The following is a 72089-nucleotide window of genomic DNA, read 5'->3' on the forward strand; positions in this document are numbered from 1 at the left end:
AAAAAAAACACTTTTTCCTCATATTTCTGTGAAGGAAAGTTCTGGAATTTGCTTGGATTTAACAAATGCCACACACCCCACATTCCCCAAAATCTTCTTATAAAAATGGAACCTCACTGGTGGGTAGGCCTAGTCCCCGTGACAGGAAACGGCCCACAACCCAACATGGACACACCACATTTTGACAGTGAAAACTGAGCCTTTTTTGAAAAGTGCCAAGCTGTGTATTTTAAACCCTAGCTCTGCCGGCACCTAGGGAAACCTAGCAAACCTATCCTTTTTTTATAACTAGACACCCAGAGGAATCCAGGAGGGGGAGACTTGTGTGGCTCCCACCAGGTTCTGTTACCCAGAATCTCTTGGAAACTAGAAACTTTGTAAAAAAGAAAAACACATTTTTCACATATTTCTGTGATGGAAAGTTCTGGAAACCTTGCGGAACCACAAAACTCCACTCACTCTGCATTCCCCAAAGCCTTCCAATAAAAATGATACCTCACTTGTGTGGGTAGGCCTAGTGCCCATGACAGGAAATGGGCCAAAACGTAACGTGGAAACACTAAATTTTTACAGTGAAAACGGACCCTTTTTTTGCAAAGTGCCTAGCTGTGGATTTTTAACCCCAGCTCTGCCAGCACCTATAGAAACCTAGCAAACCTGTACATTTTTGAAAACTAGACACCCAGGGAAATCCAGGAGGGGGTGACTTGTGTGGCTCTCTCCAGGTTCTGTTACCTAGAATCCCTTGGAAACCTCACACTTTGTAAAAAAAAAAAGAAAACATTTTCCTCCCATTTCTGTGATGAAAAGTTATGGAATCTTTTTGAATCCAAAAATCTTCACCCACCCCACATTCCACAAAGTCTTCTGATAAAAATGGTACCTCACTTGTGTGTGTAGGCCTAGTGCCCGTGACAGGAAACAACCCAAAACGCAACATGGACACACCACATTTTTACAGTGAAAACAGAACCTTTTTTTGCAAAGTGCCTAGCTGTGGATTTTGAACCCTAGCTGAGGCAGCACCTAGGGAAACCTAGCAAACCTATCATTATTTTGAAAACTAGACACCCAGAGGAATTTAGAATGGGGTGACTTGAGTAGCTCTCACCAGGTTCTGTTTCTCAAACCTCCTTGCCAACCACAAACTTTGTAAAAAAAAAAACACTTTTTCCTCATATTTCTGTGATGGAAAGTTCTGGAATTTGCTTGGATCTAACAAATGCCACACACCCCACATTCCCCAAAATCTTCTTATAAAAATGGAACCTCACTGGTGGGTAGGCCTAGTCCCCGTGACAGGAAACGGCCCACAACCCAACATGGACACACCACATTTTGACAGTGAAAACTGAGCCTTTTTTGAAAAGTGCCAAGCTGTGTATTTTAAACCCTAGCTCTGCCGGCACCTAGGGAAACCTAGCAAACCTATACTTTTTTTATAACTAGACACCCAGAGGAATCCAGGAGGGGGAGACTTGTGTGGCTCCCACCAGGTTCTGTTACCCAGAATCTCTTGGAAACTAGAAACTTTGTAAAAAAGAAAAACACATTTTTCACATATTTCTGTGATGGAAAGTTCTGGAAACCTTGCGGAACCACAAAACTCCACTCACTCTGCATTCCCCAAAGCCTTCCAATAAAAATGATACCTCACTTGTGTGGGTAGGCCTAGTGCCCATGACAGGAAATGGGCCAAAACGTAACGTGGAAACACCAAATTTTTACAGTAAAAAGGGACCCTTTTTTTGCAAAGTGCCTAGCTGTGGATTTTTAACCCCAGCTCTGCCGGCACCTATAGAAACCTAGCAAACCTGTACATTTTTGAAAACTAGACACCCAGGGAAATCCAGGAGGGGGTGACTTGTGTGGCTCTCTCCAGGTTCTGTTACCCAGAGTCCCTTGGAAACCTCACACTTGGTAAAAAAAAAAAACATTTTCCTCCCATTTCTGTGATGAAAAGTTATGGAATCTTTGTGGATCCAAAAATCTTCACCCACCCCACATTTCACAAAGTCTTCTGATAAAAATGGTACCTCATTTGTGTGGGTAGGCCTAGTGCCCGTGACAGGAAACGACCCAAAACGCAACATGGACACACCACATTTTTACAGTGAAAACTGACCCTTTTTTTTAAAAGCGCCAAGCTGTGGATTTTGACCCCTAGCTCTGTCGGCACCTAGGGAAACCTATCAAACCTATACATTTCTTAAAACTAGACACCCAGGGGAATCCAGAATAGGTAATAACAGTTTTTTACAATTCTGTGTCCCTCTAAGTCTTCCAATAAAAATGGTACCTCACTTGTGTGGGTAGGCCTAGTGCTCGCGACAGGAAATGGCCCAAAATGCAACGTGGACACACCACATTTTTACAGTGAAAACAGAACCTTTTTTTGCAAAGTGCCTAGCTGTGGATTTTGAACCCTAGCTGAAGCAGCACCTAGGGAAACCTAGCAAACCTATCATTATTTTGAAAACTCGACACCCAGAGGAATTTAGAATGGGTTGACTTGAGTAGCTCTCAACAGGTTCTGTTACTCAATCCTCCTTGCCAACCACAAACTTTGTAAAAAAAAAACACTTTTTCCTCATATTTCTGTGATGGAAAGTTCTGGAATTTGCTTGGATTTAACAAATGCCACACACCCCACATTCCCCAAAATCGTCTTATAAAAATGGAACCTCACTGGTGGGTAGGCCCTTCCCCGCGACAGGAAACGGCCCACAACCCAACATGGACACACCACATTTTTACAGTGAAAACTGAGCCTTTTTTTGAAAAGTGCCAAGCTGTGGATTTTGAACCCTAGCTCTGCCGGCACCTAGGGAAACCTAGCAAACCTATACTTTTTTTATAACTAGACACCCAGAGGAATCCAGGAGGGGGAGACTTGTGCGGCTCCCACCAGGTTCTGTTACCCAGAATCTCTTGGAAACTAGAAACTTTGTAAAAAAGAAAAACACATTTTTCACATATTTCTGTGATGAAAAGTTCTGGAAACCTTGTGGAACCACAAAACTCCACTCACTCTGCATTCCCCAAAGCCTTCCAATAAAAATGATACCTCACTTGTGTGGGTAGGCCTAGTGCCCATGACTGGAAATGGGCCAAAACGTAACGTGGAAACACCAAATTTTTACAGTGAAAACTGACCCTTTTTTTGCAAAGTGCCTAGCTGTGGATTTTTAACCCCAGCTCTGCCGGCACCTATAGAAACCTAGCAAACCTGTACATTTTTGAAAACTAGACACCCAGGGATATCCAGGAGGTGGTGACGTGTGTGGCTCTCTCCAGGTTCTGTTACCCAGAATCCCTTGGAAACCTCACACTTTGTAAAAAAACAAAACCATTTTCCTCCCATTTCTGTGATGAAAAGTTATGGAATCTTTGTGGATCCAAAAATCTTCACCCACCCCACATTCCACAAAGTCTTCTGATAAAAATGGTACCTCATTTGTGTGGGTAGGCCTAGTGCCCGTGACAGGAAACGACCCAAAACGCAACATGGACACACCACATTTTTACAGTGAAAACTGACCCTTTTTTTTAAAAGCGCCAAGCTGTGGATTTTGACCCCTAGCTCTGTCGGCACCTAGGGAAACCTATCAAACCTATACATTTCTTAAAACTAGACACCCAGGGGAATCCAGAATAGGTAATAACAGTTTTTTACAATTCTGTGTCCCTCTAAGTCTTCCAATAAAAATGGTACCTCACTTGTGTGGGTAGGCCTAGTGCTCGCGACAGGAAATGGCCCAAAATGCAACGTGGACACACCACATTTTTACAGTGAAAACAGAACCTTTTTTTGCAAAGTGCCTAGCTGTGGATTTTGAACCCTAGCTGAAGCAGCACCTAGGGAAACCTAGCAAACCTATCATTATTTTGAAAACTCGACACCCAGAGGAATTTAGAATGGGTTGACTTGAGTAGCTCTCAACAGGTTCTGTTACTCAATCCTCCTTGCCAACCACAAACTTTGTAAAAAAAAACACTTTTTCCTCATATTTCTGTGATGGAAAGTTCTGGAATTTGCTTGGATTTAACAAATGCCACACACCCCACATTCCCCAAAATCTTCTTATAAAAATGGAACCTCACTGGTGGGTAGGCCCTTCCCCGCGACAGGAAACGGCCCACAACCCAACATGGACACACCACATTTTTACAGTGAAAACTGAGCCTTTTTTTGAAAAGTGCCAAGCTGTGGATTTTGAACCCTAGCTCTGCCGGCACCTAGGGAAACCTAGCAAACCTATACTTTTTTTATAACTAGACACCCAGAGGAATCCAGGAGGGGGAGACTTGTGCGGCTCCCACCAGGTTCTGTTACCCAGAATCTCTTGGAAACTAGAAACTTTGTAAAAAAGAAAAACACATTTTTCACATATTTCTGTGATGAAAAGTTCTGGAAACCTTGTGGAACCACAAAACTCCACTCACTCTGCATTCCCCAAAGCCTTCCAATAAAAATGATACCTCACTTGTGTGGGTAGGCCTAGTGCCCATGACTGGAAATGGGCCAAAACGTAACGTGGAAACACCAAATTTTTACAGTGAAAACTGACCCTTTTTTTGCAAAGTGCCTAGCTGTGGATTTTTAACCCCAGCTCTGCCGGCACCTATAGAAACCTAGCAAACCTGTACATTTTTGAAAACTAGACACCCAGGGATATCCAGGAGGGGGTGACGTGTGTGGCTCTCTCCAGGTTCTGTTACCCAGAATCCCTTGGAAACCTCACACTTTGTAAAAAAACAAAACCATTTTCCTCCCATTTCTGTGATGAAAAGTTATGGAATCTTTGTGGATCCAAAAATCTTCACCCACCCCACATTCCACAAAGTCTTCTGATAAAAATGGTACCTCATTTGTGTGGGTAGGCCTAGTGCCCGTGACAGGAAACGACCCAAAACGCAACATGGACACACCACATTTTTACAGTGAAAACTGACCCTTTTTTTTAAAAGCGCCAAGCTGTGGATTTTGACCCCTAGCTCTGTCGGCACCTAGGGAAACCTATCAAACCTATACATTTCTTAAAACTAGACACCCAGGGGAATCCAGAATAGGTAATAACAGTTTTTTACAATTCTGTGTCCCTCTAAGTCTTCCAATAAAAATGGTACCTCACTTGTGTGGGTAGGCCTAGTGCTCGCGACAGGAAATGGCCCAAAATGCAACGTGGACACACCACATTTTTACAGTGAAAACAGAACCTTTTTTTGCAAAGTGCCTAGCTGTGGATTTTGAACCCTAGCTGAAGCAGCACCTAGGGAAACCTAGCAAACCTATCATTATTTTGAAAACTCGACACCCAGAGGAATTTAGAATGGGTTGACTTGAGTAGCTCTCAACAGGTTCTGTTACTCAATCCTCCTTGCCAACCACAAACTTTGTAAAAAAAAACACTTTTTCCTCATATTTCTGTGATGGAAAGTTCTGGAATTTGCTTGGATTTAACAAATGCCACACACCCCACATTCCCCAAAATCTTCTTATAAAAATGGAACCTCACTGGTGGGTAGGCCCTTCCCCGCGACAGGAAACGGCCCACAACCCAACATGGACACACCACATTTTTACAGTGAAAACTGAGCCTTTTTTTGAAAAGTGCCAAGCTGTGGATTTTGAACCCTAGCTCTGCCGGCACCTAGGGAAACCTAGCAAACCTATACTTTTTTTATAACTAGACACCCAGAGGAATCCAGGAGGGGGAGACTTGTGCGGCTCCCACCAGGTTCTGTTACCCAGAATCTCTTGGAAACTAGAAACTTTGTAAAAAAGAAAAACACATTTTTCACATATTTCTGTGATGAAAAGTTCTGGAAACCTTGTGGAACCACAAAACTCCACTCACTCTGCATTCCCCAAAGCCTTCCAATAAAAATGATACCTCACTTGTGTGGGTAGGCCTAGTGCCCATGACTGGAAATGGGCCAAAACGTAACGTGGAAACACCAAATTTTTACAGTGAAAACTGACCCTTTTTTTGCAAAGTGCCTAGCTGTGGATTTTTAACCCCAGCTCTGCCGGCACCTATAGAAACCTAGCAAACCTGTACATTTTTGAAAACTAGACACCCAGGGATATCCAGGAGGGGGTGACGTGTGTGGCTCTCTCCAGGTTCTGTTACCCAGAATCCCTTGGAAACCTCACACTTTGTAAAAAAACAAAACCATTTTCCTCCCATTTCTGTGATGAAAAGTTATGGAATCTTTGTGGATCCAAAAATCTTCACCCACCCCACATTCCACAAAGTCTTCTGATAAAAATGGTACCTTACTTGTGTGGGTAGGCCTAGTGCCCGTGACAGGAAACGACCCAAAACGCAACATGGACACACCACATTTTTACAGTGAAAACAGACCCTTTTTTTTAAAAGCGCCAAGCTGTGGATTTTGACCCCTAGCTCTGTCGGCACCTAGGGAAACCTATCAAACCTATACATTTATTAAAACTAGACACCCAGGGGAATCCAGAATAGGTAATAACAGTCTTTTACAATGCTGTGTCCCTCCAAGTCTTCCAATAAAAATGGTACCTCACTTGTGTGGGTAGGCCTAGTGCTCGCGACAGGAAATGGCCCAAAATGCAACGTGGACACACCACATTTTTACAGTGAAAACAGAACCTTTTTTTGCAAAGTGCCTAGCTGTGGATTTTGAACCCTAGCTGAGGCAGCACCTAGGGAAACCTAGCAAACCTATCATTATTTTGAAAACTCGACACCCAGAGGAATTTAGAATGGGGTGACTTGAGTAGCTCTCAACAGGTTCTGTTACTCAATCCTCCTTGCCAACCACAAACTTTGTAAAAAAAAACACTTTTTCCTCATATTTCTGTGATGGAAAGTTCTGGAATTTGCTTGGATTTAACAAATGCCACACACCCCACATTCCCCAAAATCTTCTTATAAAAATGGAACCTCACTGGTGGGTAGGCCCTTCCCCGCGACAGGAAACGGCCCACAACCCAACATGGACACACCACATTTTTACAGTGAAAACTGAGCCTTTTTTTGAAAAGTGCCAAGCTGTGGATTTTGAACCCTAGCTCTGCCGGCACCTAGGGAAACCTAGCAAACCTATACTTTTTTTATAACTAGACACCCAGAGGAATCCAGGAGGGGGAGACTTGTGCGGCTCCCACCAGGTTCTGTTACCCAGAATCTCTTGGAAACTAGAAACTTTGTAAAAAAGAAAAACACATTTTTCACATATTTCTGTGATGAAAAGTTCTGGAAACCTTGTGGAACCACAAAACTCCACTCACTCTGCATTCCCCAAAGCCTTCCAATAAAAATGATACCTCACTTGTGTGGGTAGGCCTAGTGCCAATGACAGGAAATGGGCCAAAACGTAACGTGGAAACACCAAATTTTTACAGTGAAAACTGACCCTTTTTTTGCAAAGTGCCTAGCTGTGGATTTTTAACCCCAGCTCTGCCGGCACCTATAGAAACCTAGCAAACCTGTACATTTTTGAAAACTAGACACCCAGGGAAATCCAGGAGGGGGTGACGTGTGTGGCTCTCTCTAGGTTCTGTTACCCAGAATCCCTTGGAAACCTCACACTTTGTAAAAAAACAAAACCATTTTCCTCCCATTTCTGTGATGAAAAGTTATGGAATCTTTGTGGATCCAAAAATCTTCACCCACCCCACATTCCACAAAGTCTTCTGATAAAAATGGTACCTTACTTGTGTGGGTAGGCCTAGTGCCCGTGACAGGAAACAACCCAAAACGCAACATGGACACACCACATTTTTACAGTGAAAACTGACCCTTTTTTTTAAAAGCACCAAGCTGTGGATTTTGACCCCTAGCTCTGTCGGCACCTAGGGAAACCTATCAAACCTATACATTTATTAAAACTAGACACCCAGGGGAATCCATAATAGGTAATAACAGTTTTTTACAATGCTGTGTCCCTACAAGTCTTCCAATAAAAATGGTACCTCACTTGTGTGGGTAGGCCTAGTGCTCGCGACAGGAAATGGCCCAAAATGCAACGTGGACACACCACATTTTTACAGTGAAAATAGAACCTTTTTTTGCAAAGTGCCTAGCTGTGGATTTTGAACCCTAGCTGAGGCAGCACCTAGGGAAACCTAGCAAACCTATCATTATTTTGAAAACTAGACACCCAGAGGAATTTAGAATAGGGTGACTTGAGTAGCTCTCACCAAGTTCTGTTACTCAAACCTCCTTGCCAACCACAAACTTTGTAAAAAAAAACACTTTTTCCTCATATTTCTGTGAAGGAAAGTTCTGGAATTTGCTTGGATTTAACAAATGCCACACACCCCACATTCCCCAAAATCTTCTTATAAAAATGGAACCTCACTGGTGGGTAGGCCTAGTCCCCGTGACAGGAAACGGCCCACAACCCAACATGGACACACCACATTTTGACAGTGAAAACTGAGCCTTTTTTGAAAAGTGCCAAGCTGTGTATTTTAAACCCTAGCTCTGCCGGCACCTAGGGAAACCTAGCAAACCTATCCTTTTTTTATAACTAGACACCCAGAGGAATCCAGGAGGGGGAGACTTGTGTGGCTCCCACCAGGTTCTGTTACCCAGAATCTCTTGGAAACTAGAAACTTTGTAAAAAAGAAAAACACATTTTTCACATATTTCTGTGATGGAAAGTTCTGGAAACCTTGCGGAACCACAAAACTCCACTCACTCTGCATTCCCCAAAGCCTTCCAATAAAAATGATACCTCACTTGTGTGGGTAGGCCTAGTGCCCATGACAGGAAATGGGCCAAAACGTAACGTGGAAACACCAAATTTTTACAGTGAAAACGGACCCTTTTTTTGCAAAGTGCCTAGCTGTGGATTTCTAATCCCAGCTCTGCCGGCACCTATAGAAACCTAGCAAACCTGTACATTTTTGAAAACTAGACACCCAGGGAAATCCAGGAGGGGGTGACTTGTGTGGCTCTCTCCAGGTTCTGTTACCCAGAATCCCTTGGAAACCTCACACTTTGTAAAAAAAAATAACATTTTCCTCCCATTTCTGTGATGAAAAGTTTTGGAATCTTTGTGGATCCAAAAATCTTCACCCACCCCACATTCCACAAAGTCTTCTGATAAAAATGGTACCTCACTTGTGTGGATAGGCCTAGTGCCCGTGACAGGAAACGACCCAAAACGCAACATGGACACACCACATTTTTACAGTGAAAACAGAACCTTTTTTTGCAAAGTGCTTAGCTGTGGATTTTGAACCCTAGCTGAGGCAGCACCTAGGGAAACCTAGCAAACCTATCATTATTTTGAAAAGTAGACACCCAGAGAAATTTAGAATGGGGTGACTTGAGTAGCTCTCACCAGGTTCTGTTACTCAAACCTCCTTGCCAACCACAAACTTTGTAAAAAAAAAAACTTTGTCCTCATATTTCTGTGATGGAAAGTTCTGGAATTTGCTTGGATTTAACAAATGCCACACACCCCACATTCCCCAAAATCTTCTTATAAAAATGGAACCTCACTGGTGGGTAGGCCTAGTCCCCGCGACAGGAAACGGCCCACAACCCAACATGGACACACCACATTTTTACAGTGAAAACTGAGCCTTTTTTTGAAAAGTGCCAAGCTGTGGATTTTGAACCCTAGCTCTGCCGGCACCTAGGGAAACCTAGCAAACCTATACTTTTTTATAACTAGACACCCAGAGGAATCCAGGAGGGGGAGACTTGTGTGGCTCCCACCAGGTTCTGTTACCCAGAATCTCTTGGAAACTAGAAACTTTGTAAAAAAGAAAAACACATTTTTCACATATTTCTGTGATGGAAAGTTCTGGAAACCTTGCGGAACCACAAAACTCCACTCACTCTGCATTCCCCAAAGCCTTCCAATAAAAATGATACCTCACTTGTGTGGGTAGGCCTAGTGCCCATGACAGGAAATGGGCCAAAACGTAACGTGGAAACACTAACTTTTTACAGTGAAAACTGACCCTTTTTTTGCAAAGTGCCTAGCTGTGGATTTTTAACCCCAGCTCTGCCAGCACCTATAGAAACCTAGCAAACCTGTACATTTTTGAAAACTAGACACCCAGGGAAATCCAGGAGGGGGTGACTTGTGTGGCTCTCTCCAGGTTCTGTTACCTAGAATCCCTTGGAAACCTCACACTTTGTAAAAAAAAAAATAAACATTTTCCTCCCATTTCTGTGATGAAAAGTTATGGAATCTTTGTGGATCCAAAAATCTTCACCCACCCCACATTCCACACAGTCTTCTGATAAAAATGGTACCTCACTTGTGTGGGTAGGCCTAGTGCCCGTGACAGGAAACAACCCAAAACGCAACATGGACACACCACATTTTTACAGTGAAAACAGAACCTTTTTTTGCAAAGTGCCTAGCTGTGGATTTTGAACCCTAGCTGAGGCAGCACCTAGGGAAACCTAGCAAACCTATCAATATTTTGAAAACTAGACACCCAGAGGAATTTAGAATGGGGTGACTTGAGTAGCTCTCACCAGGTTCTGTTACTCAAACCTCCTTGCCAACCACAAATTTTGTAAAAAAAAAAACACTTTTTCCTCATATTTCTGTGATGGAAAGTTGTGGAATTTGCTTGGATCTAACAAATGCCACACACCCCACATTCCCCAAAATCTTCTTATAAAAATGGAACCTCACTGGTGGGTAGGCCTAGTCCCCGTGACAGGAAACGGCCCACAACCCAACATGGACACACCACATTTTGACAGTGAAAACTGAGCCTTTTTTGAAAAGTGCCAAGCTGTGTATTTTAAACCCTAGCTCTGCCGGCACCTAGGGAAACCTAGCAAACCTATACTTTTTTTATAACTAGACACCCAGAGGAATCCAGGAGGGGGAGACTTGTGTGGCTCCCACCAGGTTCTGTTACCCAGAATCTCTTGGAAACTAGAAACTTTGTAAAAAAGAAAAACACATTTTTCACATATTTCTGTGATGGAAAGTTCTGGAAACCTTGCGGAACCACAAAACTCCACTCACTCTGCATTCCCCAAAGCCTTCCAATAAAAATGATACCTCACTTGTGTGGGTAGGCCTAGTGCCCATGACAGGAAATGGGCCAAAACGTAACGTGGAAACACCAAATTTTTACAGTAAAAAGGGACCCTTTTTTTGCAAAGTGCCTAGCTGTGGATTTTTAACCCCAGCTCTGCCGGCACCTATAGAAACCTAGCAAACCTGTACATTTTTGAAAACTAGACACCCAGGGAAATCCAGGAGGGGGTGACTTGTGTGGCTCTCTCCAGGTTCTGTTACCCAGAGTCCCTTGGAAACCTCACACTTGGTAAAAAAAAAAATAAACATTTTCCTCCCATTTCTGTGATGAAAAGTTATGGAATCTTTGTGGATCCAAAAATCTTCACCCACCCCACATTCCACACAGTCTTCTGATAAAAATGGTACCTCACTTGTGTGGGTAGGCCTAGTGCCCGTGACAGGAAACAACCCAAAACGCAACATGGACACACCACATTTTTACAGTGAAAACAGAACCTTTTTTTGCAAAGTGCCTAGCTGTGGATTTTGAACCCTAGCTGAGGCAGCACCTAGGGAAACCTAGCAAACCTATCAATATTTTGAAAACTAGACACCCAGAGGAATTTAGAATGGGGTGACTTGAGTAGCTCTCACCAGGTTCTGTTACTCAAACCTCCTTGCCAACCACAAATTTTGTAAAAAAAAAAACACTTTTTCCTCATATTTCTGTGATGGAAAGTTGTGGAATTTGCTTGGATCTAACAAATGCCACACACCCCACATTCCCCAAAATCTTCTTATAAAAATGGAACCTCACTGGTGGGTAGGCCTAGTCCCCGTGACAGGAAACGGCCCACAACCCAACATGGACACACCACATTTTGACAGTGAAAACTGAGCCTTTTTTGAAAAGTGCCAAGCTGTGTATTTTAAACCCTAGCTCTGCCGGCACCTAGGGAAACCTAGCAAACCTATACTTTTTTTATAACTAGACACCCAGAGGAATCCAGGAGGGGGAGACTTGTGTGGCTCCCACCAGGTTCTGTTACCCAGAATCTCTTGGAAACTAGAAACTTTGTAAAAAAGAAAAACACATTTTTCACATATTTCTGTGATGGAAAGTTCTGGAAACCTTGCGGAACCACAAAACTCCACTCACTCTGCATTCCCCAAAGCCTTCCAATAAAAATGATACCTCACTTGTGTGGGTAGGCCTAGTGCCCATGACAGGAAATGGGCCAAAACGTAACGTGGAAACACCAAATTTTTACAGTAAAAAGGGACCCTTTTTTTGCAAAGTGCCTAGCTGTGGATTTTTAACCCCAGCTCTGCCGGCACCTATAGAAACCTAGCAAACCTGTACATTTTTGAAAACTAGACACCCAGGGAAATCCAGGAGGGGGTGACTTGTGTGGCTCTCTCCAGGTTCTGTTACCCAGAGTCCCTTGGAAACCTCACACTTGGTAAAAAAATAAAAACATTTTCCTCCCATTTCTGTGATGAAAAGTTATGGAATCTTTGTGGATCCAAAAATCTTCACCCACCCCACATTTCAAAAAGTCTTCTGATAAAAATGGTACCTCATTTGTGTGGGTAGGCCTAGTGCCCGTGTCAGGAAACGACCAAAAACGCAACATGGACACACCACATTTTTACAGTTAAAACTGACCCTTTTTTTTAAAAGCTCCAAGCTGTGGATTTTGACCCCTAGCTCTGTCGGCACCTAGGGAAACCTATCAAACCTATACATTTCTTAAAACTAGACACCCAGGGGAATCCAGAATAGGTAATAACAGTTTTTTACAATTCTGTGTCCCTCTAAGTCTTCCAATAAAAATGGTACCTCACTTGTGTGGGTAGGCCTAGTGCTCGCGACAGGAAATGGCCCAAAATGCAACGTGGACACACCACATTTTTACAGTGAAAACAGAACCTTTTTTTGCAAAGTGCCTAGCTGTGGATTTTGAACCCTAGCTGAAGCAGCACCTAGGGAAACCTAGCAAACCTATCATTATTTTGAAAACTCGACACCCAGAGGAATTTAGAATGGGTTGACTTGAGTAGCTCTCAACAGGTTCTGTTACTCAATCCTCCTTGCCAACCACAAACTTTGTAAAAAAAAAACACTTTTTCCTCATATTTCTGTGATGGAAAGTTCTGGAATTTGCTTGGATTTAACAAATGCCACACACCCCACATTCCCCAAAATCTTCTTATAAAAATGGAACCTCACTGGTGGGTAGGCCCTTCCCCGCGACAGGAAACGGCCCACAACCCAACATGGACACACCACATTTTTACAGTGAAAACTGAGCCTTTTTTTGAAAAGTGCCAAGCTGTGGATTTTGAACCCTAGCTCTGCCGGCACCTAGGGAAACCTAGCAAACCTATACTTTTTTTATAACTAGACACCCAGAGGAATCCAGGAGGGGGAGACTTGTGCGGCTCCCACCAGGTTCTGTTACCCAGAATCTCTTGGAAACTAGAAACTTTGTAAAAAAGAAAAACACATTTTTCACATATTTCTGTGATGAAAAGTTCTGGAAACCTTGTGGAACCACAAAACTCCACTCACTCTGCATTCCCCAAAGCCTTCCAATAAAAATGATACCTCACTTGTGTGGGTAGGCCTAGTGCCCATGACTGGAAATGGGCCAAAACGTAACGTGGAAACACCAAATTTTTACAGTGAAAACTGACCCTTTTTTTGCAAAGTGCCTAGCTGTGGATTTTTAACCCCAGCTCTGCCGGCACCTATAGAAACCTAGCAAACCTGTACATTTTTGAAAACTAGACACCCAGGGATATCCAGGAGGTGGTGACGTGTGTGGCTCTCTCCAGGTTCTGTTACCCAGAATCCCTTGGAAACCTCACACTTTGTCAAAAAACAAAACCATTTTCCTCCCATTTCTGTGATGAAAAGTTATGGAATCTTTGTGGATCCAAAAATCTTCACCCACCCCACATTCCACAAAGTCTTCTGATAAAAATGGTACCTCATTTGTGTGGGTAGGCCTAGTGCCCGTGACAGGAAACGACCCAAAACGCAACATGGACACACCACATTTTTACAGTGAAAACTGACCCTTTTTTTTAAAAGCGCCAAGCTGTGGATTTTGACCCCTAGCTCTGTCGGCACCTAGGGAAACCTATCAAACCTATACATTTCTTAAAACTAGACACCCAGGGGAATCCAGAATAGGTAATAACAGTTTTTTACAATTCTGTGTCCCTCTAAGTCTTCCAATAAAAATGGTACCTCACTTGTGTGGGTAGGCCTAGTGCTCGCGACAGGAAATGGCCCAAAATGCAACGTGGACACACCACATTTTTACAGTGAAAACAGAACCTTTTTTTGCAAAGTGCCTAGCTGTGGATTTTGAACCCTAGCTGAAGCAGCACCTAGGGAAACCTAGCAAACCTATCATTATTTTGAAAACTCGACACCCAGAGGAATTTAGAATGGGTTGACTTGAATAGCTCTCAACAGGTTCTGTTACTCAATCCTCCTTGCCAACCACAAACTTTGTAAAAAAAAACACTTTTTCCTCATATTTCTGTGATGGAAAGTTCTGGAATTTGCTTGGATTTAACAAATGCCACACACCCCACATTCCCCAAAATCTTCTTATAAAAATGGAACCTCACTGGTGGGTAGGCCCTTCCCCGCGACAGGAAACGGCCCACAACCCAACATGGACACACCACATTTTTACAGTGAAAACTGAGCCTTTTTTTGAAAAGTGCCAAGCTGTGGATTTTGAACCCTAGCTCTGCCGGCACCTAGGGAAACCTAGCAAACCTATACTTTTTTTATAACTAGACACCCAGAGGAATCCAGGAGGGGGAGACTTGTGCGGCTCCCACCAGGTTCTGTTACCCAGAATCTCTTGGAAACTAGAAACTTTGTAAAAAAGAAAAACACATTTTTCACATATTTCTGTGATGAAAAGTTCTGGAAACCTTGTGGAACCACAAAACTCCACTCACTCTGCATTCCCCAAAGCCTTCCAATAAAAATGATACCTCACTTGTGTGGGTAGGCCTAGTGCCCATGACTGGAAATGGGCCAAAACGTAACGTGGAAACACCAAATTTTTACAGTGAAAACTGACCCTTTTTTTGCAAAGTGCCTAGCTGTGGATTTTTAACCCCAGCTCTGCCGGCACCTATAGAAACCTAGCAAACCTGTACATTTTTGAAAACTAGACACCCAGGGATATCCAGGAGGGGGTGACGTGTGTGGCTCTCTCCAGGTTCTGTTACCCAGAATCCCTTGGAAACCTCACACTTTGTAAAAACACAAAACCATTTTCCTCCCATTTCTGTGATGAAAAGTTATGGAATCTTTGTGGATCCAAAAATCTTCACCCACCCCACATTCCACAAAGTCTTCTGATAAAAATGGTACCTCATTTGTGTGGGTAGGCCTAGTGCCCGTGACAGGAAACGACCCAAAACGCAACATGGACACACCACATTTTTACAGTGAAAACTGACCCTTTTTTTTAAAAGCGCCAAGCTGTGGATTTTGACCCCTAGCTCTGTCGGCACCTAGGGAAACCTATCAAACCTATACATTTCTTAAAACTAGACACCCAGGGGAATCCAGAATAGGTAATAACAGTTTTTTACAATTCTGTGTCCCTCTAAGTCTTCCAATAAAAATGGTACCTCACTTGTGTGGGTAGGCCTAGTGCTCGCGACAGGAAATGGCCCAAAATGCAACGTGGACACACCACATTTTTACAGTGAAAACAGAACCTTTTTTTGCAAAGTGCCTAGCTGTGGATTTTGAACCCTAGCTGAAGCAGCACCTAGGGAAACCTAGCAAACCTATCATTATTTTGAAAACTCGACACCCAGAGGAATTTAGAATGGGTTGACTTGAGTAGCTCTCAACAGGTTCTGTTACTCAATCCTCCTTGCCAACCACAAACTTTGTAAAAAAAAACACTTTTTCCTCATATTTCTGTGATGGAAAGTTCTGGAATTTGCTTGGATTTAACAAATGCCACACACCCCACATTCCCCAAAATCTTCTTATAAAAATGGAACCTCACTGGTGGGTAGGCCCTTCCCCGCGACAGGAAACGGCCCACAACCCAACATGGACACACCACATTTTTACAGTGAAAACTGAGCCTTTTTTTGAAAAGTGCCAAGCTGTGGATTTTGAACCCTAGCTCTGCCGGCACCTAGGGAAACCTAGCAAACCTATACTTTTTTTATAACTAGACACCCAGAGGAATCCAGGAGGGGGAGACTTGTGCGGCTCCCACCAGGTTCTGTTACCCAGAATCTCTTGGAAACTAGAAACTTTGTAAAAAAGAAAAACACATTTTTCACATATTTCTGTGATGAAAAGTTCTGGAAACCTTGTGGAACCACAAAACTCCACTCACTCTGCATTCCCCAAAGCCTTCCAATAAAAATGATACCTCACTTGTGTGGGTAGGCCTAGTGCCCATGACTGGAAATGGGCCAAAACGTAACGTGGAAACACCAAATTTTTACAGTGAAAACTGACCCTTTTTTTGCAAAGTGCCTAGCTGTGGATTTTTAACCCCAGCTCTGCCGGCACCTATAGAAACCTAGCAAACCTGTACATTTTTGAAAACTAGACACCCAGGGATATCCAGGAGGGGGTGACGTGTGTGGCTCTCTCCAGGTTCTGTTACCCAGAATCCCTTGGAAACCTCACACTTTGTAAAAAAACAAAACCATTTTCCTCCCATTTCTGTGATGAAAAGTTATGGAATCTTTGTGGATCCAAAAATCTTCACCCACCCCACATTCCACAAAGTCTTCTGATAAAAATGGTACCTTACTTGTGTGGGTAGGCCTAGTGCCCGTGACAGGAAACGACCCAAAACGCAACATGGACACACCACATTTTTACAGTGAAAACAGACCCTTTTTTTTAAAAGCGCCAAGCTGTGGATTTTGACCCCTAGCTCTGTCGGCACCTAGGGAAACCTATCAAACCTATACATTTATTAAAACTAGACACCCAGGGGAATCCAGAATAGGTAATAACAGTCTTTTACAATGCTGTGTCCCTCCAAGTCTTCCAATAAAAATGGTACCTCACTTGTGTGGGTAGGCCTAGTGCTCGCGACAGGAAATGGCCCAAAATGCAATGTGGACACACCACATTTTTACAGTGAAAACAGAACCTTTTTTTGCAAAGTGCCTAGCTGTGGATTTTGAACCCTAGCTGAGGCAGCACCTAGGGAAACCTAGCAAACCTATCATTATTTTGAAAACTCGACACCCAGAGGAATTTAGAATGGGGTGACTTGAGTAGCTCTCAACAGGTTCTGTTACTCAATCCTCCTTGCCAACCACAAACTTTGTAAAAAAAAACACTTTTTCCTCATATTTCTGTGATGGAAAGTTCTGGAATTTGCTTGGATTTAACAAATGCCACACACCCCACATTCCCCAAAATCTTCTTATAAAAATGGAACCTCACTGGTGGGTAGGCCCTTCCCCGCGACAGGAAACGGCCCACAACCCAACATGGACACACCACATTTTTACAGTGAAAACTGAGCCTTTTTTTGAAAAGTGCCAAGCTGTGGATTTTGAACCCTAGCTCTGCCGGCACCTAGGGAAACCTAGCAAACCTATACTTTTTTTATAACTAGACACCCAGAGGAATCCAGGAGGGGGAGACTTGTGCGGCTCCCACCAGGTTCTGTTACCCAGAATCTCTTGGAAACTAGAAACTTTGTAAAAAAGAAAAACACATTTTTCACATATTTCTGTGATGAAAAGTTCTGGAAACCTTGTGGAACCACAAAACTCCACTCACTCTGCATTCCCCAAAGCCTTCCAATAAAAATGATACCTCACTTGTGTGGGTAGGCCTAGTGCCAATGACAGGAAATGGGCCAAAACGTAACGTGGAAACACCAAATTTTTACAGTGAAAACTGACCCTTTTTTTGCAAAGTGCCTAGCTGTGGATTTTTAACCCCAGCTCTGCCGGCACCTATAGAAACCTAGCAAACCTGTACATTTTTGAAAACTAGACACCCAGGGAAATCCAGGAGGGGGTGACGTGTGTGGCTCTCTCTAGGTTCTGTTACCCAGAATCCCTTGGAAACCTCACACTTTGTAAAAAAACAAAACCATTTTCCTCCCATTTCTGTGATGAAAAGTTATGGAATCTTTGTGGATCCAAAAATCTTCACCCACCCCACATTCCACAAAGTCTTCTGATAAAAATGGTACCTTACTTGTGTGGGTAGGCCTAGTGCCCGTGACAGGAAACAACCCAAAACGCAACATGGACACACCACATTTTTACAGTGAAAACTGACCCTTTTTTTTAAAAGCACCAAGCTGTGGATTTTGACCCCTAGCTCTGTCGGCACCTAGGGAAACCTATCAAACCTATACATTTATTAAAACTAGACACCCAGGGGAATCCAGAATAGGTAATAACAGTTTTTTACAATGCTGTGTCCCTCCAAGTCTTCCAATAAAAATGGTACCTCACTTGTGTGGGTAGGCCTAGTGCTCGCGACAGGAAATGGCCCAAAATGCAACGTGGACACACCACATTTTTACAGTGAAAATAGAACCTTTTTTTGCAAAGTGCCTAGCTGTGGATTTTGAACCCTAGCTGAGGCAGCACCTAGGGAAACCTAGCAAACCTATCATTATTTTGAAAACTAGACACCCAGAGGAATTTAGAATAGGGTGACTTGAGTAGCTCTCACCAAGTTCTGTTACTCAAACCTCCTTGCCAACCACAAACTTTGTAAAAAAAACACTTTTTCCTCATATTTCTGTGAAGGAAAGTTCTGGAATTTGCTTGGATTTAACAAATGCCACACACCCCACATTCCCCAAAATCTTCTTATAAAAATGGAACCTCACTGGTGGGTAGGCCTAGTCCCCGTGACAGGAAACGGCCCACAACCCAACATGGACACACCACATTTTGACAGTGAAAACTGAGCCTTTTTTGAAAAGTGCCAAGCTGTGTATTTTAAACCCTAGCTCTGCCGGCACCTAGGGAAACCTAGCAAACCTATCCTTTTTTTATAACTAGACACCCAGAGGAATCCAGGAGGGGGAGACTTGTGTGGCTCCCACCAGGTTCTGTTACCCAGAATCTCTTGGAAACTAGAAACTTTGTAAAAAAGAAAAACACATTTTTCACATATTTCTGTGATGGAAAGTTCTGGAAACCTTGCGGAACCACAAAACTCCACTCACTCTGCATTCCCCAAAGCCTTCCAATAAAAATGATACCTCACTTGTGTGGGTAGGCCTAGTGCCCATGACAGGAAATGGGCCAAAACGTAACGTGGAAACACCAAATTTTTACAGTGAAAACGGACCCTTTTTTTGCAAAGTGCCTAGCTGTGGATTTCTAATCCCAGCTCTGCCGGCACCTATAGAAACCTAGCAAACCTGTACATTTTTGAAAACTAGACACCCAGGGAAATCCAGGAGGGGGTGACTTGTGTGGCTCTCTCCAGGTTCTGTTACCCAGAATCCCTTGGAAACCTCACACTTTGTAAAAAAAAAATAACATTTTCCTCCCATTTCTGTGATGAAAAGTTTTGGAATCTTTGTGGATCCAAAAATCTTCACACACCCCACATTCCACAAAGTCTTCTGATAAAAATGGTACCTCACTTGTGTGGGTAGGCCTAGTGCCCGTGACAGGAAACGACCCAAAACGCAACATGGACACACCACATTTTTACAGTGAAAACAGAACCTTTTTTTGCAAAGTGCTTAGCTGTGGATTTTGAACCCTAGCTGAGGCAGCACCTAGGGAAACCTAGCAAACCTATCATTATTTTGAAAAGTAGACACCCAGAGAAATTTAGAATGGGGTGACTTGAGTAGCTCTCACCAGGTTCTGTTACTCAAACCTCCTTGCCAACCACAAACTTTGTAAAAAAAAAAACTTTGTCCTCATATTTCTGTGATGGAAAGTTCTGGAATTTGCTTGGATTTAACAAATGCCACACACCCCACATTCCCCAAAATCTTCTTATAAAAATGGAACCTCACTGGTGGGTAGGCCTAGTCCCCGCGACAGGAAACGGCCCACAACCCAACATGGACACACCACATTTTTACAGTGAAAACTGAGCCTTTTTTTGAAAAGTGCCAAGCTGTGGATTTTGAACCCTAGCTCTGCCGGCACCTAGGGAAACCTAGCAAACCTATACTTTTTTATAACTAGACACCCAGAGGAATCCAGGAGGGGGAGACTTGTGTGGCTGCCACCAGGTTCTGTTACCCAGAATCTCTTGGAAACTAGAAACTTTGTAAAAAAGAAAAACACATTTTTCACATATTTCTGTGATGGAAAGTTCTGGAAACCTTGCGGAACCACAAAACTCCACTCACTCTGCATTCCCCAAAGCCTTCCAATAAAAATGATACCTCACTTGTGTGGGTAGGCCTAGTGCCCATGACAGGAAATGGGCCAAAACGTAACGTGGAAACACTAACTTTTTACAGTGAAAACTGACCCTTTTTTTGCAAAGTGCCTAGCTGTGGATTTTTAACCCCAGCTCTGCCAGCACCTATAGAAACCTAGCAAACCTGTACATTTTTGAAAACTAGACACCCAGGGAAATCCAGGAGGGGGTGACTTGTGTGGCTCTCTCCAGGTTCTGTTACCTAGAATCCCTTGGAAACCTCACACTTTGTAAAAAAAAAAATAAACATTTTCCTCCCATTTCTGTGATGAAAAGTTATGGAATCTTTGTGGATCCAAAAATCTTCACCCACCCCACATTCCACACAGTCTTCTGATAAAAATGGTACCTCACTTGTGTGGGTAGGCCTAGTGCCCGTGACAGGAAACAACCCAAAACGCAACATGGACACACCACATTTTTACAGTGAAAACAGAACCTTTTTTTGCAAAGTGCCTAGCTGTGGATTTTGAACCCTAGCTGAGGCAGCACCTAGGGAAACCTAGCAAACCTATCAATATTTTGAAAACTAGACACCCAGAGGAATTTAGAATGGGGTGACTTGAGTAGCTCTCACCAGGTTCTGTTACTCAAACCTCCTTGCCAACCACAAATTTTGTAAAAAAAAAAACACTTTTTCCTCATATTTCTGTGATGGAAAGTTGTGGAATTTGCTTGGATCTAACAAATGCCACACACCCCACATTCCCCAAAATCTTCTTATAAAAATGGAACCTCACTGGTGGGTAGGCCTAGTCCCCGTGACAGGAAACGGCCCACAACCCAACATGGACACACCACATTTTGACAGTGAAAACTGAGCCTTTTTTGAAAAGTGCCAAGCTGTGTATTTTAAACCCTAGCTCTGCCGGCACCTAGGGAAACCTAGCAAACCTATACTTTTTTTATAACTAGACACCCAGAGGAATCCAGGAGGGGGAGACTTGTGTGGCTCCCACCAGGTTCTGTTACCCAGAATCTCTTGGAAACTAGAAACTTTGTAAAAAAGAAAAACACATTTTTCACATATTTCTGTGATGGAAAGTTCTGGAAACCTTGCGGAACCACAAAACTCCACTCACTCTGCATTCCCCAAAGCCTTCCAATAAAAATGATACCTCACTTGTGTGGGTAGGCCTAGTGCCCATGACAGGAAATGGGCCAAAACGTAACGTGGAAACACCAAATTTTTACAGTAAAAAGGGACCCTTTTTTTGCAAAGTGCCTAGCTGTGGATTTTTAACCCCAGCTCTGCCGGCACCTATAGAAACCTAGCAAACCTGTACATTTTTGAAAACTAGACACCCAGGGAAATCCAGGAGGGGGTGACTTGTGTGGCTCTCTCCAGGTTCTGTTACCCAGAGTCCCTTGGAAACCTCACACTTGGTAAAAAAAAAAATAAACATTTTCCTCCCATTTCTGTGATGAAAAGTTATGGAATCTTTGTGGATCCAAAAATCTTCACCCACCCCACATTCCACACAGTCTTCTGATAAAAATGGTACCTCACTTGTGTGGGTAGGCCTAGTGCCCGTGACAGGAAACAACCCAAAACGCAACATGGACACACCACATTTTTACAGTGAAAACAGAACCTTTTTTTGCAAAGTGCCTAGCTGTGGATTTTGAACCCTAGCTGAGGCAGCACCTAGGGAAACCTAGCAAACCTATCAATATTTTGAAAACTAGACACCCAGAGGAATTTAGAATGGGGTGACTTGAGTAGCTCTCACCAGGTTCTGTTACTCAAACCTCCTTGCCAACCACAAATTTTGTAAAAAAAAAAACACTTTTTCCTCATATTTCTGTGATGGAAAGTTGTGGAATTTGCTTGGATCTAACAAATGCCACACACCCCACATTCCCCAAAATCTTCTTATAAAAATGGAACCTCACTGGTGGGTAGGCCTAGTCCCCGTGACAGGAAACGGCCCACAACCCAACATGGACACACCACATTTTGACAGTGAAAACTGAGCCTTTTTTGAAAAGTGCCAAGCTGTGTATTTTAAACCCTAGCTCTGCCGGCACCTAGGGAAACCTAGCAAACCTATACTTTTTTTATAACTAGACACCCAGAGGAATCCAGGAGGGGGAGACTTGTGTGGCTCCCACCAGGTTCTGTTACCCAGAATCTCTTGGAAACTAGAAACTTTGTAAAAAAGAAAAACACATTTTTCACATATTTCTGTGATGGAAAGTTCTGGAAACCTTGCGGAACCACAAAACTCCACTCACTCTGCATTCCCCAAAGCCTTCCAATAAAAATGATACCTCACTTGTGTGGGTAGGCCTAGTGCCCATGACAGGAAATGGGCCAAAACGTAACGTGGAAACACCAAATTTTTACAGTAAAAAGGGACCCTTTTTTTGCAAAGTGCCTAGCTGTGGATTTTTAACCCCAGCTCTGCCGGCACCTATAGAAACCTAGCAAACCTGTACATTTTTGAAAACTAGACACCCAGGGAAATCCAGGAGGGGGTGACTTGTGTGGCTCTCTCCAGGTTCTGTTACCCAGAGTCCCTTGGAAACCTCACACTTGGTAAAAAAATAAAAACATTTTCCTCCCATTTCTGTGATGAAAAGTTATGGAATCTTTGTGGATCCAAAAATCTTCACCCACCCCACATTTCAAAAAGTCTTCTGATAAAAATGGTACCTCATTTGTGTGGGTAGGCCTAGTGCCCGTGTCAGGAAACGACCAAAAACGCAACATGGACACACCACATTTTTACAGTTAAAACTGACCCTTTTTTTTAAAAGCTCCAAGCTGTGGATTTTGACCCCTAGCTCTGTCGGCACCTAGGGAAACCTATCAAACCTATACATTTCTTAAAACTAGACACCCAGGGGAATCCAGAATAGGTAATAACAGTTTTTTACAATTCTGTGTCCCTCTAAGTCTTCCAATAAAAATGGTACCTCACTTGTGTGGGTAGGCCTAGTGCTCGCGACAGGAAATGGTCCAAAATGCAACGTGGACACACCACATTTTTACAGTGAAAACAGAACCTTTTTTTGCAAAGTGCCTAGCTGTGGATTTTGAACCCTAGCTGAAGCAGCACCTAGGGAAACCTAGCAAACCTATCATTATTTTGAAAACTCGACACCCAGAGGAATTTAGAATGGGGTGACTTGAGTAGCTCTCAACAAGTTCTATTACTCAATCCTCCTTGCCAACCACAAACTTTGTAAAAAAAAACACTTTTTCCTCATATTTCTGTGATGGAAAGTTCTGGAATTTGCTTGGATTTAACAAATGCCACACACCCCACATTCCCCAAAATCTTCTTATAAAAATGGAACCTCACTGTTGGGTAGGCCTAGTCCCCGCGACAGGAAACGGCCCACAACCCAACATGGACACACCACATTTTTACAGTGAAAACTGAGCCTTTTTTTGAAAAGTGCCAAGCTGTGGATTTTGAACCCTAGCTCTGCCGGCACCTAGGGAAACCTAGCAAACCTATACTTTTGTTATAACTAGACACCCAGAGGAATCCAGGAGGGGGAGACTTGTGTGGCTCCCACCAGGTTCTGTTACCCAGAATCTCTTGGAAACTAGAAACTTTGTAAAAAAGAAAAACACATTTTTCACATATTTCTGTGATGGAAAGTTCTGGAAACCTTGCGGAACCGCAAAACTCCACTCACTCTGCATTCCCCAAAGCCTTCCAATAAAAATGATACCTCACTTGTGTGGGTAGGCCTAGTGCCCATGACAGGAAATGGGCCAAAACGTAACGTGGAAACACCAAATTTTTACAGTGAAAACGGACCCTTTTTTTGCAAGGTGCCTAGCTGTGGATTTTTAACCCCAGCTCTGCCGGCACCTATAGAAACCTAGCAACCCTGTACATTTTTGAAAACTAGACACCCAGGGAAATCCAGGAGGGGGTGACTTGTGTGGCTCTCTCCAGGTTCTCTTACCCAGAATCCCTTGAAAACCTCACACTTTGTAAAAAAAAAAAACATTTTCCTCCCATTTCTGTGATGAAAAGTTATGGAATCTTTGTGGATTCAAAAATCTTCACCCACCCCACATTCCACAAAGTCTTTTGATAAAAATGGTACCTCACTTGTGTGGGTAGGCCTAGTGCCCGTGACAGGAAAGGACCCAAAACGCAACATGGACACACCACATTTTTACAGTGAAAACTGACCCTTTTTTTTAAAAGCGCCAAGCTGTGGATTTTTAACCCCAGCTCTGCCGGCACCTATAGAAACCTAGCAAACCTGTACATTTTTTAAAACTAGACACCCAGGGAAATCCAGGAGGGGTGACTTGTGTGGCTCTCTCCAGGTTCTGTTACCCAGAATCCCTTGGAAACCTCACACTTTGTAAAAAAAAAAACATTTTCCTCCCATTTCTGTGATGAAAAGTTATGGAATCTTTGTGGATCCAAAAATCTTCACCCACCCCACATTCCACAAAGTCTTTTGATAAAAATGGTACCTCACTTGTGTGGGTAGGCCTAGTGCCCGTGACAGGAAACGACCCAAAACGCAACATGGACACACCACATTTTTACAGTGAAAACTGACCCTTTTTTTTAAAAGCGCCAAGCTGTGGATTTTTAACCCCAGCTCTGCCGGCACCTATAGAAACCTAGCAAACCTGTACATTTTTTAAAACTAGACACCCAGGGAAATCCAGGAGGGGTGACTTGTGTGGCTCTCTCCAGGTTCTGTTACCCAGAATCTCTTGGAAACCTCACACTTTGTAAAAAAAAAACATTTTCCTCCCATTTCTGTGATGAAAAGTTTTGGAATCTTTGTGGATCCAAAAATCCTTCACCCACCCCACATTCCACAAAGTCTTCTGATAAAAATGGTACCTCACTTGTGTGGGTAGGCCTAGTGCCCGTGACAGGAAACGACCCAAAACGCAACATGGACACACCACATTTTTACAGTGAAAACTGACCCTTTTTTTTAAAGAGCCAAGCTGTGGATTTTGACCCCTAGCTCTGTCAGCACCTAGGGAAACCTATCAAACCTATACATTTCTTAAAACTAGACACCCAGGGGAATCCAGAATAGGTAATAACAGTTTTTTTACAATGCTGTGTCCCTCTAAGTTTCACAAATAAAAATGGTACCTCACTTGAGTGGGTAGGCCTAGTGCTCCCGACAGGAAATGGCCCAAAATGCAACGTGGACACACCACATTTTTACAGTGAAAACAGAACCTTTTTTTTTGCAAAGTGCCTAGCTGTGGATTTTGAACCCTAGCTGAGGCAGCACCTAGTGAAACCTAGCAAACCTATCATTATTTTGAAAACTAGATACCCAGAGGAATTTAGAATGGGGTGGCTTGAGTAGCTCTCACCAGGTTCTGTTACTCAAACCTCCTTGCCAACCACAAACTTTGTAAAAAAAAAACACTTTTCCCTCATATTTCTGTGATGGAAAGTTCTGGAATTTGCTTGGATTTAACAAATGCCACACACTGCACATTCCCCAAAATCTTCTTATAAAAATGGAACCTCACTAGTGGGTAGGCCTTGTCCCCGCGACAGGAAACGGCCCACAACCCAACATGGACACACCACATTTTTACAGTGAAAACGGAGCTTTTTTGGAAAAGTGCCAAGCTGTGGATTTTGAACCCTAGCTCTGCCGGCACCTAGGGAAACCTATCAAACCTATACATTTCTTAAAACTAGACACCCAGGGGAATCCAGAATAGGTAATAACAGTTTTTTACAATGCTGTGTCCCTCTAAGTCTTCCAATAAAAATGGTTCCTCACTTGTGTGGGTAGGCCTAGTGCTCGCGACAGGAAATGGCCCAAAATGCAACGTGGACACACCACATTTTTACAGTGAAAACAGAACCTTTTTTTGCAAAGTGCCTAGCTGTGGATTTTGAACCCTAGCTGAGGCAGCACCTAGGGAAACCTAGCAAACCTTTCATTATTTTGAAAACTAGACACCCAGAGGAATTTAGAATGGGGTGACTTGAGTAGCTCTCACCAGGTTCTGTTACTCAAACCTCCTTGTCAACCACAAACTTTGTAAAAAAACACTTTTTCCTCATATTTCTGTGATTGAAAGTTCTGGAATTTGCTTGAATTTAACAAATGCCACACACCCCACATTCCCCAAAATCTTCTTATAAAAATGGAACCTCACTGGTGGGTAGGCCTAGTCCCCGCGACAGGAAACGGCCCACAACCCAACATGGACACACCACATTTTTACAGTGAAAACTGAACCTTTTTTTGAAAAGTGCCAAGCTGTGGATTTTGAACCCTAGCTCTGCCGGCACCTAGGTAAACCTAGCAAACCTATACTTTTTTTTATAACTAGACACCCAGAGGAATCCAGGAGGGGGAGACTTGTGTGGCTCCCACCAGGTTCTGTTACCCAGAATCTCTTTGAAACTAGAAACTTTGTAAAAAAGAGAAACACATTTTTCACATATTTCTGTGATGGAAAGTTCTGGAAACCTTGCAGAACCACAAAACTCCACTCACTCTGCATTCTCCAAAGCCTTCCAATAAAAATGATACCTCACTTGTGTGGGTAGGCCTAGTGCCCATGACAGGAAATGGGCCAAAACGTAACGTGGAAACATCAAATTTTTACAGTGAAAACTGACCCTTTTTTTGCAAAGTGCCTAGCTGTGGATTTCTAATCCCAGCTCTGACGGCACCTATAGAAACCTAGCAAACCTGTACATTTCTGAAAACTAGACACCCAGGGAAATCCAGGAGGGGGTGACTTGTGTGGCTCTCTCCAGGTTCTGTTACCCAGAATCTCTTGGAAACCTCACACTTTCTAAAAAAAAAAACATTTTCCTCCCATTTCTGAGATGAAAAGTTTTGGAATCTTTGTGGATCCAAAAATCCTTCACCCACCCCACATTCCACAAAGTCTTCTGATAAAAATGGTACCTCACTTGTGTGGGTAGGCCTAGTGCCCGTGACAGGAAACGACCCAAAACGCAACATGGACACACCACATTTTTACAGTGAAAACTGACCCTTTTTTTTAAAAGCGCCAAGCTGTGAATTTTGACCCCTAGCTCTGTCGGCACCTAGGGAAACCTATCAAACCTATCCATTTCTTAAAACTAGACACCCAGGGGAATCCAGAATAGGTAATAACAGTTTTTTACAACGCTGTGTCCCTCTAAGTCTTTCAATAAAAATAGTACCTCACTTGTGTGGGTAGGCCTAGTGCTCGCGACAGGAAATGGCCCAAAATGCAACGTGGACACACCACATTTTTACAGTGAAAACAGAACCTTTTTTTGCAAAGTGCCTAGCTGTGGATTTTGAACCCTAGCTGAGGCAGCACCTAGGGAAACCTAGCAAACCTATCATTATTTTGAAAACTAGACACCCAGAGGAATTTAGAATGGGGTGACTTGAGTAGCTCTCACCAGGTTCTATTACTCAAACCTCCTTGCCAACCACAAACTTTGTAAAAAAAAAACACTTTTTCCTCATATTTCTGTGATGGAAAGTTCTGGAATTTGCTTGGATCTAACAAATGCCACACACCCCACATTCCCCAAAATCTTCTTATAAAAATGGAACCTCACTGGTGGGTAGGCCTAGTCCCCGGGACAGGAAACGGCCCACAACCCAACATGGACACACCACATTTTTACAGTGAAAACTGAGCCTTTTTTGAAAAGTGCCAAGCTGTGTATTTTAAACCCTAGCTCTGCCGGCACCTAGGGAAACCTAGCAAACCTATACTTTTTTTATAACTAGACACCCAGAGGAATCCAGGAGGGGGAGACTTGTGTGGCTCCCACCAGGTTCTGTTACCAAGAATCTCTTGGAAACTAGAAACTTTGTAAAAAAGAAAAACACATTTTTCACATATTTCTGTGATGGAAAGTTCTGGAAACCTTGCGGAACCACAAAACTCCACTCACTCTGCATTCCCCAAAGCCTTCCAATAAAAATGATACCTCACTTGTTTGGGTAGGCCTATTGCCAATGACAGGAAATGGGCCAAAACGTAACGTGGAAACACCAAATTTTTACAGTTAAAACGGACCCTTTTTTTGCAAGGTGCCTAGCTGTGGATTTTTAACCCCAGCTCTGCCGGCACCTATAGAAACCTAGCAAACCTGCACATTTTTGAAAACTAGACACCCAGGGAAATCCAGGAGGGGGTGACTTGTGTGGCTCTCTCCAGGTTCTGTTACCCAGAATCCCTTGAAAACCTCACACTTTGTAAAAAAAAAAAAACATTTTCCTCCCATTTCTGTGATGAAAAGTTATGGAATCTTTGTGGATCCAAAACTCTTCACCCACCCCACATTCCACAAAGTCTTCTGATAAAAATGGTACCTCACTTGTGTGGGTAGGCCTAGTGCCCGTGACAGGAACCGACCCAAAACGCAACATGGACACACCACATTTTTACAGTGAAAACTGACCCTTTTTTTTAAAAGCGGCAAGCTGTGGATTTTGACCCCTAGGTCTGTCGGCACCTAGGGAAACCTATCAAACCTATACATTTCTTAAAACTAGACACCCAGGGGAATCCAGAATAGGTAATAACAGTTTTTTACAATGCTGTGTCCCTCTAAGTCTTCCAATAAAAATGGTACCTCACTTGTGTGGGTAGGCCTAGCGCCCGTGACAGGAAACGACCCAAAACGCAACATGGACACACCACATTTTTACAGTGAAAACTGACCCTTTTTTTTAAAAGCGCCAAGCTGTGAATTTTGACCCCTAGCTCTGTCAGCACCTAGGGAAACCTATCAAACCTATACATTTCTTAAAACTAGACACCCAGGGGAATTCAGAATAGGTAATAACAGTTTTTTACAACGCTGTGTCCCTCTAAGTCTTCCAATAAAAATGGTACCTCACTTGTGTGGGTAGGCCTAGTGCTCGCGACAGGAAATGGCCCAAAATGCAACGTGGACACACCACATTTTTACAGTGAAAACAGAACCTTTTTTTGCAAAGTGCCTAGCTGTGGATTTTGAACCCTAGCTGAGGCAGCACCTAGGGAAACCTAGCAAACCTATCATTATTTTGAAAACTTGACACCCAGAGGAATTTAGAATGGGGTGACTTGAGTAGCTCTCACCAGGTTCTGTTACTCAAACCTCCTTGCCAACCACAAACTTTGTAAAAAAAAAAACACTTTTTCCTCATATTTCTGTGATGGAAAGTTCTGGAATTTGCTTGGATCTAACAAATGCCACACACCCCACATTCCCCAAAATCTTCTTATAAAAATGGAACCTCACTGGTGGGTAGGCCTAGTCCCCGCGACAGGAAACGGCCCACAACCCAACATGGACACACCACATTTTTACAGTGAAAACTGAGCCTTTTTTGAAAAGTGCCAAGCTGTGTATTTTAAACCCTAGCTCTGCCGGCACCTAGGGAAACCTAGCAAACCTATACTTTTTTTATAACTAGACACCCAGAGGAATCCAGGAGGGGGAGACTTGTGTGGCTCCCACCAGGTTCTGTTACCCAGAATCTCTTGGAAACTAGAAACTTTGTAAAAAAGAAAAACAAATTTTTCACATATTTCTGTGATGGAAAGTTCTGGAAACCTTGCAGAACCACAAAACTCCACTCACTCTGCATTCCCCAAAGCCTTCCAATAAACATGATACCTCACTTGTGTGGGTAGGCCTAGTGCCCATGAAAGGAAATGGGCCAAAACGTAACGTGGAAACACCACATTTTTACAGTGAAAACAGACCCTTTTTTTGCAAAGTGCCTAGCTGTGGATTTTGAACCCTAGCTGAGGCAGCACCTAGGGAAACCTAGCAAACCTATCATTATTTTGAAAACTAGACACCCAGAGGAATTTAGAATGGGGTGACCTGAGTAGCTCTCACCAGGTTCTGTTACTCAAACCTCCTTGCCAACCACAAACTTTGTAAAAAAACCACTTTTTCCTCATATTTCTGTGATGGAAAGTTCTGGAATTTGCTTGGATTTAACAAATGCCAAACACCCCACATTCTCCAAAATCTTCTTATAAAAATGGAACCTCACTGGTGGGTAGGCCTAGTCCCCGCGACAGGAAACGGCCCACAACCCAACATGGACACACCACATTTTTACAGTGAAAACTGAGCCTTTTTTGAAAAGTGCCAAGCTGTGTATTTTAAACCCTAGCTCTGCCGGCACCTAGGGAAACCTAGCAAACCTATACTTTTTTTTATAACTAGACACCCAGAGGAATCCAGGAGGGGGAGACTTGTGTGGCTCCCACCAGGTTCTGTTACCCAGAATCTCTTGGAAACTAGAAACTTTGTAAAAAAGAAAAACACATTTTTCACATATTTCTGTGATGGAAAGTTCTGGAAACCTTGCGGAACCACAAAACTCCATTCACTCTGCATTCCCCAAAGCCTTCCAATAAAAATGATACCTCACTTGTGTGGGTAGGCCTATTGCCCATGACAGGAAATGGGCCAAAACGTAACGTGGAAACACCAAATTTTTACAGTGAAAACGGACCCTTTTTTTGCAAGGTGCCTAGCTGTGGATTTTTAACCCCAGCTCTGCCGGCACCTATAGAAACCTAGCAAACCTGTACATTTTTGAAAACTAGACACCCAGGGAAATCCAGGAGGGGGTGACTTGTGTGGCTCTCTCCAGGTTCTGTTACCCAGAATCCCTTGAAAACCTCACACTTTGTAAAAAAAAAAAACATTTTCCTCCCATTTCTGTGATGAAAAGTTATGGAATCTTTGTGGATCCAAAAATCTTCACCCACCCCACATTCCACAAAGTCTTCTGATAAAAATGGTACCTCACTTGTGTGGGTAGGTCTAGTGCCCGTGACAGGAACCGACCCAAAACGCAACATGGACACACCACATTTTTACAGTGAAAACTGACCCTTTTTTTTAAAAGCGCCAAGCTGTGGATTTTGACCCCTAGCTCTGTCGGCACCTAGGGAAACCTATCAAACCTATACATTTCTTAAAACTAGACACCCAGGGGAATCCAGAATAGGTAATAACAGTTTTTTACAATGCTGTGTCCCTCTAAGTCTTCCAATAAAAATGGTACCTCACTTGTGTGGGTAGGCCTAGTGCTCGCGACAGGAAATGGCCCAAAATGCAACGTGGACACACCACATTTTTACAGTGAAAACAGAACCTTTTTTTGCAAAGTGCCTAGCTGTGGATTTTGAACCCTAGCTAAGGCAGCACCTAGGGAAACCTAGCAAACCTATCATTATTTTGAAAACTAGACACCCAGAGGAATTTAGAGTGGGGTGACTTGAGTAGCTCTCACCAGGTTCTGTTACTCAAACCTCCTTGCCAACCACAATCTTTGTAAAAAAAAAAACACTTTTTCCTCATATTTCTGTGATGGAAAGTTCTGGAATTTGCTTGGATTTAACAAATGCCACACACCCAACATTCCCCAAAATCTTCTTATAAAAATGGAACCTCACTGGTGGGTAGGCCTAGTCCCCGCGACAGGAAACGGCCCACAACCGAACATGGACACACCACATTTTTACAGTGAAAACTGAGTCTTTTTTTGAAAAGTGCCAAGCTGTGGATTTTGAACCCTAGTTCTGCCGGCACCTAGGGAAACCTAGCAAACCTATATTTTTTTTATAACTAGACACCCAGAGGAATCCAGGAGGGGGAGACTTGTGTGGCTCCCACCAGGTTCTGTTACCCAGAATCTTTTGGAAACTAGAAACTTTGTAAAAAAGAAAAACACATTTTTCACATATTTCTGTGATGGAAAGTTCTGGAAACCTTGCAGACCCACAAATCTCCACTCACTCTGCATTCCCCAAAGCCTTCCAATAAAAATGATACCTCACTTGTGTGGGTAGGCCTAGTGCCCATGACAGGAAATGGGCCAAAACGTAATGTGGAAACACCAAATTTTTACAATGAAAACGGACCCTTTTTTTGCAAAGTGCCTAGCTGTGGATTTTTAACCCCAGCTCTGCCCGCACCTATAGAAACCTAGCAAACCTGTACATTTTTGAAAACTAGACACCCAGGGAAATCCAGGAGGGGGTGACTTGTGTGGCTCTCTCCAGGTTCTGTTACCCAGAATCCCTTGAAAACCTCACACTTTGTAAAAAATAAAAACATTTTCCTCCCATTTCTGTGATGAAAAGTTATGGAATCTTTGTGGATCCAAAAATCTTCACCCACCCCACATTCAACAAAGTCTTCTGATAAAAATGGTACCTCACTTGTGTGGGTAGGCCTAGTGCCCGTGACAGGAACCGACCCAAAACGCAACATGGACACACCACATTTTTACAGTGAAAACTGACCCTTTTTTTTAAAAGCGCCAAGCTGTGGATTTTGACCCCTAGCTCTGTCGGCACCTAGGGAAACCTATCAAACCTATACATTTCTTAAAACTAGACACCCAGGGGAATCCAGAATAGGTAATAACAGTTTTTTACAATGCTGTGTCCCTCTAAGTCTTCCAATAAAAATGGTACCTCACTTGTGTGGATAGGCCTAGTGCTCGCGACAGGAAATGGCCCAAAATGCAACGTGGACACACCACATTTTTACAGTGAAAACAGAACCTTTTTTTGCAAAGTGCCTAGCTGTGGATTTTGAACCCTAGCTAAGGCAGCACCTAGGGAAACCTAGCAAACCTATCATTATTTTGAAAACTAGACACCCAGAGGAATTTAGAATGGGGTGACTTGAGTAGCTCTCACCAGGTTCTGTTACTCAAACCTCCTTGCCAACCACAATCTTTGTAAAAAAAAAAACACTTTTTCCTCATATTTCTGTGATGGAAAGTTCTGGAATTTGCTTGGATTTAACAAATGCCACACACCCAACATTCCCCAAAATCTTCTTATAAAAATGGAACCTCACTGGTGGGTAGGCCTAGTCCCCGCGACAGGAAACGGCCCACAACCGAACATGGACACACCACATTTTTACAGTGAAAACTGAGCCTTTTTTTGAAAAGTGCCAAGCTGTGGATTTTGAACCCTAGTTCTGCCGGCACCTAGGGAAACCTAGCAAACCTATATTTTTTTCATAACTAGACACCCAGAGGAATCCAGGAGGGGGAGACTTGTGTGGCTCCCACCAGGTTCTGTTACCCAGAATCTTTTGGAAACTAGAAACTTTGTAAAAAAGAAAAACACATTTTTCACATATTTCTGTGATGGAAAGTTCTGGAAACCTTGCAGACCCACACATCTCCACTCACTCTGCATTCCCCAAAGCCTTCCAATAAAAATGATACCTCACTTGTGTGGGTAGGCCTAGTGCCCATGACAGGAAATGGGCCAAAACGTAATGTGGAAACACCAAATTTTTACAATGAAAACGGACCCTTTTTTTGCAAAGTGCCTAGCTGTGGATTTTTAACCCCAGCTCTGCCCGCACCTATAGAAACCTAGCAAACCTGTACATTTTTGAAAACTAGACACCCAGGGAAATCCAGGAGGGGGTGACTTGTGTGGCTCTCTCCAGGTTCTGTTACCCAGAATCCCTTGAAAACCTCACACTTTGTAAAAAAAACTAAACATTTTCCTCCCATTTCTGTGATGAAAAGTTATGGAATCTTTGTGGTTTCGAAAATCTCCACCCACCCCACATTCCACAAGGTCTTCTGATAAAAATGGTACCTCACTTGTGTGGGTAGGCCTAGTGCCCATGACAGGAAATGGGCCAAAACGTAACGTGGAAACACCAAATTTTTACAGTGAAAACGGACCCTTTTTTGCAAAGTGCTTAGCTGTGGATTTTTAACCCCAGCTCTGCCGGCACCTATAGAAACCTAGCAAACCTGTACATTTTTGAAAACTAGACACCCAGGGAAATATAGGAGGGGTGACTTGTGTGGCTCTCTCCAGGTTCTGTTACCCAGAATCCCTTGGAAACCTCACACTTTGTAAAAAAAACAAAACATTTTCCTCCCATTTCTGTGATGAAAAGTTATGGAATCTTTGTGGATCCAAAAATCTTCACCCACCCCACATTCCACAAAGTCTTCTGATAAAAATGGTACCTCACTTGTGTGGGTAGGCCTAGTGCCCGTGACAGAAAACGACCCACAACGCAACATGGACACACCACATTTTTACAGTGAAAACTGACCCTTTTTTTTAAAAGAGCCAAGCTGTGGATTTTGACCCCTAGCTCTGTCAGCACCTAGGGAAACCTATCAAACCTATACATTTCTTAAAACTAGACACCCAGGGGAATCCAGAATAGGTAATAACAGTTTTTTACAATGCAGTGTCCCTCTAAGTCTTCCAATAAAAATGGTACCTCACTTGTGTGGGTAGGCCTAGTGCTCGCGACAGGAAATGGCCCAAAATGCAACGTGGACACACCACATTTTTACAGTGAAAACAGAAACTTTTTTTGCAAAGTGCCTAGCTGTGGATTTTGAACCCTAGCTGAGGCAGCACCTAGGGAAACCTAGCAAACCTATCATTATTTTGAAAACTAGACACCCAGAGGAATTTAGAATGGGGTGACTTGAGTAGCTCTCACCAGGTTCTGTTACTCAAACCTCCTTGCCAACCACAAACTTTGTAAACAAAAAATCTTTTTCCTCATATTTCTGTGATGGAAAGTTCTGGAATTTGCTTGGATTTTACAAATGCCACACACCCCACATTCCACAAAATCTTCTTATAAAAATGGAACCTCACTAGTAGGTAGGCCTTGTCCCCGCGACAGGAAACGGCCCACAACCCAACATGGACACACCACATTTTTACAGTGAAAACAGAGCCTTTTTTTGAAAAGTGCCAAGCTGTGGATTTTGAACCCTAGCTCTGCCGGCACCTAGGGAAACCTATCAAACCTATACTTTTTTTATAACTAGACACCCAGAGGAATCCAGGAGGGGTAGACTTGTGTGGCTCCCACCAGGTTCTGTTACCCAGAATCTCTTGGAAACTAGAAACTTTGTAAAAAAGAAAAACACATTTTTCACATATTTCTGTGATGGAAAGTTCTGGAAACCTTGCGGAACCACAAAACTCCACTCACTCTGCATTCCCCAAAGCCTTCCAATAAACATGATACCTCACTTGTGTGGGTAGGCCTAGTGCCCATGAAAGGAAATGGGCCAAAACGTAACGTGGAAACACCACATTTTTACAGTGAAAACAGACCCTTTTTTTGCAAAGTGCCTAGCTGTGGATTTTGAACCCTAGCTGAGGCAGCACCTAGGGAAACCTAGCAAACCTATCATTATTTTGAAAACTAGACACCCAGAGGAATTTAGAATGGGGTGACCTGAGTAGCTCTCACCAGGTTCTGTTACTCAAACCTCCTTGCCAACCACAAACTTTGTAAAAAACCCACTTTTTCCTCATATTTCTGTGATGGAAAGTTCTGGAATTTGCTTGGATTTAACAAATGCCAAACACCCCACATTCTCCAAAATCTTCTTATAAAAATGGAACCTCACTGGTGGGTAGGCCTAGTCCCCGCGACAGGAAACGGCCCACAACCGAACATGGACACACCACATTTTTACAGTGAAAACTGACCCTTTTTTTTAAAAGCACCAAGCTGTGGATTTTGACCCCTAGCTCTGTCGGCACCTAGGGAAACCTATCAAACCTATACATTTCTTAAAACTAGACACCCAGGGGAATCCAGAATAGGTAATAACAGTTTTTTACAATGCTGTGTCCCTCTAAGTCTTCCAATAAAAATGGTACCTCACTTGTGTGGGTAGGCCTAGTGCTCGCGACAGGAAATGGCCCAAAATGCAACGTGGACACACCACATTTTTACAGTGAAAACAGAACCTTTTTTTGCAAAGTGCCTAGCTGTGGATTTTGAACCCTAGCTGAGGCAGCACCTAGGGAAACCTAGCAAACCTATCATTATTTTGAAAACTAGACACCCAGAGGAATTTAGAATGGGGTGACTTGAGTAGCTCTCACCAGGTTCTGTTACTCAAACCTCCTTGCCAACCACAAACTTTGTAAACAAAACACTTTTTCCTCATATTTCTGTGATGAAAAGTTCTGGAATTTGCTTGGATTTAACAAATGCCACACACCCCACATTCCCCAAAATCTTCTTATAAAAATGGAACCTCACTGGTGGGTACGCCTAGTGCCCGCGACAGGAAACGGTCCACAACCCAACATGGATACACCACATTTTTACAGTGAAAACTGAGCCTTTTTTTGAAAAGTGCCAAGCTGTGGATTTTGAACCCTAGCTCTGCCGGCACCTAGGGAAACCTAGCAAACCTATACTTTTTTCATAACTTGACACCCAGAGGAATCCAGGAGGGGTAGACTTGTGTGGCTCCCACCAGGTTCTGTTACCCAGAATCTCTTGGAAACTAGAAACTTTGTAAAAAAAGAAAAACACATTTTTCACAAATTTCTGTGATGGAAAGTTCTGGAAACCTTGCGGAACCACAAAACTCCACTCACTCTGCATTCCCCAAAGCCTTCCAATAATAATGATACCTCACTTGTGTAGGTAGGCCTAGTGCCCATGACAGGAAATGGGCCAAAACGTAACGTGGAAACACCAAATTTTTACAGTGAAAACTGACCCTTTTTTTGCAAAGTGCCAAGCTGTGGATTTTGAACCCTAGCTCTGCCGGCACCTATAGAAACCTAGCAAACCTATACATTTTTGAAAACTAGACACCAAGGGAAATCCAGGAGGGGGTGACTTGTGTGGCTCTCTCCAGGTTACATTACCCAGAATCCCTTGGAAACCTCACACTTTGTAAAAAAAAAAAACATTTTCCTCCCATTTCTTTGATGAAAAGGTATGGAATCTTTGTGGATCCAAAAATCTTCACCCACCCCACATTTTTCCACAAAGTCTTCTGATAAAAATGGTACCTCACTTGTGTGGGTAGGCCTAGTGCCCGTGACAGGAAACGACCCAAAACGCAATATGGACACACCACATTTTTACAGTGAAAACTGACCCTTTTTTTTAAAAGCGCCAAGCGGTGGATTTTGACCCCTAGCTCTGTCGGCACCTAGGGAAAACTAGCAAACCTATACATTTCTTAAAACTAGACACCCAGGGGAATCCAGAATGGGGAAACTTGTGCATCTCTCACCAGGTTCTGTTACCCAGAATATCTTGCAAACCTCAGTCTTTGTAAAATAAAAAAACACGTTTTCCTCACATTTCTGGGATGGGAAGTTCTGGAATCTGCGTGGGTCCACAAAATTCCACCCACCCACATGCCCCAAAGTCTTCCAGTAAAAAAGGTACCTCACTTGGGTGGGTAGGCCTAGTGCCCAAGACAGGAAACTGCTGAAAACACAACATCAACAAACTACATTTTTACACTGCAGACTGACCCTTTTTTTGAAAAGTGACTCGCTGTAGATTTTGAACCTAGCTCTGCCGGCACCTGGGGAAACCTAGCAAACCTATACATTTTTGGAAAGTAGTCACCCAGGGAAATCCAGGAGGGGATGACTTGTCTGGCTCTCATCCGGTTCTGTTACCAAGAATCTCTTGTAAACCTCAAACTTTGTAAAACAAAACACATTTTTCTCACATTTCTGTGCTAGGACGTTCTGGGATATGTGTGGATCCCAAAATTACACCCACCCTGCATTCCCCAACGTCTTCCGATAAAAATGGTACCTAACTTGTGTGGGTAGGTCTAGGGCCCATGACAGGAAATAGGCCAAAACGTAATGTGGGTACATCACATTTTGACAGTGAAAACTGAGCAAGAACTGGAAAGCATCATCGCCTCCTAGGAAAGACCTTCATCCACCAAGGTCATCCTCAGTATTTGCAGGTCTGCCATCTGCCGGAGCCTGAGCACTTGCAAGAAGATCTCCAAAGTGGACTCTACACTGCTCTAGATGCACTGCTATTGGAACTATGTAAATTGACTCCAACACCGCAAGACCAGGCTGGTCTGAACTATGCGGAAGTGGACTAAAGCCTCCTGACGGCGCAGTCCAAAGCTCCAGTGCTGCCCGACAGACAGCCTGAAGAGACTGTTTCATTATGTTGTTTTTCCCATAGGTTGGACCTTTGTTTATTATTTTTCCATTAAAACTTGGGAAGGATATAGTGTCCTGCTAGACACTTTCTAGTGTTCTGCCTCATGTCAACCTACACTGAACACCCACCCATCACAGGCATCAACGGTCAGGAGACCCTGCTAATAAAAGGGGCCGGGGGCACGTGCCCTTGGCCAGTTACCAGTACTGCACCTACTGTGTCTGCATCCATTATTCCTAAGCATGTGGGCCGAGCACCCACTACTTTACAAACAGCAGGCATTTTGACTTACTTTCCCAACATAACAAAAGCGCCCAGTTTTCTCTCCGGCAGGTCCAATGATGCAGTGCAGGGAGTAATGCACTACTCAGATGTGTATCTTGAAGCAAAGCCTTCCTCCAGTGCCGTTCTTTTCATTGTGCACTGCACAGATGTGTTCAACTGTTATTTCAGATTTCAAATGGAGTTGTTTCCTGGAGTACTGTACGGTTGCCTAGATACCAGTGAACCCTAAAAGGAAATTGTAGCAACCAAAGTTTACTGGTAAAATGACAGATGGCTGCACTGTTGTTCCAGATACCCCGAGGACGAGGACGAGGCGGGTGGCAGTGAAGGGGCTGACGGGTAGAGTTATGGTTGGGACAGCAGCGGTAGCTTCTTTTCCTTGTGAGCTTCCTTCTTTTTCTCATTTTAGTATTTTTAAAGCAAATAATACACAAAAGTAGCTGGCATTCAGACACTACTATTCACATATACAAAGTCTGTGATTAACAAGCATTTGCAATGCAATAGGTCCTGCATTTACGAGAGTTTGAGCTATTGGCATTGTAAATGACAATGCGTTTTATTTATGTGTTTTGAAAACCTGTAATTAGTGCGTAAACACGCACTTTGTACTTAATAGATGTTGCTTGTAAGAAGCAAGGCTGGCAGTAACTACGCCTCCTTTACTGCCAGCCTTGCTTCTCGTAAGCAAGGACTGTGAGTACAAAGTGCACGTTTATGCTCTGCTTGCAGGTTTGCAAAACACATAAATAAAAAGCTTAGTCATTTACAATGCCAATAGTTCAAACTCTCGCAAATGCGAGACCTATTGCATTGCAAATGCTTGTTTATATTGCCCCCTCACTTCTCCTGTTATCTCAACATGCCTGGCATATTTCATTGATATGGTCCCTTAGCCTTGCACTTGTTTGCAACATCATATTGACACTTACATTTCACCAACATGGAAGGCCTAAAAATAATAGAAACTATGCCCATGCCCTGGACTGACCACCATGCCATCTTAATGAGCATCGCAGTCAAGTCGAATAGGACCAGAAGAGAACCCGTAAGGAAACCAGAAGCCTTTAGGGTCTGGAATGACATTGAGCAGACAGAGCTAACTGCTCTACTGGACAGGACTCGGCCATGTCTCTCCACTGATCCTAATATCGCCACATGCCAATTTCACGAGTGGCTGGGCACAGCTACAGACACCTTAGCCCCAATTAAACAGCCCTCGAGAAATAGAGCTACGCCATCGGCCCCGTGGTTCACAGAGGAACTACGCAAACAGAAACAACTATGCAGAAATAGGGAAAGGCGTTGGCGCAGATCCTGTAGTTCAGAAAGTAAGGCTAGCTACAAGCAAGCACTAAGCCTGTATAAATCTCTTATTGTCGAAACCAAGAAAAAGTTTTTTACTGAACAGATAGACAATGCTAAAAACTCCAGTAAAAAGCTCTACGACATCACCAAGATTCTAGCGGGAAACAGTCCGGACCTAGCCCCGCCACTCTCCCATGGTTTCTGTGATGCACTGGCCAATTTCTTCTTCACCAAGGTAAATGATATATACCAAGCATTCTTCATCAACACGGTAACCCACTCCTCCACGCTAAATAGTAAAAACCAGGATACCGAACAACTCCAGTTCACAGACTTAGCAGAGACACAAATTAAGGATCTGATTGTCACCATCAAATCTGGATCAGCATTAGATCCCTGTCCTCCCAAGGTCATTCGTCTAGTCATGGACTATTTAGCCCCTGACATCGCTTCAATCTGTAACACAATATTCAGAACTGGGACATACCCGGACTCACTAAAGAACACCCGAGTGAAGCCTCTTCTTAAGAAAGCTAACCTGGATAAGGAGCAATTAAAAAACTATCGCCCCATAGCTAGCCTACCTTTTCTAGCTAAGGTAGTCGAGAAAGCCATTAATATACAACTATCCGAGTTTGTAGAGAAGCACCAACTATTGGACAACACCCAATTTGACTTTCGCAAGTACCACAGTACTGAGACGGCCCTAATTAAAGCGACGGGGGATATACGAGTGATCAGAGACAAGGGTGGAACAGCGATAATGGTATTGCTCGATTTATCTGCAGCCTTCGACACGGTCGACCATAAGATCTTGGTGGACCGTGTCGGAAAGATGGGCATTCGCCACCTGGCACAGAAGCTGCTTTCGTCCTTTTTGGCTGGGAGAACGCAGGTGGTCACACTTGGGCATTTTCAATCAGACAAGCTGTCACTGCCGTGTGGTGTACCTCAAGGCTCATCTCTAAGTCCGACATTTTTTAACATCTATGTGTCGGACCTGGCGTCTGTCATCAAGGCCCATGGGATGAGCCTCACATCTTACGCAGATGACACGCAACTTGTGCTGGCCATTAATGGTGATGGAGAGAAAGTAGCAGAAATGTTTCAAGGGGGCATGCGGGCAATTGGAGAATGGATTGCATCTCATTGCCTAAAATTAAACTCCGAAAAAACGGAGGTGGTCGTTTTCAGACACCTCTCACCCAGTTGGTCTAATACGTGGTGGCCTCCTACGTACGGGACCCCCCCAAACCGGTATCCACAGTCAGAAATCTTGGAGTGACTTTAGACGGGAACTTGAATTTCATGGCCCCTGCTAATAAAACAGCAGCCACCGCCCATCATAAACTCGGGCTAATTAAGAAAATTCTACCGTTCCTGCCAGTCGCAGCAGGAAAGACATTGGTAAGCACCTTAGTGCTGTCTTCCCTAGATTACTGCAATGGCTTATTCATCAATGCCCAGGCTAGAGTGACCAATAAATTGCAGACTATCCAGAACGCTGCAGCCCGTCTCCTGACTGGAACCCTGAAGTTTATGCCAATCACAGAGACCATAAAAAATCTCCATTGGCTCAAGATCCGGAATAGGATTAAGTTTAAAACCCTATGCATAGTCTATAAGGCTCTGCACAACCAAGGTCCTCACTTCCTGAAATCCCATCTTAGGCTCCACTTACCCACTAGATCGCTCAGATCCAATAACCTCAACCATCTGTTGGTACCACGAACCAACACAGTCACCTGGGGCGATAGGCGTTTCCTGGTGCCTGCTCCCAGACTATGGAACTCACTGCCAGTAACCACCAGGGAAAGAACTTCCTTGATGCAATTCCGCAGAAAAACAAAGACCTGGCTGTTTTGTCAAGAATAGCTTCCGACTAAGCCTTAGGGGAATTTTTAGGTACTGTTCTTAGCGCCGAGACGCCTACGGGCATTTGTTCGCGCTGTATAAATCGTAAAAATAAATAAATAAATAAATACATGTCAAGTAAACTTTAAATCAATGTAGGCAGGTCCTGTGCATCTGACGTTACTTGTGTCCTAACAGCACTTTCTGTGGGAACTACTGATGTAGTGCTAAATAAAAGGTATTTTGCATGCTATTACAGAATATGTGCAGTCAAGGGTAGAAATATGTAAGATTAAAGGTGTCATAAAAAAATGTAGCGTAAAACACATAGGACTCTATTAGTAAGGCCAGAATAACAGAGGTCAACGTAGACTTCAAAATATGTGAAGTGTGTCCTACACTTTTAAATGGCTGAAAAACAAATATATCTGAAGCAATGAGTCTGTGTATACCAGAAGAATAAACGTGTGTGTAAGCAAGCATTACATTTATGGCAGAATGAGTTACTTCTCTCAAAAATTAATAAATTAAACTGTAATCATCATAAATTGTAAAAAAAATAATAAAACATTAAGACAAAAAAATAATATGTGCTGGATCACAATCCCATTTAGAAATCTTGCCTTTATAGTCAATGGCATCCAAATTTCCTCCTCACAAAGGGGCATACATTACTCCATGAACATAAAGATGGTAGCCACTACCTCCATTTACCAATCAGGGGATAGAGGTGTGCTGTGTCTTCAGGGGTTTAGACGGAGTCGGGATGGTTTTGTAGGGAGGAGGAAGGGTGGGTGGGCTGGGTGTAGGGGAAGTAGAGGGTGTAGGAGCAGATGCAGCGGTGGTGTGTGTATTTGTGTTTTGTGGTGCAGTTGTTTGTCTGAAGTTTCATGGTGATGTGTGGTTGTGCTTTTGGGGATCTGTTTGGGTGTGTGCTGTAATGTGGATGAAGGTTTTAATTGGGATGAATGTATTTGTTTTGTGGCTGAAGTGTCTTTGCGTGGGTGTTCCTGAATGTGTTTTTTTTGTGTTGTTTGAGTGATGGTGGGTGCTTGTCTCAGGATGTGTGCTTCTATGGTGTCTGTTTTGGTTACCTTGCCTGATGGACCATTCACATTGTGACAATGTCATAGCATTGCATTGGTGCAATGGTGGGACCACATGTTTGCACATATCCACATTATTCTACACCATCTCTGGATCAGTATCAACATGTACAATGCTCGTATTCACATTGTCGTACATCCCTAAGGTATCAGTCTCCGGACCCTAAAAAGTAAGTTATTACCTTTGCAACATTTGACCAATACACATATCAAAGGGAAAATAATAATTTATTTACACTATATACAACTGGTGAGCATATAGGGCTAGTGCAGAGGGTGCCCGTTGGATGGCCAGACAGAGACAATAGATGTTAACAGGTCCAAGGGAAGAGGCATAGTTCACTCCACAGGCTGGTTGAGGTGGCAAGGAATGGGTTCATATGGCAGTCCATGGGGGGTCCAAGGATGTTCCGGGGGACAGTGAAAGTGAGTGTAAGAAGTTCATGGGTGGCACGATTCAGAATCCAGCAAAACAAAAGAAACTGGGGCATTGGTACAGAGGGATACTAACGCTTCCTCCTCAGCACAATTTCGCAGTCATCCTCATCTCCATCATCATCGGTGTCATGTGCCTCACAGGTGTCAGTGGGTGTTGTGGCAGCAGCCATGTGAGGCACTGACACTCCTGGTGTTGGAGCTGAGGATGTGGAGGCTGCAGCAGCATCCATCTGCACCAAACCCTGTGGCAGCAAGGAGGTGACAAGAAGGTGCAGGGCGGTGAAAATCCCAGTAACCTGGCGCATGTGTTCAGCCCTGGCAGCCAGATGTTGGGCCTGCATCCGCTCCATGCTCTCCAGGATCATCCTGATGTTCTCAAGTCCCTTGACGACATTGCTGGAGCCATCCTGAGCAGACAAAGCATGTTGCCGCTGTATCATGACTCCAGCAATGTCAGCCATGGACTGGTGGAGAGCATGGAATGGGCCCTGGGTGTCAGTAAGGGAAGGTTATGTTATACGACCAACAAACAATAGTTTGAACCACATTAGAAAGAAAGACTAAAATAACATTCTATACTTTTTAGAAGTGTGTATTGTCAATTATTCACAATACATTGATTGACAATTTCAAGGAAATTTCATACAATTATCACAGAATTATTGTGCCCCGATAGGGAAGGAAGGAAAAGGAGGGAGTGCTCGGGGGAAGGTTGGTGAGGAATGGATGAACTCAGTTGTGAGTGATGAGTACACACAGTATAGGCAAAATCAAAACAATTACATCAACAAAAGCCAAATAATTTATAAAGGCATAGGATGATGGATAAATATCATAACAAAACTTTCGACGGACACTGAGTCAGTGCTGGACTGTAAAGGACAAGTGCCGGAAGTTGAGTGGAAGACACCATCGACGTTTCGACCCCTATGAGTAGGCTCAGTTCAGTCCTTAAGTGGGGTCTTCATCAGGACTAAGAAGGTGAGGGGAGTGTGGGGCAGTCCTGTTGGATGAGAATAATAAACCTATGAATTAGATGATTTTGATGAGGGTACAGCATAGTCAATGCATTCGGACTATGATGGAGGTAGGAATGCTAAAGGAATTACCATGGAATCGTGGCCGATTTGGCTCGCGATGTGGAGCAGCGATGGGCTGTGGTAGGTCACAAGTCACTCGCCGGGAGAATGAATCTCACTATGAGCTACAGAGGAGTAAAAGAGGAGAACCAGTCAAAAGGGACTTGATCCTATACTTCTGTCACACAATTAAAAACCAAATAAGAAAGCACCTTGAACCGTATAGTGGGAGTAAATGGTAGAGAGTTTTGAATATACGGCTATACTGCTGAATGGAAACTGATTACCAATCACAATAGGGTGAAAGGAGAAACCCAAAGAGAACAACACATCTCGCTGTGGCAGTTTGTCAAACCCAGTATGGAAATTAGGTTGGGCATCATGAGATTATCTAAAACGTACCTCTGTATCAAACAATGTTATTGCAGACAGGAGATCAATATTGGATGTTAGTCCACAGCGTCATGCAGTTATTAAAAGCGTATCTGTATATGAAAGAAATGCAGGAAGGGGATGAATACTAAGCGACTGCTACAAGGGCGTCATGCATGTTATGGAAAGAGAGGCATACCTGTACATGAAGGTAATGGCCCACAGATTAGGGTATTTAAACATCAGTTGCAGGCAGCGTTGTATGTAGGATCGATAGTTAGATCGAATCAGGGGTCTTAAAGGGAAACACATGAAAGGTCCATGCAGTGCGCAATCTATTGAGAAATGTAAACGGAATGACGACTAGTGAAAAACAAACAACGTTTGGGCTGCATCACATACCTATCAAGTGTTTTCAAACGAAAACCGGGTCCGTTGCAGGTAACCGGTGTGCGCGTTCTGGGTGAGGCGCCCGGGGGGCTGGTTGGCCGGGGCACCGCGCTCGATCACAAGTCTGGAAAAAATGGGACTTGGTGAGGGAAGGGGCCAATGAGGTGACCCGATTACTAAAAAGCCTTAGCGCGTTAGGGTAACGTACCGTTAGTCCTGCTGTCAACTCCGAAACTCCGCGAGAGGGTGCTACGCGGAGTTCGGGTGGGCGGGGCCACTCTATATGATGTTGCACGCCGATCATGGAAACAGGAGAGGTACTACTCGGCAAAGCGTAACACTCGGACAGACATTTATGGTCTATTTGAGGCACATTGACTCTAAACGCATTTGGACGCATCATGGCGAGGAGTTGTAGAAAATAGTTAAGAAAAATAATGATTGGAATAAGACTGGATAAGTCTTTTTTCGCGCAAATCACGTACATGAGTTTTGAAAATAGATCTTGTAAATACCATTAAGACTAATAGAGTTAAGGGCTTAGCGCACAACTCTCTAGCAAGAGGTTGAAAGCGGGTGTATGGTCTTGATACTCAATAAATAATAGTAATGATAATTACGATAAGACAGGATTAGTGTTTTACGCCAAACTCGCACATGTGTTTTGAAGATGGATCTAGTAAATACCAATAAGACTACTAGAGTTAAAGGCTTACCGCGCAACTCTCTAGCAAGAGGTTGAAAGCGGGTATGTGGTCTTGATAATTAATAAACACACATAGGTACTCTGTGCAGGATGACATTGGCTATGTGTTCATGTGCTAAAACAGAAGTACACTCATTGGATACACAGGCCCTGCAACTCTCAAGCATGAGGTTGAAAAGGGAATTGCATAAACAAGCACTCTACAGATACACATTTGGAATAGATCAGACTTGTAGCGCAGTGGGACAATAATGTCAGTTTCAATTAGGTCGAAAATTGAGCAATACATTAACTCAGGGCTGTCAAATGAGTTAGACTAATACGCATAAGCGGGTAACATTGCAGGTATGTTCATATGCTGGAATGCTGGAGGTACGCTCATTGGATGCAGTTAATATATGCCCTGCAACTCTCAAGCATGAGGTTGAAGAGGGAGATGTATTAACATGCACTCTAACCATGGATGTTTGAAATAGACCAGATTTGTTCCGAAGTGGGACCATAATACAATCAGCCTAGGGCTGCCAGCTGAGCTAAACTGCTATCTTGTTCATTCAAGCCATGTTTGATGGAATCCAAGAGGGACATCCATTTGGATTCACGAGTGTTAAGCACCAATGGCAAATTCCCTCCTCTCCTTCCCAAGGTAACCTTTTCGATTACAAACCATCTTAGATCAGAGACAGCATGTCCTTTCTTTTGCCAGTGGTCAACTAAAGGGGCACCTACCACATTACAGCGTAACCTACTGGAGTGGGAAGAGATGCGTGACTTAATATTCTGTTGCGTTTGGCCCACGTACAATTGTCTACAGGGGCATTGGATGATGTAAATTACGCAACTCGAGTTGCAATTGGTGTGATGTTTTAATTTGTAAGACCGCTCACCATAGTCGAAAATCTTCAACTGGATGGTGGTTTCACATGCGGTACAACTGCCACATCTATGGTGTCCTAGTATAGGTGGTAGATTCCACAGGCTTGCGGGAGTAGGTTGGGTTACTGGTTTCAAATATGAGTGTACCACCATGTCTCTGAGGTTTTTGGCTCTCTTGAAGGAGTGAAGAGGGGGCTGGGTCTGCATGATCTCATCTGATACAATCGACCAATTTTTATTAATAATGCGTTTGATTTCATTACTCCGTGTGGAGAAGGTGGTAACGCAAATAATCCGATCTACTTCTGACTGGTCCTTCTTGTCTGGTTTGAGTATAGACTCCCGTGGATTGTACCAGGCCCTTTTCCTAGCCCGTCTGACCATTCGAGATGGATATCCCCGTGAGATGAGGCGTTCGCTAAGGATTTGAGATTCTTTTTGGTAGTTCTCACGTGTGGAACAGTTTCTTCTTATCCTGAGGAATTGACCAATTGGAAGATTATCTTTGAGGCCTCGAGGATGGTGACTCCCATATTGTAACAAGGAGTTACGTTCTGTGGGTTTCCTAAATAAGGTGGTCAAAAGGTGATCTTGCTCCACATAAATGGAAATGTCCAAGAAAGGAATCTGGGCATTGCTTGAGTCCATTGTGAATTGGATATGGGATTTTTTTTAATTCAGCCATGTGTGGAAGTCTAGGAGAAGTGACTTGCTGCCTTTCCAAATGCACAGGACATCGTCTATGTATCTGACCCATAATGTCAGATTACCATGAAAAGGGTTGTTTATGGAAAAAATGTGTTGCTGCTCGAAATTATCCATATAAATGATCGCTAGATTTGGGGCAAAGGTAGCACCCATAGCTACCCCTTTGGTCTGCAGGTAGAACTTTTCTTGGAAGATAAAAAAGTTTTTACGCATGGCAATACTGAGCAGATCAATTATAAAATCGGTCGGAACAGGTGCTGGTCGTTTCTCCAAAACTTGTCTCATCACCTCCAGGGCATCAAGTTGTGGAATGCTTGTATAAAGTGAAACAATGTCGCATGTTACCAAAAATTCAAGGAAATTTCATACAATTATCACAGAATTATTGTGCCCCGATAGGGAAGGAAGGAAAAGGAGGGAGTGCTCGGGGGAAGGTTGGTGAGGAATGGATGAACTCAGTTGTGAGTGATGAGTACACACAGTATAGGCAAAATCAAAACAATTACATCAACAAAAGCCAAATAATTTATAACCCAACCACAACCACAACCAATTCACAACCCAAAACAAAAAGTTGGAAAAGTTGGCCAGAGACCTAAGACTGTTTGACAAAAAAACTGTGTATCCGTACCTGCAACCTGATTATTACAAGCAAGACAACCAGGGTCGCTTCACCAACCGCACTCGCGGTGGCTACAGAGGACGTCGTAATTTCACGACTTTTTCAGACTCCTCATATAGTTCAGGCAGTGAAGCGGAAGCAGGCCCCAGCACTCCCTACAATTATCCACCACAAGAATTCGGATACCAGCAGTTTCCTCCCCAATTCCAGCAGCCTTTTTTAGACCAAGGCCGTGGGCAATGGCGACCCCCCAGAGGCCGTGGAAACCAGTGGACAAGAGGCCAAACACGAGGCCAACAACAGTCGGGCAGTTGGCAAGGGAACAGAGGCAAACCACAGAAACAGGTGACATTCCGAACGGAATCCCATGGAGAAATCTCGACCAGGCGCAATACATACAGGTGGTGAATCCTCCCATGGCACAAGAGCAAATTACGACACCAAATGTGACCAGTCCACCTCCTAACCCAGTGATCAACATCTCACAACATACTTTAGCTGCTGATGAAGTTAATGTTTTAAGCAGAGGCCTCTCTTTTGTCCCTACTGCCCCACCCAACAAATTTCTCCTGAAAACTGAATTATACCGGTTTTTCCGAAAAATAAGACTCAAGTATTTCTTTCGGAACCAAATAATTCGACCACGGAGTTCCACTACAGGTCTCAAAGAACCATCGACCTTTTTTCCACCCACATACGCCATGAGCCATAAAATTTTGGCTTTTGAAGAAATAGTGACATCTGCAGTCGATCAAGTTTTGGATGAACGCAAATTTGTCAGACAAAATTTGCCTATTATGGAGAAAAAAGCTCTCACAAACTTGAGTCTCAACAAAGAAGTTGTCATCAAGCCCGCCGACAAAGGCGGAGCTATCGTCATCCAAGATCTGTGCAAATATAAGGAAGAAATTTTCAGACAACTGTCGGATGGAGAGAGTTATCAGTTACTTACCACCGATCCCTCACGAGAACTTGCCATCACCATCTTGGAAGCTACCCAGAAAGGACTAGATGCGGGCTTTCTCAGCGAGCAGGAATTTAAATTCCTGAATCCAAAATTTCCCAGACTTGCCACGATATATACCTTACCTAAGGTACATAAGAACCTAGCCAATCCTCCTGGACGTCCCATTGTGTCCGGTTGCGGTTCCATGCTGGAGCCTTTGTGTCAATATGTTGACTTTTTCCTAAAACCGATTGCCTTGAGTACCAAAACATACCTCCGAGACACAACTCAAACAATTAATCTTATTGACAACAGACCATTTGATCCAACAAGCAAATTTTTGGTAACATGCGACATTGTTTCGCTTTATACAAGCATTCCACAACTTGATGCCCTGGAGGTGATGAGACAAGTTTTGGAGAAACGACCAGCACCTGTTCAGGTTCCGACCGATTTTATAATTGATCTGCTCAGTATTGCCATGCGTAAAAACTTTTTTTATCTTCCAAGAAAAGTTCTACCTGCAGACCAAAGGGGTAGCTATGGGTGCTACCTTTGCCCCAAATCTAGCGATCATTTATATGGATAATTTCGAGCAGCAACACATTTTTTCCATAAACAACCCTTTTCATGGTAATCTGACATTATGGGTCAGATACATAGACGATGTCCTGTGCATTTGGAAAGGCAGCAAGTCACTTCTCCTAGACTTCCACACATGGCTGAATTAAAAAAATTCCCATATCCAATTCACAATGGACTCAAGCAATGCCCAGATTCCTTTCTTGGACATTTCCATTTATGTGGAGCAAGATCACCTTTTGACCACCTTATTTAGGAAACCCACAGAACGTAACTCCTTGTTACAATATGGGAGTCACCATCCTCGAGGCCTCAAAGATAATCTTCCAATTGGTCAATTCCTCAGGATAAGAAGAAACTGTTCCACACGTGAGAACTACCAAAAAGAATCTCAAATCCTTAGCGAACGCCTCATCTCACGGGGATATCCATCTCGAATGGTCAGACGGGCTAGGAAAAGGGCCTGGTACAATCCACGGGAGTCTATACTCAAACCAGACAAGAAGGACCAGTCAGAAGTAGATCGGATTATTTGCATTACCACCTTCTCCACACGGAGTAATGAAATCAAACGCATTATTAATAAAAATTGGTCGATTGTATCAGATGAGATCATGCAGACCCAGCCCCCTCTTCACTCCTTCAAGAGAGCCAAAAACCTCAGAGACATGGTGGTACACTCATATTTGGAACCAGTAACCCAACCTACTCTCACAAGCCTGTGGAATCTACCACCTATACTAGGACACCATAGATGTGGCAGTTGTACCGCATGTGAAACCACCATCCAGTTGAAGATTTTCGACTATGGTGAGCGGTCTTACAAATTAAAACATCACACCAATTGCAACTCGAGTTGCGTAATTTACATCATCCAATGCCCCTGTAGACAATTGTACGTGGGCCAAACGCAACAGAAGATTAAGTCACGCATCTCTTCCCACTCCAGTAGGTTACGCTGCAATGTGGTAGGTGCCCCTTTAGTTGACCACTGGCAAAAGAAAGGACATGCTGTCTCTGATCTAAGATGGTTTGTAATCGAAAAGGTTACCTTGGGAAGGAGAGGAGGGAATTTGCCATCGGTGCTTAACACTCGTGAATCCAAATGGATGTCCCTCTTGGATTCCATCAAACATGGCTTGAATGAACAAGATAGCAGTTTAGCTCAGCTGGCAGCCCTAGGCTGATTGTATTATGGTCCCACTTCGGAACAAATCTGTTCTATTTCAAACATCCATGGTTAGAGTGCATGTTAATACATCTCCCTCTTCAACCTCATGCTTGAGAGTTGCAGGGCGTATATTAACTGCATCCAATGAGCGTACCTCCAGCATTCCAGCATATGAACATACCTGCAATGTTACCCGCTTATGCGTATTAGTCTAACTCATTTGACAGCCCTGAGTTAATGTATTGCTCAATTTTCGACCTAATTGAAACTGACATTATTGTCCCACTGCGCTACAAGTCTGATCTATTCCAAATGTGTATCTGTAGAGTGCTTGTTTATGCAATTCCCTTTTCAACCTCATGCTTGAGAGTTGCAGGGCCTGTGTATCCAATGAGTGTACTTCTGTTTTAGCACATGAACACATAGCCAATGTCATCCTGCACAGAGTACCTATGTGTGTTTATTAATTATCAAGACCACATACCCGCTTTCAACCTCTTGCTAGAGAGTTGCGCGGTAAGCCTTTAACTCTAGTAGTCTTATTGGTATTTACTAGATCCATCTTCAAAACACATGTGCGTGTTTGGCGTAAAACACTAATCCTGTCTTATCGTAATTATCATTACTATTATTTATTGAGTATCAAGACCATACACCCGCTTTCAACCTCTTGCTAGAGAGTTGTGCGCTAAGCCCTTAACTCTATTAGTCTTAATGGTATTTACAAGATCTATTTTCAAAACTCATGTACGTGATTTGCGCGAAAAAAGACTTATCCAGTCTTATTCCAATCATTATTTTTCTTAACTATTTTCTACAACTCCTCGCCATGATGCGTCCAAATGCGTTTAGAGTCAATGTGCCTCAAATAGACCATAAATGTCTGTCCGAGTGTTACGCTTCGCCGAGTAGTACCTCTCCTGTTTCCATGATCGGCGTGCAACATCATATAGAGAGGCCCCGCCCACCCGAACTCCGCGTAGCACCCTCTCGCGGAGTTTCGGAGTTGACAGCAGCACTAACGGTACGTTACCCTAACGCGCTAAGGCTTTTCAGTAATCGGGTCACCTCATCGGCCCCTTCCCTCACCAAGTCCCATTTTTTCCAGACTTGTGATCGAGCGCGGTGCCCCGGCCAACCAGCCCCCCGGGCGCCTCACCCAGAACGCGCACACCGGTTACCTGCAACGGACCCGGTTTTCGTTTGAAAACACTTGATAGGTATGTGATGCAGCCCAAACGTTGTTTGTTTTTCACTAGTCGTCATTCCGTTTACATTTCTCAATAGATTGCGCACTGCATTGACCTTTCATGTGTTTCCCTTTAAGACCCCTGATTCGATCTAACTATCGATCCTACATACAACGCTGCCTGCAACTGATGTTTAAATACCCTAATCTGTGGGCCATTACCTTCATGTACAGGTATGCCTCTCTTTCCATAACATGCATGACGCCCTTGTAGCAGTCGCTTAGTATTCATCCCCTTCCTGCATTTCTTTCATATACAGATACGCTTTTAATAACTGCATGACGCTGTGGACTAACATCCAATATTGATCTCCTGCCTGCAATAACATTGTTTGATACAGAGGTACGTTTTAGATAATCTCATGATGCCCAACCTAATTTCCATACTGGGTTTGACAAACTGCCACAGCAAGATGTGTTGTTCTCTTTGGGTTTCTCCTTTCACCCTATTGTGATTGGTAATCAGTTTCCATTCAGCAGTATAGCCGTATATTCAAAACTCTCTACCATTTACTCCCACTATACGGTTCAAGGTGCTTTCTTATTTGGTTTTTAATTGTGTGACAGAAGTATAGGATCAAGTCCCTTTTGACTGGTTCTCCTCTTTTACTCCTCTGTAGCTCATAGTGAGATTCATTCTCCCGGCGAGTGACTTGTGACCTACCACAGCCCATCGCTGCTCCACATCGCGAGCCAAATCGGCCACGATTCCATGGTAATTCCTTTAGCATTCCTACTTCCATCATAGTCCGAATGCATTGACTATGCTGTACCCTCATCAAAATCATCTAATTCATAGGTTTATTATTCTCATCCAACAGGACTGCCCCACACTCCCCTCACCTTCTTAGTCCTGATGAAGACCCCACTTAAGGACTGAACTGAGCCTACTCATAGGGGTCGAAACGTCGACGGTGTCTTCCACTCAACTTCCGGCACTTGTCCTTTACAGTCCAGCACTGACTCAGTGTCCGTCGAAAGTTTTGTTATGATATTTATCCATCATCCTATGCCTTTATAAATTATTTGGCTTTTGTTGATGTAATTGTTTTGATTTTGCCTATACTGTGTGTACTCATCACTCACAACTGAGTTCATCCATTCCTCACCAACCTTCCCCCGAGCACTCCCTCCTTTTCCTTCCTTCCCTATCGGGGCACAATAATTCTGTGATAATTGTATGAAATTTCCTTGAAATTGTCAATCAATGTATTGTGAATAATTGACAATACACACTTCTAAAAAGTATAGAATGTTATTTTAGTCTTTCTTTCTAATGTGGTTCTAACTATTGTTTGTTGGTCGTATAACATAACCTTCTCCCAGACGGGGACCCCCCTTTACATATACTACTTACCGCCCAGGTCCCCGTGACTGCTTGGGTAAAACCCTCCTTCCTGTAATGCTGGGTGTCAGTAAGGCACCCACGGATGCCTGCGAGCTCGGCTGCCACGAGCTTGAAGCCCTCGTCCACCCTATCCCCCAACCGTTCCTTGAGCCCTATGATCCGCTGTTGGAATGCACGTGCCGTTGGATCTGGCCCCAGGGAAGTGGCTGGGGTGGTGGATGCCTGCTGCTCGTTGGTGTGAGCAGGGGGAGGGCTCTGCCGAGGGCTACTGGGTTGCCCTGCACCGGAGGCTGGGGAGGCAATGTCATTGAGTAGGAGTTCGATGTCCTCGATGTTGAGTGTAGCGTGGACATCCGGGTCATCAGTGAGTGCCTGTCCAGGTTGCTCTTCAGGAGGTGCTGTCTCGCCCTCTGCAATGTGACATGGGATATGAATTACATCACTGTTTGTCACAATCAATCATGCATTTGAACATTACACCTTGATACAGCATGACATTGTCTGATCATACTTGTTTACAGGAAAGGACCTCTGTTTGACAAATGGGGAATCATCTGAGGAGATTACAGGTGAGAAGTAGCAGTGGTACATGGTCGTATCACAGTGCCCTATCTTCAATGGGACATACCAAAATGGCTGTGCCTTAGCACTAGGAAATAGCCTAATGAGTGTGGAGTGTATCTTGACACTATGTGAGACTATTGGGACTGTGATGCATATTTACACTGGCTATCTGGCAGCCCTTGTGTGACCTCATCTCATATGCACAACATTCCACACATCACTGTGACTGACATCACCTCCCCCTTAGTGTGTGGCTCATCTCAGTCCTGCTTTAGGTTCATGCTGTTTGGCATTTGGATGAAATATACCTATCTGGACGCACCAGGCACATCCTTAGTGTGGACTGAGTAATGAAAGGCTCATACATGTCCTGGTGTAATAAAGACTTACTGCAAAACTACCACCCATTCTAAAATCTGTATTCCAATGGGGAGTAGCTATGTGTCCAGCTAGCCACAATGGCCATGCCAGGGTTGCCAGCATTAAGTTATGGCGTACTACATGTCTCCAATGGACCTCAGTGTCCGACAAAAAGGTGCAGTATTCCAATACCTGTTGGCTCCATGCATGTCTGCAGGGATGCCACAGTAATAGTGCAGAACGCCACAGCCAGCATGGATGTGATGCGTATTATGTGTTGTGCAGCCTGGGCACTAAAATGACAGTATCTGTGAGAGCCATCTATGCCGTAAATGTGTGGCATTGCTGGAGTGTTCATGCAAGTGCAAGTCAGCCATGTGCAGGTGCAAGTGCTAGTATGTGCAGGGTGTTGACATATGCAGGTGGGGGAGTAGTATTGTCGGGTGACTCTATGGAAATGAACATCACTCAGAGTCATAGCCCTCCAAGTACCAGTTCTAACTATTGTGCAGATTGCTAAACAAGATTTGGATTCACACTGTAGCAAAACAGACCGAAGCAGCAGAAGCAGCAAGTAACCCAAGTATTACACAACACTGCGTACCCAAAGGCAGAAAACACAGTCCCACACATCACCTTATGTCCACATGACATCAGAGTGTGGTGAGAACACCCAACGCCATCCATGCACAACATGGCCTGGGATGTCCTCCAGAAGCAAGCACAATGATCTGCCACACCCAACGCAAGCAACCTCCCAACGGCCCATGACACACACCACACGGCCAAACACAGGCCCTACAGCCAACACAGCCACTGATGGAGAGTAGGCACAGAAGACCAGAGATAATGACCAGCCAGGCCAAAGGGAACCAAAAGGGATAACCACCCTACAACAAAGGCACAGCATGAAGGAGGCACACCTCCAGAGTGTGCACAAATGCTAAACTGAGCACCTGCACATATACATCAGTAAGAGGTGCACAACACAACAATATTAGAAACAAATACTGTGACAATGTGCAAAGGAATTTAAATACCTGACCCAGGAAGATTCAACTCAAGGTCCATCTGGCCAACAAGGGGCTCACATGCTCAACCCACAAACCGCCAAAGGGCCATCCGGCCACACACAAAGCTTGCAGGGTGGACAGGGCCCGACCCTAGTTGAAGCAAAACACCACGTAATCCTAAACACACCCCGGATACCAATGCGGACACACCCCGTGTTGGACAGCACTCCTGGTAAAATGTCCACATGACTGGCATGGAACCAGAGGGTCCAAGGGCAACCATACCCAGGTACAAAGTCACCCATAGTAGGAGGACAGGCCAATGCAAGGTGGTCCACACACACCACAGCCACCCCACAAGCAGAGCTGACACCCCGAAACTGATGTGAAACAACAAGGGATCTCCGGCAAGCGACAGCAAGCAGGGCCGGACAGGGAACCAAAACCCGCCACGGCAAAGTGCTCGGCTGTCCCCCCTGGGGTGGGTGGGTGTGCAACAGAGCTCCTTGCCAGGTCCGGTTTCCGTCCAACTTGGTTACAGGGAGGAGCTTGCAGCTATGGTGCACAAACAGCCCTGTAGGTAAAAGGGACCCCAAGGGCCCAAAAGCGGGCACCTACCCTTGCGGCGCACCGGGGGATTGCCCAGGGCCCGCAATGGTCAGTCCAGGCCTGGCAGCAAGGCCCCACTGCCAAACACAATGTAGTGAGTCAGACCCACCCCGACCAAACTCCATGCCTCCCCACATGGGAGGCCCAAGCCAGTCCGACCTGCAGCAGGATCCACAAATCATGTGCAATTGGTGGCAACGCACACATGTGACATTGCACACCACCATGACACAGTGTGACCGGAACAGTAAGAGCCCATGGCAAACGAAGCAACCATGGGATGTACATAAGGCATAGGCTGCTATCACACACTAGACCTGTGCCAGCCTGCGCCACCAGAGGCACAAGACATGTACATTCGCACACGGATATCAATGAACGCTCCATGTGACCCCACTACCGCCCTGCATGAAGCATCACGCATGCTGAAAGCAAGTGCAGGGATAGGACGCAGCATTGGTCCAGGAGTGAGTGGCTGGTATCATTCAGAATTACATCAGCCAATGGTATGACGCGTAGCAACGCCAGTACACTACCTCCTGTGCATTTGTGCCACACCCGGTGGCAGCCCTTATTGCCGGTACACCTCTCTTCACGTGGCAAGACCTTGGAGATATGCCACAGCATTTGGCATCCTTTGCACCACATATGCTGCACATGGATTGTGCAACAGCAGCCGCACATAATGTAACGCTAATGCTGACATTCAGGGGTGCAAGGAACTTGTAAATCTGCACCATGATGTCTGGTTTGTGGTGTTTGGATCCCTCCTATTGTGTGTTGCCTTCTACGTCTGCATGATGTAATGTCATCTTTCCACGCTATGCATGAGATGTAGAGGCAAAACAAAGACTTTGACCAGTAACGTCTATGTAAATGCATTTGGAAGTGTCAATTTGGACGTCCTTCCATACTTTGCTACAGAACCATGATGAAACAGCATTGTACCATAGATAGTAGATATTATTCCAGTAGGTAATCTGTGCATGATCACGTTCCCTGACCCCTGTCTCTTGTGTTGACCTAATTTTATGTTAAGATTAACTTGTAATTTGTGTTCACACCTCTCTATCCAAATAATTAGAAGATGTAGTGGGATGAAAAATATACTCATAATTTTTTTTTAATTTTCTGGTATTTATTTCAATTTATATATAGAAATCCATGATGTAATTCATTTATGTATAATTAATATTATTATGTCGCTAAGCAATGGTTAACGAGTAAATTTTCGTCGCAAATACAAAAAACGGGTCGCATTTCGATCGATTTTGTATAGGACTACCATAGCGACGTTTAATGAGACGATTTTCGTCGCTAACACCTATTATTTTGTCGCTAAGTCGGACTTTTTAGCAGCAAACACAGGAAGTGGTGTATTACTGCTTCCTGTCACATGGGTGTGGTTTCTACTTTCACTTTCTCTTTTCTGCAATTGCTGGTGCATAGGCTGGGTGTAGGAGGTTTATGGTGGTTGGTGTGTTGAAAGTTGGATTTGGAGAGTGTTGCTGCATGCTCTGTCTTGTCTAAAGTGTGTGTTTGTACTTTTTGTTGTGTTTTATACAGTGTGTGTGTCTACTGTCCTCTGGTTTGTCTGCAGTGTCTGTTTGTTGTGTTAGTTGTATTGTACACAGTGTGTGTGTCTGGTGTCCTCAGTTTTTAAGAGTTAATTCAGGGGTTAGTTTGTATATATTAATAGAGAGTTTGTTAAGTGGGTTATTATTTATTAGTTTTAATAGGGTTAAGGGGGTCAGGGAGATGCCTGCTGTTGGGAGGTCGGGGAGGATGAGTGAGGAGGCATTGGGGGGGTTTTTGTGGTTGATAAAATGTTATCTTCCAAATATGTTGCAGGCGGGGGGCGGATCCTGCTGGGGTATGCTGTCGGGGGACGCAATGTGCGCTGGGAGCGTGTGAGGCTCCAAATGGAGCACTACTTCAAGATAGCACGCTCTGTGCACCAGTGGAAGCACCGCTGGCAGGACATGACTGCGCGGGAGGCCGACCTCCTGGATTACACCGGAGTGCTGCCAGGCTTACAGGGTGGTAAGTCCTACACCCATAGTTTCACTTTAATGTTCAAATGTAATATAAGCGCGTTACGTGTGTGACATGTGTGTATGGGATGTTCATGCTGACTCGTTACTGTGATACTGTGACAAGGTCTTGATGACAATGTCATTTCCCTATGGGCCATATGTATCATGGCAAAAATAGTTTTGTAACGCAGACATTAGCTGATTTGCGGCGTCAGCAAACCCTTTATTTGGTAAATGGCATTTATGTGACATTATTTGTGCAAAGTTAGGAATGGCAAAATTTGTCTTTGCTTAATTTGCTATTACATTTGAGGAATAGCTACTTTAGCAATTCCTTACATGCTATGTATCAGGGCAATTTACATTCAAAATTGCCATTTAGGATTCACAAATTACCACCTTCTTCTAGTTGGTGGTAAGTAGCGCTATTTTATTAATGTGCACTGTTTGTCTTTAAATCATCAATAGCTGCCATGTGACGCTCATACATGCTCTTGCAGCATGTCTGTGCGCCTTATGTGCACACATGTCATTTTTCATGGGTACTGCAGGGTGTTCTTGTGACACCCCTGCACCATTTAAAACAATGTCTATTTGCAATTAGCAATTTGGTAATTGCAAACTTCCCCATTAATGCCTATGGGCCTCCTGGCACACAGAAATGAATGGGAAGATTGAGATCTGCAAATTGCTAATCGCTATTTGGGAATGTTGATGGTTCGCAAGCAATAAGCGATTTCCGACATACTTACTATTTTGCAATTTCTATTTAGCGAATCCTAATAAATCGCAATTTACTAATCGCAAAAGGGAATGTTTATACATCTGTCCCTATGTAATTTGCACATGATTTGCTTCAGTTAAGATTGATTTGGACTCCCACTTCCCGGCACATTGTAGCAGATTGACATGCCTCTTGGGGTAATTTGGCAGCGCTGTTGCATTACTTATGTGACTGAGTAGCAACGCAAAAGTTGTGCCATGGTGCAGGGTATGTACAATATCACTATTCTTGGAGAATCTTCACTTCCTACAGTTATGCACCTTTAGGGTGCATTCTGCCGCAGTGGAGGGCATTCATACACAGGAACACCTCTATGAAGTGACAGAGTTAAAAGTTTCAGGTTACAGTCATTCACAATTGTGTTTTACAGCTCAAGAGTGTTTTACATCCCAAAGGATTGTGTGTCAGCCTCTTACTAAATGCATACTTACCATCATACGGAGTACAACGTAGACATGATGCCTGTGTGGACATGGTGCTTAGGAATTGCATGACCCAACTGTCATGTGCATGTGTGACTGTGGTTAGGTTATGTTTGGCCACCACTGCATTAGCAAGCCCATGTGTGCATACCAATCATTGTGCACAGAGGCATTAGTACTATGTGTGAATCCCCTACTAAGTGAAGTAGCATTTCTTGTGACTGAAAAGTTGTTCCTCATGTTCATCATGTTTCTGTGACGTGTCTGGATGCCATACAATGACACATATTTAATTTGGTTCACTCACAGATGGTCGGCGACCCATCACGCAGGGTGACGTGGACCGTTTCAAGGACCCAAGAGCCACTGGTGAGTAATTGTGAAGTACATTGGCATGTGTGATGTAATGGATGTCATTGAGAAAAGCAACACACGGTAGTTTGGCAATGCTGGTGTGTTCCGCATGTCACTTGGCCACAAGGTTCTGAGTATTGTTGTGTCATTATTCAGACAATATGTATGAGAGTGTGGTTAGACGCATATCTATCTAAATTGTGACATTGTCCATGAATGGACGATGCAACTGCTCTGATTACCTGTGCATGACATCCAGCACAGATTATAGCTAAATAGCCAATGATTCAGGGATCATGCAGGCATTACGCTACAGGAGTTTCACACATGGCTACATATTATCAAGACCAGCACAAAGATGTATACACGCTTCATCTGCAGTACACTGCCTCTGAAGCGGACATTGAGATTTACTTATATGCCCTGGTACACACCCATATCATGCCCGGTTAAGTCAATGTCATGTGTAAGGTATGAATAGATCACATCTCATCCACACAAGGTTTGAAGGTCCTTTTGCAGTGCCATTCACATGAAACTGTGCCATAGAGGTTCAAGTCAATGTTGCACCACATATTGGGAACAGGCAAGTGTACCAACGTTCACAGGAGAGTGTGTGTTGATAGATGGATAATGGGTGAGGGGGCAGTTCATTACACCGCCAAGGGGCAAGATAAATGACCTAGCGTAGCCATGTTGAGAGGGACTGACACAAGACTGGGTCATGAATGTTTTGTCGCATGATCTGAGTGGTCTATTTTGCCCGTTCCAGGTCTTCTCCTTTATGAGGCCTTTAGGTCCTGGGCTAGACTGGGTGTCATGCATGCAACTCAGAATCTTATAGGGGCATATTACCAAGTGATAGCGATGATTATCGCTATTGCTTGGTTAGGGGGGGAAAAAATATCGCCGAGCATCGAGGATTTTTACCGCTGAGATACCTTGATATTATCAAGGTTTATCTCAAAAGCGGTAAAATTCCTGCGAAATGCATGAATATCGCAGAAAAATCAGCACTATTCATGCATTATCGTGACAATGCTCTTCTTAGCCATGTTATCCACCTTCCATTGGATAACATGGCTGAGAACTGCTTTTGGCAGGCGTTAGCTTTTGGAGATATTTGCGCTTAACGTAAATATGTCCAAGAGTTGTTAATGGGAGTTAGAGATGTTAGCAACTGTTTTCAGTCGGTCACATGTTGGCAGGCCCACTTTGCATGTCATTAGCGATGATTATCGCTGACATGAAAAGTGGGCCCCTAAATGCCCGCTATCGCCTACAAGCTGTCGGTAACTGGTGTTAGGGACAGCTTGGTACTAGTGCAATACAATTATCGCTGCATTAGTGGGAAAAAGTCCCGCTAATGCAGCGATAATGCCCTTGGTAATATGCCCCATAGTTCCTTTTCTGCCGCATGATGAGCCTGTGGTGTTTTTACTATGTAGGCGTGGAAGGGGTTCTAGGCGACTGGTCGTGAGTCAGTGGGGCTGGCTGATTCTGCAGGGTATGCTGTTTGCCACTAATTTTTACATGTAGTCATGATATCAGAGGATTGCTGTCATCGGTGTGGCTGATGGCCAGGCCCTGCAACAAAGGGTTCCTTGCTTTAATAGGATGGCATTTGGAGTTCTTCCATATTTTACACATGAACCCATAGCAGGTGAAATTACCTGGCTGACGGCCTTTGGCCAGGACAGGGCATGTTATTTTGTTTGTCGTAGGTATAACATCACATGTTTGCAAGGGGGAGAGGAGCACAGTTCCAGCTGCCACCTTTCATGTGACCAAGAAACCTCAGGGCTGCCAAACGGAATGCGGTCTGTTTTACTGCAGTTTCGTTAGAATTTGTTGATGCTCTTCTAGTTACGCATGTTAAACATGCTGGGGCATGTTACCAAGCAATAGCGATAATTATCGCTATTGCTTGGTTAGCGGGAAAAAAATATCGCTGAGCACCGAGGATTTTTTCCGCTGAGATTCCTTGATATTATCAAGGTTTATCTCAAAAGCGGTAAAAATCCTGCGAAATGCATGAATATCGCTGAAAAATCAGCGATATTCATGCATTATCGTGACAATGCTCTTAGCCATGTTATCCACCTTCCATTGGATAACATGGCTAAGAACTGCTTTTAGCAGGCGTTAGCTTTTGGAGATATTCACGCTTAGCGCGAATATTTCCAATAGTTGTTAATAGGAGTTAGAGATGTTAGCGACTGTTTTCAGTCGCTAACATCTTGGCACGCCCACTTTGCATGTCATTAGCGATAATTATCACTGACATGCAAAGTGGGCCCTTAAATGCCCGCTATCGCCTAACAGCTGTCGCTAACTGGTGTTAGCGACAGCTTGGTAATAGGGCGATAAAATTATCGCCGCATCAGCGGAAAAAAGTCCCGCTAATGCGGCGATAATGCCCTTGGTAATATGCCCCGTAGTTTGTACAACAGAGACGTGTGTCAGTGTAGTTCGTCCCACACGTACTCAGTTACTGGTTATTGTCGGCATACAATACACTTAGATGAGCCGTACTATTTCCCGACGTTGGCCAGCAGACTAAAGTATAGATTGGACAGCATTGGACTTAGGATACATCCTTGCCCCATGACCAGGACAGCTATGGGATTTCTTTTTAAGTTCAAGTACAATTTTATAGCTATGGGATTTCTGAGGTGCATATTGTGTAGGCCTTTATGGCGTGCTTTGATGCTGTTTCCTGCAGATGTACGCAGCAATATTGAGGAGAACTTCCTTGATATTCTTGATACCTGTTGTTGGTAGGGGTGTCCCGGTCTTATTCCCATGCATGTAGGCTGAGCTTACATAGAGTTTCCATTGACATATTCATATAGCCACACTGGCAAACATATGAGAGAGTGGCTGTCTTGTCAGTGACTACATGACCTGTCCACATTTACAGATAGACACACATGTCTGCACATGTGCATCGTAGAGCAGTATCAGCAGTGTGTCACAGGGTCAGATGAGGGTGGGGCTGCCCCTGGAGGGGTAGTACCACACTACTAATGTTAATTGGAATACTTGCACACTCTCAGGATGCACAAAGGTGACATGTTATCACTCTCTCATTTGGCATCTGATTTGCCAGTACATCACACCTGCCATGTACTGTGATGTCATGTTCCAGGGCCTGTATAGTGGAAAGTAGGGCTTGTCAATTATGTGGGCAGGTCAGTTTGAGACGTTACAGGATGTGACATGTGTGTTGCCTCCCATGTGGTATGTGATTTGTGCCATATGATATGATGATAGGCAAATGAACCAGTGTAATTGGTTTGGGATTGACATTTCCCATTTTTTTCAGACAACATGAATGCAGAGGAGACCCATGCATTCAATGTGGCCAAGGAACAGTGGCATCACATCCGCAGGGTCAAGAAGGGGTTCAGGTCCATGGCACGGAGATACGCTGCTGCTCGGCGGGATGGGACCTGGCATGCGGTGCCAGAGGCTGTGGGACACAGTAACTCATCTACCAAATCCAAGGCTGGTGGCAAGGTGGCGGTGGAAAAAATTCTGACACAGTGGTCTCACCTGTTCCGGTACCAAGCACATCAGCCATTCCAGGTACCAGCAGCCAGGGGCCAACTCAAGCTGCACCCAGCCAGGTAGCTGGCCAGTACACACCAGGGCAGGATCCGGGGGCACCCACCACAATGCCGGCAAGGGCTGACAAGCAACAAGAAATTCTGACAGAGCTGGCCAGGAACAACAGCTTGCTCCTGGATGTGCGCAATGAACTGGTAACGCTGAACCGGCGGGTGAATGACATTGCCGTAAAACTTGGGGTACCGTAGTCCTGGACTTCTTCTGGCCCACACCCCTCTTCTGCCTTCCCTCCTTGTTCTCAGTTTTGTGTTTGTATATAGTTGTATAATAGGATTTAGATGTAGAATAGTTTTAGATTAGGTATAGTTAGTTTAGTGTAGTGTGATATTGTTAGGTTAAGATAGTGTTGGGGCTAAGTTTATTTTCTCTTTGGGTGGGGGGTTTATGTCCTTTTGTAGTTTGTGTAGTAGGGTTTAGTTGGGATAACATGTGTAGTTTAGTTTATTATGTGTGTAGGGATTTTAGATATAGTGTTAGTTTTAGTGTTTAGTGTAGTTTTAGATAGGTTATTTTTATACAATAAATACTTTTGCATTGGTTAATACTTGCATTGGTGTCAGTTAGGTTGCAGAGTGTGGGTCTTCACACATTCTATGCTTCTGAGGTCATCAGTGGTGTGATCCCTGTATGTGTGACTTTGGATGCAACCTGTTACTGGGATGCATGTATAGTGTTCACTACACTTTAGGTGTGGTATCTGTTGACTTGCATGGTTGACAGCTAACATGGGATTTATTGTGTATGTGCAAAATCTGGGGGCATATTACCAAGGGAATTGTCGCCACATTAGGTGTACTATTTTCCCGCTCATGCAGCAATATTTTGTCACCCTATTACCAAGCTGTCGCTAACACCAGTTAGCAACAGCTTGTAGGCGATAGCAGGCATTTTGGGGCCCACTTTGCATGTGTGCTATAATTTCACTAATGATATGCAAAGTGGGTGTGCCAACATGTTAGCGACTGTAAACAGTTGCTAGCATCTCTGACTCATATTATTTTAGTTTGGAAATATTTGCGCTAAGGACAAATATCTCCAACAGCTTACGCCTGCTAAAAGCTGTTCTTTCCGATGTAATCCAATGGAAGGTGGATAACATGGCTATGAGCATTGTCACAATAATGCATGTATGTCGCAGGTTTCTCAGCCATATTCATGCATTTAGCTGGACTTTTTACGGCTTCTGAGATGAACCTGATAGTATCACGGTATCTCATCGGTAATCACTCCTCGGTGCTCAGCGATTATTATCGCTATTGCTTGGTACTCTGCCCCCAGCTATTTGGCGTTCTGCTATATTGCACTGACTGGCATAACAGTCCACAGTTTTGCTACGTTGCTGGCGTACTTGTGCTTTTGGTAGCAATATGACCAAATTTGTGCCCACATGTGCCTGTCACTTTGCCAGCACACCATGATGCAACAAGGTCCCTTGAGTGTACTGGTCATTATAGTGTGTACGCCAAGAAGATGTTTCATACTGCTAGTGTGTGGTGGAGGTTGCCAAACAGGTAGACGTTCTATGTGACTTCACATGCATCTTGTTTATGAGGGGTCAGAGACCAAGCAGTGCAGCAGGTGTGGTGAATGCAGACACCTTGTCATAGGAGCTTCACAGGGATGGGGCTTGTGCACCCACCCACCCACACACACTTCCACCCATGCCGCTGGTCACACATTGGACACCACCTTCTACACAGGCACCTACGTTACTTTCGTACACAACACCTGTTTCCACAGGACTGTACCCTGCTGCATCCATTCCCCCATTCACTGTACAGTCCACAGACCACCGCACACAACAGGTAACTCACCACTGCTGGAGGAGAGTGACTGTAGACCAGCTAATCACCACCCTTACCCACAGGCCACACAACAACTCCACCAACTCCAACGCTGCAAGCCCCCACCTCAGGCAGTGTATGTACAACTGTGACAACACACTTGTGCCACTCAAGGTACCCTGTTGTACCCACAACAGCAGGCCAGCTGCCACGTTCACCAATGTGCTGGTGTGTATCCTGCGTTGGATGGCAGAAACATGAGTGGTTATTGGTCACCATATACACTCCACACAACCACGCACACCACAGGGATGCCATACACATACATCTCCACCGCTTGTGATTGGACAAGGGTTGCTCCTTGTAAACCTAAATGAATGGCAACACACACGGGAGCAAGGGTCTCTTCTGCATCATCAGGGAACTCTCAGGCTCCAGCTCCAACACCAACAACATGACTCCCTGAGTGGAACTGTGCAACTCACTAGCCATCTTCTTCTACTGCTAGCTCGCTGATGTCCATGACAGCTTCAACACGACACCCACCCAACCTATGCCAGGGCCCACCTCCCCTGTGTACACCAGTAGCGCATGCCACCTGACCTCCCGGTCCAATGTCAACGGCTAGAAGATACACATGGTTATGTACTCCATCCACTCACGCTCCCTGTCACACCTATTCCTACACCACAGGGCAGATTTATGAGGCCGTTGCGCCTCTTTGCACCGAAATGGCGTCACTTTATTTGACGCAACTGTGACGCAAACAATGCACCCTATTTACAACGTGACGCATCTTGGAGATGCGTCACGTTGTATGGCACTGCGCCATAAGGAGCCGTTCCTGCGCCGGGGGGCCGTTCCTGCGCAGGAACGCCTCCTGTAAGTGGCTGAGTGAAATCTATGAGATTTAACTCAGTCATTTTCAGGGCAATGCTGCGTCAGAACCCTGCGCCTGCTTGAAGCAGGCGTGGGTCTTGATGCAGCATTGTGCAGATGGTGTACCCCCGAGCCTTGCTGGAGCTGCGTTGCGCTTGCGGCGCAACTCCAGCAATGCGCCACATTTCCGGCACTGATGCGTCACGCATCAGTGCTGTTTTTGCACCATGGTGCGCCACATTATAAATGCGGCGCACCATGGGTGGCGGAGCTGTGGCGCACTGTGGCGCACGTTCACTGGCGCATCCCTGGGGATGCGCCAGTTGACATAAATCTGCCCCCACATATTACATGGCAGATGCTGCTATCTGAGCTGACTACATTACAGCAATATTTCCATGGAGCTTGCTACACAACTTATTCTGCACCCTCCTCAACTTGCCAGAGCCAGGCCACATGGACCTGAGGTGCTTCCAGCCTTTCTCCCTGCTCCTGTTTCCAGGGCCGATCACTGGGAATTGTTCTACATGCAACTGGCCCACCACCTGGTAGACAACAACATCCACTACCCATCCCAGGACTGCATCATTGGAGTCCACACCACCCTGCCAGTACTCATGTCTACCACTGACGACATTATGTGCCAACTGTGCAACAGCTCGACATCTGCCCTCATCCTCCTGGTGATGTGTCCCTATGCCTGCATGACCCGGGCTCTCCAGGACTTGTTCTACGTTACATGGGGGTATGCACTGTGTACACGTGCATGGTACATGCATGCGACTGTGCCCATCCACCCACTTCCACCTGTTCCTATTTGACACTCACCCTGGTGTTGTTGTGTGTCTTCCAGTACAGCAGTATCCTGGCCTCTGGCTCCGATGACACTCTCCTCACTGATGACGTTCGCTACAATCTCCTCCACCTCATCCAGCTCCTCCTGTGGAGCTGGTCCACCGCCTCCCGTCAGACTTGCTGCCCTTAGGTTTGCGCCCAGTTTCTTTTTTGTTTTGCTTTTTGTGTCGTGCCACCGCTTCTTACACTCGTCCACTGTCCTCCTGTGCTCCCCCACGCCATTGACCTTGGTCATTATTTCCTGCCATATGTCCCTTTTCCTCGCCATGGTGACTGCGGAACTCACGAAGAGTTCCTGCTGGTGTCGCGTCACTTCCTCAACCAGTACCTGGTTCTCATCTGGAGTGAACTTAGGGTTCCTCTTCCTCTTGCCCCTTCCCTGGCTCTCTGCCTGGCCTTCCTGGGTGTTGGTAGTGCCCTCTGCACTGGTCCCTGGCTGCTCACCATCATTTTGTACATTTTCCATGTTTGGCAACGATTTTCACTTTAGCGGGCATTTTTTCGTCTCGCTAACACGTTATATGGTAGCCTTGGGCCTATTGGTTTAGCGATAATCATCGCTGATAGGCCCAACGCGGTTTTTTTCACGTTAGCGTGCGGCGGCTTAGCGTGGGCACGCTAGTTTTACCGCACGCGTTTATCGCATTTTCGGGGAAATATCGCCGCCATGCTGGGTGTTGATAATACCTCGCTACGGCGGCGATATTTCCAGGCGATGCATCGCGATAAAATTTGTGGCGATAAATATCGTTAGCGATATTTTTCGCCTATTGTTGATAATATCCCCCAATACAATGTTTAACTCGTCCCACAACGGAACAACTCCCATGTGCAATTTGCCACTAGAACAATGTCAGCACAACTATGAAATCTAAGCAGGCTCGGCGCAATCCCTCTGCCCTGATGACAATGGACTATTGTTAGGCACCATAGAAGTCTGCCGAGTTGACAGCGGCGGACCGGCGGACCAGCCAGGCAACATCTAATTACGACGGACGGGAATCCATCAGCTTGACAAAGTACTTGTAAACTCTTCCGCTGAGGGATGACAGGAGTCCCGCCAAGATCTAAATCAGGCCTTAATTTTTTTTTTAAAATAATTAAATTAAATGTTTAAACCTTTAAATAATAAACATGTAATTTAAACATAACATGGGTTTTAAATAAAGGTACTGAATATTATTTAAACATGAAAAGTCTAGTGAGGGTTGGGTTTTCAGAACTTTTGTTCAAAAAGTAATATTTATAAATTAAAGTAATCTAGGTAAACTATTTAATAAACATTTAATTTGATGAGTTAATTGGCTGTAACGCTTTATTTTATTGCTTCCAAATTATTATTTTAAAATAATTTACAATTTTATTATAAATTGTAATAGTTTTTAACTTTTTAAAATTTAGAAATTATATCACTTTACCTGTATTATGCCTAACAGGGATCTCCACCCCAGTGATGAAGTTCACCCCCCACATGATGGCAGTATCTGCCCTTATAGTGGAGATCTGTGGCTACATGAGAAAAGTTACGTGTAGTAACTTTACACTTGTTCTTCAGTCTTAGTTGTCTCCACCCCCTGTTTTCAGCAAGTCAACACTTAAGTGTAAATGAATACTTGAAAGTGCAAATATATGTAGATTTACATCTATGTGCAAGAGTAAACTTACATACGGGTAAATCTGCACAAGTACATTTTTGCTCATGTGAATAGGACCTTTAATATTTTGATTGAACAGGACGGCAAAAAAATGGATGACATTTGTGTGAACACACAGGATTGTGTTATTATTCTTTTGTGTGCATTGCAGATGAGGCATGCAAAAGCACTTTCCTTCATATTAAACACTGTTGACTACACATCACTCAACAATGTCTAATATTGTATGTAAACAGGACATAGCAAATATTTGTAGTCAAATTAAATAAATCTGTTGTGTCAGGAGCTCAAACAGAGGTGATTGAGAGGACTAAGAGTATTCAAACATTGGTCAGAACATGATGAACCTGTTTTCCTACAACACTTTGCAATCCCTTCCTAAATTTAGCATATTTGGCAAACAAACTGCAAAAGGAGATTGCTGTATTCATAGGAGGTATGCAGCATTCCCAGAAAACAGCTGTGCTTGCTGTGTTGCAGTTTCTAAATAAAAGACAATGAGAAATCAAAATGGCTCAAATGCCCCTTTTATTTGTTGGTAGACAACTGATTTGAAGTGGAACATCGACAAAGCTTTTGCGAGTATTGTTGCATCATACCAGCTAGTAAGACAGCTTCTAGGTCTTTATTGAAGTTTCTGGAATAATGTCTTGCACTACGGGTTGCAAACAGTTGAATATGTATGACAATATGATTACCCAGACAGTAATCTGCTCCAAGTGATTGCAAGGCCGTAACCACAAACCTCTAAGTATCCACCTTAAGGACTGCAGAAAGGATTGTAAGGGAAGGTTGTGTATTTGTGTTAGATGTAGCTTAGAATGTCAGAAATCTTAGAGTCAAAATAATTGATGATGTTTCACATGATCCAACAAATGTGCAGGAAGGTGATAAACGTGCAAGATGGAGCATTTATCCTTCACATTGGCATGCTGTCATGGATGATGCTCTTGAGGGGTACTAAATGTGTCAGACCAAAGGGAGTCTATAGGGTATTTGAGAAATTAGCTAAGAAACTTGCTATGTATCTTGTTTGGTTCCAAGAAGTTGACGCAAGCCTGTTGGACTTGGCCCTTTTGGCAGGTTCACCCCGAAACTTTTTACATTCTCCTATCCTTTTTCTGTAACCTGGTGCTGGTGATTTTAGGCCTCTGAGACTTTAGCACTGTGGCCCAGGGTAAAGTGCGTGCACTCTCTGTGTATGTGTGGTGAGATTGGCCTGCCCTCCCATAGGAATGCATGGGGGATATCGGTGTCCCTGGTAATTCCTGGTATGAGAGGAGTGCAGGGGCGAGTTTGGAATGTATGAACTTGTGAGGATAAATGCTGCGTAATGATGTGTGCAGATTTTTGGTGACTGGTGGAGAAATGACACTTTTAGAAGTAGGCATTTCTGTGTACTGTGTGTCTGCCTGCCTGATGTGAATTGCATGTCTGGCTTGTGATTGACAGGAGCTGAGAGGTGTGGGTGGCTCCAGGAGCCAGGGGAAGTCTGCCCAGTGGTGAATTAAAAATTTGCGAACATTCGTGACAAGAATTTTCAATTCTATTAAGGATGCGGCGGCGAGGATTATGCTTCTCAATTTTCTTTACTGAAAATTCTCAGCAGCCAATCAGAAAGTGTGAAAATAAAATACATACTACAATACCCATAAACCTTAGAGGGTATCACATGGTAACCATAGAGTATGTCCCTATATAAGGAATGCCAGGGAATACCACATCCTCTTTCCTTGAGTAAAAATAACAGGTAACTCCAAACAATAGTAAATAGAAGAAATAGTCCAAGAGCCGGAACCACAGGGAAGACGAAGCCATCCATCCGAAGGGAAGATCACCGACCAACAGGCAACCAGGAAGAACTTGAAGGCATCTTCAAAGAAACAACATCCAAGGAGAGGCCACGAACACTCTCCGCCAAGGTGAACAGGACTCAACGTTACTTGAGGTCAGAACCTGAAATTGAAAGACAAAGTCGTAATACCAGATCCCCAAAGAAATTACAGCATAAGGGGAGGGTAGAAAAAGAGCATATACATACACATCATAATAAAAAACATATCAAATCAGAGATAATAGTAGTGAATCCTGGGTTGGATAATCCTCTCCTCCGCGTCTTAATAGATAGGAAAATTCTTGTCACAAATGTTCGCAAATTTTTAATTCTATATCAGGACCGAAGGCTCTGATTACGCTTGTTTAAAGCTGATCCACCACAACAGACGCAACAGTCATAATCGGATTGTAATAATGTTTTAAATGTAGAGTCAGATGACCAATCAGCAGTTTTCATAATATCTGTCAAAGTGACTCCCAAAAAGAAAGCTTTGGATGCTATAGCACCACGAGCAGAATGAGTGCCAAATTTAGAAACATCAATACCTGCCTCGCCATGAGCCAACGCCCCCATCTTGCCAATGTAGCTGGGGTCACTGGGCGAAAAGGTTTTTGCAAAGCAATCAATAATTGACCCATCATATCTTGACGTAAACCTGCAGTACTCACCTCATAATCACGGATACATTCTACACACAATTTCAGATTGTCAGGGAAAGCAGGATAAGAGACGGAAGAGGTGTTACATTTAGTACGTCTTGTAATTTGAAAAGTAACACCCTCTGGAGAAAACCGAAGACCAGCCAAATCAAGAACGCAAATATCTGAAACTCGCTTACAGGAGACCAAACACAGTAGCATAGCAAGCTTGGCAGACAGTTGCTTACGAGACAAAGATGGATTTACCGGCCAGGAATCTAAAAGACGCAAGACAAGGGAGACATCCCAAAGCTCTGAGTAAGGAGATTTAATCAAACGGATACCTCTAAGAAGTTTACTTAACAATGGATGGTCCACAATACGTTTGCCGTCAATGGGCACATGACCTGCTGTAATGGCCGACCGAAAATTGTTAACAGTGCGGAAAGCAAGACCGGAGGCGGCCAATGACGCCAGGAAATTCACTACCAAGGAGACATCTGCCGAAGTGGGATCCACCTCCCGTTGAGAGCGCAAATCACACCAACGTTTCCATGCAGTAGCATAACGTTTGTGTGTGTTGGGCGACCAAGATTCATTGAGAAATCTGGCAGCGTCTTTCGAAAGGCTTGGGATATGCCAGTGGTCCCTGAAATTCGCCACGCGACTAGTGAGAGTTGACCCGACGTCACCAATGGATGGGGTGACTGAAGTGGGTCCAGCAACAGGTTCCACCGCTGGGGAAGCAGGATTGGGACTGCACACAACATCTCCAGAATCACCGGGAACCACTCATGTGCCCTCCAAAGAGGAGTGATCAGAGTCAGTTCCGACTGATAGCACTTGGTCCGAGCAAGGACCCTCGGAATCATCATGAACGGAGGAAACGCATAACAAAGAGCAGGTTGTCCCCGAGCACAAACAAGCAACTTCTTATATTGTCTCTAGAGAAAAGATAACCACAATCAAATCAATGTTCTTTCAGAGTCCATTAAATCAATTCCTTTTATTTTATTTTCCTTTCTCTTCATACATCAGAATATTCTTTAGATGAGGTTGTCCTTTACAATTGAACATGTTTATTATGGTCTGACAAATTGTCTTATAAATATGGTTTGGCATCACCCTAATATATGTTCTTACACTCCCTTTTTTTAACTATTATTAATACTTTGGGTAATAAGGTTTTCGCTTTCTATTTGGGTGATTTATTGCACTACAGT

This window comes from Lissotriton vulgaris, chromosome 11, assembly GCF_964263255.1.
Source record: "Lissotriton vulgaris chromosome 11, aLisVul1.2, whole genome shotgun sequence".
Classification (NCBI taxonomy): Eukaryota; Metazoa; Chordata; class Amphibia; order Caudata; family Salamandridae; genus Lissotriton; species Lissotriton vulgaris.